Below are 60,948 nucleotides of genomic sequence, written 5' to 3'. Positions count from 1 at the left end.
ACGGATGTTCGATATAGGCAATAATTTGATATACCCGGGTTCGATATAGTCGGGTTCAACTGTACTTCCCCATTGAGTCTGTAGATTCCTGCTTCTTTGGCCCCTGAGAAATCAAACCGGTTTCCTTTGAAAGCAGTACATTCATCCCCGCTGAATGTGACGGTGATACCACTGTCAGTTAGTTTGGAAACAGAGATCAAATTGTCCGCCGTTCCGGGTACATACAAGACTTCTTTTGCTGCCAATGTGTTGACAACACTTCCGTCTGTCACTTTGAACATGAGTGTTCCAGATCCGCAAACGTTCATAACCTTCCCGTCCGCCAAACTCGCCTTTCTTCGCTCATCGTCTTTGAAGTTGCTTAAAACTTCCTTTCTGCCAGTCATTTGATTGCTGGCACCAGAATCGATAGGCCACTCGAGCAGACTTTTTGTCGTCCAATATCCGTCTGCACCAAAGGCGTAGTGACAATCTTGACCTTCCCCCTGGTGAAACTGCAACTCTTGCCTAGAAGAAGACTTGGCCATTCTGGCCCCTTGTCTTGCTCTCTCGGGTCTTGTATCCTGCTGTCCTGATTTCGAAGGAGGATGAGCATCAGATAATTTTCTGTTCTCTTGACGGGAGTAACAGTCTCGAACTAAGTGACCAGGTTTCCCACACTGGCATACTTTCTTGCTATCCCTCGGTCTGCCCAAAGAAATCCTAACTTTGCACGCCGCTTCATCTGTTGACGTAATTTGACGTCCTTCTTCTTGTAGCAGTGCATATTTCACTTTCTCGGGAGTGATGTTTGCCATTGAACAGGCGTCAAAACTTCTTGCAACACCATAATACGCATGTGGCAACCCCTGAAGCTTCCGTCTCAAGCTAAGCTTCCTCTCTAAAGTAGGTCCCCGACACACCTCTTCCAGTTTCTTCCACACTCCTCTTGCTGAAGTCTGGTTAATGACAATATGCGGTTTGACTGCTCGGTAGCGTTTGGACGATCGCATTGAGTGCCTCCAGATCCTGCTTGTCCCATGTAACTCTCGCTTCTGGAGTTTGTTGGAGGATTTTCATCGATGACTTTCCAGAATTGCCTTGCCTTCAAGAACGTTTTCATCTTAAAGTCTGGTAATTGGTCCCACCTAACTTTTCCATGACACTGCTCGGTGATGTCACAGAAGCTCCAGCTGATGCCATCTTGGGACTTTCCTGGAATGCCTTCTTGGGTTCCCAGCAAATATCCTAGTACTTTAGTACACTGGAGTCAGCTGGTAAGTTATTTGGGCCCATAACCTATTGTTGATCCAGGGACATGGAATTGTCGCAGGTGACAACAACTTCGTTGGCTCGCAGGAACTAAAAAAAACGCTCCTGCAGTTCGCTTTTACTTAGGCAGCTTATAAAAGAAGAAGAGAGAAAACAAAACTATGTACATGGTTGACAATGTGCAACCAACACCTCCGTCAGCGTACAGTGATGAAATAGAAGCTGATGTAATCAGGCAGGGCTGGAAGCGCATTAGGAAGGCATCAACAATTTTTTTCAGCCTACTAGTACTTCGTAAGGTTTATTTTCAAGCGAAATCCGTTTTTCTTTTTTTTTTTTTGACAGCTAGATTATTCGGATTTTGCGCGATCCCCGCCGAGTCCGAAAAATCGGACGTCAACTGTATAAGTCATCCAGCAGTGATGCTCACAGATAAGGTATTTACGCTTGTCAGGGCTGAGGTTCGAGTGTTCTTAGGGGATGTTGTGGCTGCCATGTGTTTTGTTTGGCGTATTACTCGTCCGTGCAGTAAATCGTTCGTTGGAAGTTAGTGCACGTTTATGCCCCCATCGTTTTTTGTCTTCACGCTCGGTTGAATAAGTTGTCATGAGTTTTGCAATGTGTCTTACTTCTCTCCTTTTCATTTTACTTCAGACATGACACCTGGTATGTGTCGTATTAAAGAAGAACCTCGAGATGAAGATGAAGAACCAATCACAGTAGTGAAAACGGAGCCCTACAATGTTGCAATCTTGGCAGGGCAGGAGCAAATGGAGCACAAAGTCCAGCAACAGCACTGCAGAGAGTCTGCATCAGAAGGTGATAATTATGGTAAAATTGTTGTGAACTACTGTGTACTCAATGGCGGGGAACACACAAAGAAAGAGAAAGAAACGAGTGATGCAACAGAAATGCTTTTACTTTTCTGAAAGGAAAGTCAGGAAAAAAATAATACATATAAAAAAAAGCAGTAAAACAGCAACAACAAATGGAAACAACAACAACAACAATGCAATACAAGTAGGTTACACAAGGTATCGTAAATGACGCAAGATTTATACACTGGAAATAGAATTACGAAATTGAGACGGGTCAGTTATGGTAACGATGTGGGGCGGGAGGTTATTCCAATCAAGGATAGCTGAACACGGGTCGAATGTAGTATACTGTGATAGCGGAAGCTTAATGGGGCACTAAACAGCTTCACGAATATTCTCCAATTAATGTGCTCTGTGAAAGGACGTGGCTCACAATATCCAATTATGAAATTGATTTACATACTTCTAGTTGAGTGTCTTTACCACGAAACAGTGCTATTCAGTGCATAATCCGTGTGAGTCTCTCCTTCCTACACGTCATGCACATGTAACTGGAGATGGGGGAGATTTTGGACTTCTAACCAATGACAGGCCTCGTTGACACAAGCAGCGGCATGCGGGGAGAGAACCTGTTGTGGGAACATCGCTGTGACCTTGCGGAGAAATACAGCGCTGAAAACAAAAACGCGCACATGAAATGGAATATTTTGGGCTTTTGTTACCTTTTAACTGTAATTATGTTCAGAATTGACCTCACTTCCGCATATTACAACAAAATCAGTGTAGGGGTGTCCTTCATTTTGAACGGTTGATGGTGCGCGACGTCAAAATGATGTGTGGCTATCGTCGCCAGGGCTTCGCAGGACTGGGCATGAGGGCAAAATAGTGCAGTGAATATTCAGGAGGTTTGGAGCCATTATTTACTTTCGTGCGACAACAATTTTTTCAAAACGTTCAGCGCCGGCAATGTATCGCAGTGCATTTCAAAAACTGCGCCTCGTATACCCGTTTACTGCCCTTTTAATTGGACCGTGACCCCGTGCTTGTTGACGCCGCTGGAGCAACAGACACTTTCACATGCGCGTGATACCTTTCACGTTCTGTCTACGTATATAAAACTGCATCGCGACTAGTATGGTCACTCTGGATTGTAATATCGCTGCACATTTCTTTTTAACGAAATCACCTTTACAACGAATATTTCCCGCGACCCCTTGGAGTTCGTTGTAAAGGACTGTGTCTGTATATAATAAACATACCAATACTAATAATCGGGGCAGGACATGTTTAACCCGAAAAAGTCCGAGGCTAGTTATAAAGTCTTGCTTAAGAACATGCTATAGTATTTCATGGTACTAACAATCATTATAAACAACATATCAATAGCGCTATATGCTAGTATGGCACAATTTATTAAGGAATAGATTGACGTTAGGCTCACACACTATATTACGAGGAATCCCCGAACCGGCTGTGCTGTCTGAGGTTCTCCCTGGGTGTTTTGGCAGATTTTCCAGACAAACGTCTGCATAGTTTCCCCCTGAAGTCAGCCCAAGACTCACGCTAATTCCCCTCTCCTACCTGCTGACCCATCTCCATCTGTCCATCCCTGTATGCTGTTCATAGCAACAGTTGCTTGACGGCGCTAACACTGAATTAATAAAAGAACATTTTAAGGAAGGAAGGTTCACTGTTCCGTGAACTCAAGAACTATGACAGATGAATGCATAAAACTTTGCAAATTTGAACCTGTAGACTAAAAGTGCAACAGGCTTTGCAGAAAATTAGTCTTAAGAAAAAAAAAAAAAAACAATGACCATTTTGTGCTTAATACCCCTGTCAGACGGGCACAGTTACGGCTTAAAGGGATACATGCATACGGTCATTAAATTCTTGCCAGTCAGTCATACGGCCTTTGCGACGAAACTGAGATGCAAGCGCAGTGGGGCTCCCGCAAGACAGTTTAAAGAACAGAAACAGCCGAAGTCTCGTAACCAAACGCCACGAACAAGATGGTGCAGATTTCCTTCAATTCGAAATAAAATACTAAATGAAATAAAATGAAATCGCTTCAAAACACATATCGTTTGCTGTCATTCAAATTGGCGAAGTGCAAACCAAACGTTGTTTCCGAGTGCTCACAGTGAGAAGAAATGTGATTTAACTACATTTCATTCAGCGTTCGCAGATGTGTTTATCGGTGTAGACATCACCGGCGAAACGTCTTCACGGATACCATCTGGCAGCCTCCCAGGGTTTAAGGCCATATTTCAACTACGGCCTTTTCTTAATACCGTTGCCTTAATCCTTGCCTTAATCCTTAATGCCTTGCCGTTTTCTTAATACCGTTGTTGTTTCTAGACAGAGAATTCCAGCACACCCTCAATACGAGTCCTCTGCTCTTGACATGTATTCAGTCTAATAACGGTCAAGCTATGCTACTCCTTCGCGTGGGATTTTCGATACCGTGGTCCACGAGGAATGAAGTGACACCGTATTTTCGAAATGGACAAACAGCTGCTACCGTCCTTTTAAAGATGTCTGTTTGGAAGACATATTTGTGGACCTTCTTGGTATCATCCACTCTGAAAGATATTTATCTAGGTGGAGTAATATACCATGAAGGATTTAAAGCAGTCTGATTGTGGCAGATGAAAATTTCTTGAAATTTTATTAAATTGTGATGATGATTAGGCCACAAGCCAACAAGCCAACCTGTCGTCAGTCTACAGCCCACACAACAGACGTCTTTGTAGTGTTTTTAAACGAAGACAAATTGTGTACATTGTCCTTCCTCTCCCAGCAGACACCCTGCAGACACTCTTCAACTTGCTCAATGACTGCTTGACTACCATAACCATCAAAGAAAAAGACTGGCCACAACAGCAGCCATTTTTGCTGACTCTGAACACCCCTGTGAGGGGCTCCCATGCAGCCACGTCCCCCACGACTACAGCTGGACCGGTGGGCAATGCCGATGTTCCATATTTGCAGGCATCTCTAGACGTCCACATCGCTCGTCAGTTTGGGCTGCGGACACCACAGATAAGGATCTCTACCACATGCTTACTCGTCTATTCTAATACCCCCTGGACAGCTCTACTGTATCGAAGTGGGAACAGACTGGCTCACGTACATTAGAAATGAGACTCTGGAACAACGAGGGCATAGCCGGCATACCGACGGCGGAATATTGGAAGCACTATTTGTAGGACCTCAAGGTACAGATTCCAAAAACGACAACTGTTGCAGTAGCGTTCCAGCCCAGGGCGCTACACACAAGCTGCTGAGGCGGTCCACCAACTAACTCATCTATGTTGCAAAAGAGAGACTCATCAGCATTCCAAAGCATCAAGTGTCCACATGGAGCATTCCATCTACGAAATCAGCAAGCAATACCCGATTTTTGCCCGTACTAAGCGTTGTTTCTACACCCATATGGTTGTCGGACCCGTCGCCGCTCTTTATGGGGTGCGATCACAAACGCCTTGTACACGTTGTGCGTGTTTGAGGATGAGGTGTTGGACTGGTCCGTATTGGATGTCATACAAATGTACGAACATAATGTACAGCCCCTTCTTTGATTCTCCTGTTGCAGACATTGCAAACTATGCCATGCACTGTGCAGAGTCCTTGCACGTCCTACATGGCCCTACTCTGCCTGCTCCACTACCAATTTGACGGCAACGCTACCAACGTATCCAGCTTCGTCAACAACATTTATGACTTGCTCGACAGATGTGTACCAAGATGTGTACCAAGGGTCTGGAGGTCGTTTCCCCACCCAGTATGGGCAAAAATTTTTCTTTGATGCACCTTTGATGTTTCTTTGAATTTACGTTGAATCAAGGGAACATATGGAGCTTCAACCGCTACATGAAATTTCTGCTCCAGGACTGCACATGCAGAAAGACACGGAACGAACAAATTTTGGCCAGTTACGTCAGCCCTCTACATAGCAGTCGGTGGAATGTCGAGTATAAAACATGGAGGTAAGAAACTAAGGAGATGCCCTAAGCGCCTCTCCCAATGCAAGCGAGTGTGCTGTGACTCGCGCATGGCATTGTGGTTAGTTGCCCACACACGTGACCCATAAACGTCACGGCAAGACGTCATAAAACATGGCGTCCTCCATGTCCGCGGCGTATCTTACCTGAATACAGAGACGAGCTGCGGCCGAATAACTTGTTTCCGCTTTCATAACATATTTGGAGTTCGAAGTTATCACACCCGTTGAAACACAAGGTAGATCATCTCAGTGTGGAAGCAATGGATCACTAAATCGCTAGAAGATATACGTACGTCATCGTGACATTGCCTGGCTTCTCTTCTGTTTTGCTATTTTGCTGCGATTTATCACGCGGCAAATGTTGAAACAACCATAACCTTCAAAGTATTGTGCGAATGGACTCCTTGAAGGTAAGGCGTTTGCTGAAGATGAAGTTTGCTAAACTTCAAAGCCTCCGCGCAGACCGCCATAACGCCGAAACATGTGGGGATCACGTGACCGGGCAACTAGATGGGCGTGGTATTGCCAGGAGCGACCGCTAGAGGGGTCCCACGGCCTTCCGATCTTTTAGCCCTCTCCTTAGTTTCTTACCTCCATGGTATATAAGATGTGCCCTCATGACACGTTGTCTATAACGACCCCGTTTATGGCCCGACCCAACGTAGCTTAACCTGTTGTGATGTTATAAATAAAAATGTTACATAAAACAACATTATCATACATTTCCTTAACATTTTCATAGGAAATTTTCTACAATAATCAGTTTCAACCAACAAACTCTACCGCACCTTCTAGCACTCTTTCCGTATTTCATGAAAACATTCGCAACAAAGCTACTACACGTATGAGTCGGAAACGTGGCTTGCTTCATTGCTTTGTTGCTTCAAACATTTTCTTCACTTCATGCTGATTCCGAAACCACTCAACATCCACAAAAAGGGAACGTGCTACTTCACTGAAGCTAAAAGAAAGACAGGACAGCGGACAAGACCACTGTGGCAGCTGCTGGACAACAACACTGTTCTTGCTGCCATACGCTACACCGCCCTGGAGTGAAGCCGCAGGTTGAGAATTTTTCCAGTATCGCCGATCAGGACATGCGGAGAGGAACAACACCTCCTGTGCATCATGTTATGCGTATAATGTAATGCGCATGCGTGGCCCTGCTTAGGCTCAAGACCCAAACACCGACAACAACTTTTTCCCACTCCCGTTGCATGGTGGTTAGGATGACCGCATTCTACGCAGAGACTGTGGGGTGACGTGGGTTCGAATACCCACACTGGCTGTGCTGTCTGAGATTTGCCCTGGGTTTTCGTGCAGTTTTTCCGGACTAATGTCAGCACAGCTCCCCCTGAAGTCGGCCCAGGACGCATACTAGTCCCCCACTCCTTCCTGCTGTACTCTCTCCACCTTTCTGTGTCTGTACGCCGCTCATAGCCACCATTGCTTCGCGGTGCTAATGAATAATTAAAAAACAATTATTTTATGACTATGATTGGTCAGCATTTATTTAATTGCTAGTTAAATGAATACCATATTGGCATAATTAACACACTTTTTTGCCCCAAAACATGGCACTACAGAAGAGGTGTATGTGGAAAAAATTGGAGGTGTACAAGTGTTTGTTCGAAAAACCCGAGTCCGGGTCCTATAATCATCCTGCATTTTATTGTCGCTGTTTTGCCCACCGTAGTTTTGGCGGTCTATGGCCTTTGTTGCCTTTGTGCCATTAAAACCATAATCTCTCTCTCTCTCTCTGTTTTGCCCATGATCTTAGTGATGTTGTCTTCTGCTTTGTTAAGAGCGGAAGAAACTTCTGTTATCCACAGTAATACCAGTTGTTAAGAACGGAAGGAGGCTGTCCCAGCTCAGCCTGTGTTCAACTAACAACCTTTACTTCTTTCTTACAAAACGTGCAAAACGTTCCTCGAGGTCCACGCCCCCTGCTTCTGCTGCTTCTTCCTTTTCCGGACAACCTAATCCTCAACATCTTCCCGCGGCGGCGATGTGCACGTCTGCCTCCAAGAGGCGCAGGCGTTGAATTGGGCGTTGGACCCCTTGGCCGTTCCGAAGAATGACCTTAAGACATCGTTTGACGCCATCTCGCCTTGGGAAGGCCCCCGATGAGTCGCCCTATCTTCCACATCATGGGAGGCACGGTATCGTCCTCAACAATAACAATGTCACCAGCCCGTAGCTTTGATGCCCGCCTTGGCACACTGTGATGCGTCAAGCGCAGGAAGAGGAGATACTCCCTCCGTTAGAAGACGAAGATGCGTTGCAGTAATCAGCAGATCCGTTACGCGATGATTGCAAGGCAGCAGAATAGGGTGCCTGTGCTCCTCTGACACATCAAGCTGTTGCAGTCGACCTCGCACGCGGAGTAAGCCCTTGTGTTCCAAGAAAGGTTGCAACGTAAGGATGACAGAACTCGATGGGATAGGTCGACTGGCTTGTAACGAAGCGTACTCCTGGGTGAACAAAGTTCGTTGAACATACAGAAGCCAGTAGAATTCTGTGTCGTGCAACTCTGCTGCTGTTAGCGGCCCGCACGAGGATGTCGCCTTCCCGTGTGTTGTGAATGAAGCTCTTAATCCATGCAGTAACACGTAAAGGTCTGGAGAACGTACTGTTGTCCTGCACGCTGAGCAACTGTTCATGTAGGTGAGGTGTAGGTGGCGTTGTCGTTGCGCACACAGGCACCGACTCACTGGTCATGAGATCTTGAGTCGGGGGGGGGGGGGGGGGGTGAGGAAGCTCGGGAGGCCAACTTCGCTCGGACTCCACCGACCAGGCTGGTCCTTCCAGCCATATGGGCTTTCGCGTGATAAAGGTTGCGTGTTCCCCTTGTGTAAGATCGGTGGGGTTCTCCTTGCATGGGCAATTTCACCAGCCCACTGCTTTGGTGACACATTGTATCTCCAGAACACGGTTCTGGACGAAGGTCTCCCAGCAGTCAGGATTGCCAGCTATCCAATAACGTGCAACAGATGAGTCAGGCCTGTAATGCGAATATTCGGTTATCCTGCGGAGGTATAGCCACATCCTGGCCGCTGATCAGCAGGCTAGTAACTCCAGTCGAGGGAGTGATACTGGTCGTAGGGGACCAATGCGTGACTTATCAGTGACACCTGATGTCGCACATGCAAAGCAACTCCATATGCGCGTGGGCTTGCATCGCAGAAGAGATGGACCTCCTTAGGCAGGGAAGGATTTACTGCTCCACCGATGCAACATGGAACACGTAAAGTCACCAGGTCAGGGAGTTCACAGGTCCAAGCATCTCGACTGCAAATCCTGTGTTAGGAGGGTGTCCCAGACGCAGTGTTCACGTCAAATGTTCTGGAACAAGAGCTTTGCACGCACAAGAAACGGTACCAGAAGCCCCAGAGAGTCGTATAAAGGTGCGTAGGAGTAAAGGTGGTTCTTTTCTCCTCTCACTTGAATCCCCGAGGCTGGCCAGTTGTCGGTGATTATGACGGTTGAGTTGCAGGTACTCGACAGCAGACGATATTCAATAGTTGGTAACAGGTTTATTTACAGCAATAGATTTTAAGTGGACAAAATGTACATCATAATGCAAAGTCACTCTGGGCCTCCGAGCAGGTCCGTTTGCTACGGAGTCCGCAGGCCAAGTCCCTCTATCTTCTCAAACTCCCCCGCTCTCCGGGTTGTTTTTCGTCCCCCCGATGTCCCCCTTTCGCGCTATTCAAACGAAAACACTCAGCAAAAATATAACAAGACGACACCCCTCGCACAACCGTTAGCTCGACTGACCCAACGTCTTCGAACTCAAAATTTATTACCTCTTCTCGCCGGCTACGGACATGTGCGAGGCGCGGCTCACAGAAACCCGATCCTGTGTGTTCTGGAGTCAGAATCTGGTGACTGCTTCCAGACCACGTGTGTGGGAGGAACAACGGTAAAACCCCACGGTGGCCGGTCGTTTTCCGTGAAGTGCGGGGAGAAGTACACATAAAAATAATGAGCCATTCGGTCGCAGAGGAAGTTTCCACTTTACACCTCCCACCACAAGAGTGTGTCAGGGCATTTTTGTTCTGACACAATCAAAACAACTTCCTGTGCGACTCACACTAGTGACAATGACGAAAAATACACAATACACGAAACACGCGAAGAGAATCAGCCCATGCAGAGAAGACCACTTGCATAAACTCAGGGTTCCACAAATATGCACAATACAAAAGACCGCCTCACACTAATCTAGAGAGCGCGTCTGCGTTCGCGTGTTTGTCTCCCCTCCGGTTCATGACGGTAGGGTTGTCACTTTTTGTTTTCCACCGTTTCCTACGGCGGTGTTGGGACCTCGACAGTACTTCGGTACTACAGTGTGGGCTTCGCTGCACTCTCAACATTCTCATCTTGGACTGTCCGAATAGGGCATCCGCTGCCCAGGCATCGGTGCTTTGTTTCTCCTCTCGCCCTTTTATGACGGCCTGCGGCAGTACGAGCCCACGCCTATTCTCCCTGCACAACGCGTTGTCTGTCACTTCCGAGTTGTGACTTTCGTGTCTCGCGCGCCCCCTCATAGCTGTGGTTTTCGAGTCGTTTCCCTTTGTTTGACCGAACAACCAATTTTTGGCTGTGCGCGGTTTTGCTTCCGTCATCTCCCGGGTGGCCACATCCGACTCTGGGACCTTTAGCCCACCTTGGAAGCATGTTTTGTCCCCTTTGACGTTAGCGGTTTTACCGTCTATTGTCGCGCTGGTTCCTGCGTTAGTCATCATACCCGAGATCAGGAGTTCCCATGCTCCTCCCGAAAGAAGGCAGTCCGTGCCTGCGGCTAGTTCATCTGTAAAGGCGCAGAGTATGGATCCAGATCCTTCGGCGCCGCGGTGGCTGCTTTCCTTTCTTGGTATGCTAAGCGACAATGTTCCTGATTTCGCTTTGACCTTTTGACCGAATGCCGACACAAGCGTTACAGTGTCCGTGGCTTCCGCGCTTTCATTTGGAAACAAACTGGACCTCATTACTGTTAGCTCGGTACCTGTATCCACCACAGCTTGTACTATTGTGCTCCCACTACGCAGTTCGACAGTCTGCAATGCAGATACCTGTACCGCCCCTTTCGCAGTTGCGTAGTTAGTCCTGTATTCATTTATTCCATGGTTCAACGTATCGCCAGCTACCTTAACTCCAGCGTAATCCGGCGCGGCCGACACGGTAGCCACATTCACGGCAGCCTGTACGTGCCTGTCCTCTGACTGTCTCTGAGGGCAGTCTCGCGCAAAATGTGGCCCTCCACAAATAAAGCATCGTACGGCATTTTGACCTCGATTGCTATCCGTTTTCTCTGCGCGTTGCAGTGGTCGTCCCGCCGCCCGTAACGTACGGTCCCTACTCGCCGTTCCAATACCCCTCGCCTCTTCGAAGGCGTCCACCATTTCTGCAATTTCTGCCGCGTTGACCCATTCGCTCCCCTCCTGAATCTTGACGTATTCGTACGCCGCTGGAGAGATCACGGTTTTCAACTGATCGGCTACTACCAGCTCGATTAGGTCATCGTAGCTGTCGACGTCACGCGACTTAGCGTAGTACATGAGATAACTCTTGAGCCTAGACGCGAAGTGTGTCCACCCCTCATCCCTCAATTTCGTCGACGTTAGAAACTGTTTCCGGTACTCTGCCGGTGCTAACCTCAGTTCTTTTAGTACGGCGTCCTTTACCGCCTTGTAGCTGTCTAGCTCGCCCGTAGAAAGCTTGGAATAGAGGTGCTTTACTCGCTTAGTGACCAAAGGAAGCACTAGATGGCTCTGGATTTCGTCCGGTACTTTATAGGATCGAAAAATCCCTTCTATACCATCAAACCACACCGGCACTTCTAGATCGGATGGCAACGGCAGGAGCACGCTTTTTAGTTTTTTAGCGTAGCGCTCAAGTGTATCCTCTCGCGATACTGGTGGGGGTGATGAGCTTCTCGACGACATTTCGCTGTTCGCACGTGATATTTCTAACTCAATGCGCCGCGCCCGTTGCTTTTCAAGTTCAATTTCAAGTCTCAGCCGCTCGAGTGATACGTCCGAAAGATCACTCCCCGCCGGCGTGATACCATCCTGACTCTCTGTTGGTGTGTCACCCTGACCCGATGCCATGTTGGCCGCTACCAACCCCCCGTCGTTAACAGTGTAAACCGTACCACTGCGCGTGGGCATGCGCCAGCCAACTCTATTCTTGTCACTGACCACACTGGACCCTGAGGAGTGCAAGTAATCTCCTACCTGTTAGCTGCGCTCCAACGCTGTCCACTCCCAGTTGGCTGTCCGAAGTTCCTGTTGCTGCCCGTTGCCTGTACGGCGACTTTCGCTGCAGTCCGTCGCAGTTGTGTCTTGAGTGTCGCTGTCCGTCGCGATGATGCCGTACCTCGTCTTCGGCGCTGACCGTTGTCGGTGGCGTCTTGCTCACTGCAGTCCGTCGCAGTTGTTTTGGATGCCGCTGTCCGTTGCGGCGGTCTCGTGCGTCGTTGTCTACGCTGGCTGTCGCGGAGAAATCTCACTTACTGCAGTCCGTCGCAGCTGTGCTTCTGATTCCGCTGTCCGTCGCGGTGGTTTGGGACGTCGCCGTGCTGCTGAACGTTGTCGGGAAAATCGCACTTACTGCAGTCCGTCGCAGATGCGCTTCCGATTCCGCTGTCCGTCGCGGTGCTTCTTCCTACTCAGCTGTCACGGCTCGTCGTCACCAGCAGCCCATACTGCTGTCCTTGGCTGCGGTTATGAGTGACTTGCCTGTCCGTTTCGTGCTGATAATCGCTGCTGCTCCTCTGGCCAACATGGTGATCCCTGTCGACTGCGCCAGTAAAGGTGGTTCTTTTCTCCTCTCACTTGAATCCCCGAGGCTGGCCAGTTGTCGGTGATTATGACGGTTGAGTTGCAGGTACTCGACAGCAGACGATATTCAATAGTTGGTAACAGGTTTATTTACAGCAATAGATTTTAAGTGGACAAAATGTACATCATAATGCAAAGTCACTCTGGGCCTCCGAGCAGGTCCGTTTGCTACGGAGTCCGCAGGCCAAGTCCCTCTATCTTCTCAAACTCCCCCGCTCTCCGGGTTGTTTTTCGTCCCCCCGATGTCCCCCTTTCGCGCTATTCAAACGAAAACACTCAGCAAAAATATAACAAGACGACACCCCTCGCACAACCGTTAGCTCGACTGACCCAACGTCTTCGAACTCAAAATTTATTACCTCTTCTCGCCGGCTACGGACATGTGCGAGGCGCGGCTCACAGAAACCCGATCCTGTGTGTTCTGGAGTCAGAATCTGGTGACTGCTTCCAGACCACGTGTGTGGGAGGAACAACGGTAAAACCCCACGGTGGCCGGTCGTTTTCCGTGAAGTGCGGGGAGAAGTACACATAAAAATAATGAGCCATTCGGTCGCAGAGGAAGTTTCCACTTTACAGTAGGCTTGTAAAACAGTGCGTTTGGTAGCAGGCCATGCTGTGCGTTTGCGTGCGTTAGCATGCGTGCGTTAGTGCGTTAGCAGTGCGTTTGGTAGCAGATGCTGACATCATCGACGGAAACGTTGTCCACGAGGAACTGGTTGTTGAATAATAATAATAATGGTACTCTGATGTTACACATAAGCATTGTGGAATTAGAACACAATTTCCTTAGTTCCATGCCTGCGTCTTCCAAAATGGATTTTGCTGTTCAGTACAGGTGTAAGGCTTCAGCCTCAGTAGTCGTGCCCAGAACGAGGTCGTCGACGTTGAAAGACGTCTGTAGTCGAGTAGCGTCTTCCGGGTGTGTCCCTTTCATACCTGCCAACTCTCCCGATTCATCCGGGAGACTCCCGGTTTCAGACCGGTTTGTAAGATTGTACGACCGAGAAGCAAATCTCCCGGAAAATGCAGTTTCCCCCTCTATATCTCAAACGCCTGCTTTTTCTCTGGGCACACAGACGAAAACATCAATCCAATACCAGCCCGATTGCCATCGGCATCGCTGCCTCTTTCCGGAGCCTCTATGTTGCGGAGTTCAAGAGTTCTGGTCATGGTATGGTTCTAGTTCTAGCACTTCTAGTTTCCGGGCATCTCCTCCATGTTTTCGTGCGACAAAGGTGCCTTTCTGCCATGCATATTCCACGTCACGGCTCAGTGTAAGCAAAACAAGTATCTACACGTGTTTCTGAAGCAATACGCAATACACAGATCAATTGGGACGCGTGATCGCGTCCAGGAAGGGCAGTGTTCTGCACAGTTTACTGCTGGGACATCACCATTCTGCATGGAGGGTGGACCGACATTGTCACCCATGTTACGTCGAGGAAGCACAAGCGCGGCGCCTCAAATGCCAAAACAAACAGTGCTAGCTAGGTCAGTCTTTCCGAAACCAAGACAAGGACTACGATGTTATCCGCACGAGCCCTCGTCCTCCGTGTTCCAAACTCGCGACGATGCAAAACTCTTTGCAACGTCGGGAGTTGGAAACACGAAGAAAGGTTGGGCTTTGGGCTTTGAACTAAGAGCTCATGATACGCGCGCTGAACTGACCACAGCGATGTACAACTATGACTGATGGTTCTGACGTATTATGCAAACTACTTTTTAATGACTCGTTAACTAAGTTGTTCAACAACTATTATGTTTAAGCTCTCCTGGGAAGTCCAGATAGGCTTTTGAATTTCAGACACATTAGTGGTAGTGCTGAACGAGTAGTGTTGAGTGTGAGGCAGTTCAGCACCGCGAGGAGAACATAGGCATAGTTTTGTGTCTTCCAGGGTTTTTTACCGAAAATATTATTGTTTCCGGTTCCGTTAACTAAAAAACTCGGCTTTTCGTTTCCGTTTCTGTTTCCGTTTCTCGACAATTTTCGGTAGCGGTTTCTGTTTCCGTTTCCTTTTAAGAATTTCCTTTCCGTTTCTGTTTCTGAGGTAATTTCAGTATTGGTTTCTGTTTCTCATCTGGAACTCGTACTATCTGGTTTTGGCTTTTTCATGTCAGATATTCTAGTTAAATACTGGATACAAAAGGACAGCCACACCAAACACAAACACTAAAGACTTTAATGCAAAGTTCGTCACGAATCTTATACACCGCAAGCAAATGCCTCTCAAGGTTGCGGAAATACATGCCTTTAAGTTTCAAAAGTGCCCGCTCGTGCGCAAAAATAACACGTCATCTAAAACTTTCGCGTCCATCTTGCTGCACAGTGGGCTCAACACGAAAGAAAGTCCCGAAAATAAACGAATGAATGAATGAACGAATGAATGATGACTGGAAGAATAGTGCGGATATATATAATTTTCATATTAACGCGAAAACACTGAGGGAAACGTCCTGCGAATTTGGTTTCCGTTAACGTTACCACTTTTTAGTTTCTGTAGTAGAAACTAAAACAATTTTGTTTCCGTTTCCATTTTCGATTCCTGTTGAATTTCGGTAGTTACCGTTTCTCGTTTGTGTTTCCATTTTCGGTAGCCAACCCTGTTGTCTTCACGTTCTTTTGAGAAATTGTCATAACTTTGTCACAGCTTGACACCCAGATAGGTAGTTTGTTGGAGAGGGCAAAGTTTGTTGCTGCAAAACTTATGCCTGATGTGCCTGCTGGGGTCAAGTGTGCTCCTGTTACATGTGCAAATAAAAGTCTCCCAACATCGGCTTTTTCCTACCCCCCCCCCCCCGCGCTTTTGAAATCTCCCTAATTTAGATGTTCCCAAGGTGGCAGGTATGCCCTTTCCAGAGGTCAAAGTGATAGTGCAAAGTGGCCACTAGGAGAAATGGACTTGATGATGCACCAAAGGGAACCCTTGTCATTCGCCACACGACAAAATCTGGAACGTGATGCTGAGCAGTCAGAAGCTGGTCTATCCAAAGAAATCGGGGGAACGTTCCGATCTTCCTTTCGAATGCAAATCTGTAGAGATGCCTTTCAAATATCTGCTGTGAGCACGATCCGGCTGCATCTGAATTGCAAGAGTAACTGTAGCAGGTTAGGTCAGAGTTTCACGCCCTTGTTCAGTATATCGTTGAGCAGCGGCTTTCCTGGAGAATGCGAGGAGGCATCGAAGACGATGAACCTTCATAGTGACGGCTTCACGTCTGACCATGGCATGGTGAGGCAGATAGTAAACCTGGTTCGTGTCTAGGTTTGATTCGATCACCCACTCTGCATGACCTTTGTTTGGATACCCCCTGTCATATTCTCGGAATATGTCCAGTTGGGTGGTGAAACGCTCAGGTTGACGTTGCAGTAGAGTTCCGGCAATTGCGAGGCTCGTATGTGATAGAACACTTGGCCGGCTTAATCATACGGGGAATTACGTAGCGATTGATGATTCCCTGCACACAGCACTCCGAAATTGTACAAGGGATTCATGCTCTTGGATGTTGGACGCTTCCAGGGAGTCTGTTATGCAAGTCACGCCCAGAGGTGGGCACCCTGACGAGAGCGTGCGAGGGTGAGGGTTTCCTCACCCTGACCTCACGATATTTGAGGTGAGGTGGGGATCAATTGTCTGGTGATGTTTGAGCTGATGTGAGGAAAATTTCCAACAAATTTTTGAGGTGAGGAAAAGCTTAAATTTTTTGGTGAGGTAAGGAAAATAAAAAAATGAGGTGAGGTGAGTAAAGTTTTCAAATTTTTGAGGTGAGGAAAAACTAAAAACAAATTTGAGGTGCGGTGAGGAAAACTTTATGAACGCGTACTTTTTGAAAACTTTTTCCGCGCGTACACGGGATATCTTTCCTACTTTTCGCAGCTTCTCTCTCTCACATGGGCGGACACTGTCCTCCTCTCTCGCTGCTGATCGGACGCCCGAGTTTGTGCGTCGTTCGCATACCTGCAACTAAACCTCAATTTTCGCGCAACTTTTACCGGTGTAACAATCGCTCCACGAAGCGTTTTCTGTGATTGATTAGGCCAAATCCGCCAGCAAAAAAAAAAAAATTTACATTGACTAAGCAATTTCACGAGTTAAATTTCGAAAATTCAATTTATTTTAGTGGCAAATTGATGAAACTATTTTTATTTGGTGGCAAACTGAATGTTCAAAAGAAAGTTGTTTACCCCATATTTTTCCGTTAAGCCGTTTTCTGATTATTGTCAAATGACACGTTTCCTGCCACACCCTATATGCACTCACTATTGAGGTATATGCATTTACATTGGCAGTCACTCAAAGCCAACGCGACTTTAATGATGAAGATTCTTCAATTCCAGTGAACATCACATCCAATACACAAATAGCTTTAAAAAATTGAGGTGAGGAAAATTTCGAAAAAAAATTTAAGGTGAGGTGAGGAAAAATTTTGAATAGAAAATTAAGGTGAGGTGAGGAAAAATTTTCAAAATTTTTTGAAGGTGAGATAAGGAAAGTTTTTCTCCCAGAAAATTGAGGTGAGGGCGAGGCTCGTGAGGACAAACGCCCACATCTGGTCGCACCAGATTCCACATGTCCGAAGGGTTAGTACCAACTTGCTTATAGGGAGCGCTACTGCCCTCCATGCAAGCGTTGAAGAGGACACTTGGGCAGGGGAGAGGTGTTGTGGAACTGCAGACCTCAGGTCGGGCTCCTTGAACTACCCAGCCAAACGTAGTTTCCATAGCACACATGTGGCTGCCAAGTCGTTCCATACGTCCGGTCACAACGTGCCAGTAGAAATCACAGCCAACCAGGACACTTATCTTCAAATCGTTGCTGCACAGTGCAAAGCTGTCGCGGTGCAAACCTCCGGGACCTCCTGTGCATCTAGCGTGACGGAATTGGAAGCGTGTCTGCTTTGAAGGGTGACTGTGACGCGCCGACAACAGTATGGATGTGGGCGATGGGTATTGCCAAATGTGAGAATTCTGAGGAAAAACGTGAGTACTTTGGGGTCTGTTCAGTGGAGCACTTTTCTGGCTTCTTGGACAGGCTGCTTGAGCCTCTTCCCAACTTTCGATCTGGACTTCAAGGAACCTCATAGCTGCCTTCACTTGCTCTGCTCGCACCCGAGGTGCAGAGTCTTCGCTATCTTTCATGCGTTGCCAATATAAAATGGCGATGTCATCCAGCAAGGAATGCAGAAGGACTCTGTGAATGACGACTGCGTATTCTGGCGATGGAACACCCGCGCTATCCAGTGCACTTGTCCGGAACTGCACTTCTTCATGCAGTTCCCGAAGTTTCGATAACTGAGAAGAGTTCTGTACAGGAGTGATAGACAAGATACTATCGATGTGGTTGTCTACAGGTACGTCGATCCGCCCAGATTGCTCGGTGAGTTCACTTAAGGGCGACTCGCATACGACGTTTTCTCGACGGAAAAGCATCGACGGCTCGACGGTTTTCCGCTGGGCTCCGAAAAGAATAGGCGCAGACCTGTTTCGCCGACGTCTGTGGTGAGCAGATCTCTACGGTTGACGCTGGAAGTGGTGCGTCCGTCCTGACCAATCGGGTGTCTTGCCGGAAGCTGCCGCTGGCACAGCGGCGCAGCTAGCTGTCATGGCGTACGGCTGTGTGCACCGGGTGGACCGTTTACCATTCGTTTACCGTTCATTGACCGTTTACCATTTCGTGTGTACGAAACTTAACAGACAAGTGAGATAGCGTATGACTTCCAATTGAGGACGCAGGAACATTCCTTCTGTGCAAGGAACAAAGGCAAGTCGTTCCAGTTGCAAGACAAATTGTTGTGATGGTTGTTTCTGCAGGAGACAACAGACGTGAGTGTCACTCGGAGAGTACGTGTTTAATTGCTGAACAAGCAACTGAAGCTTCCCATCCGTTCTTGGGCTCCCCGAGCTTGGGGTGCAGGAGAGGCCACCCAGTCGGCCCACACATCTGGACGGGAGCCTCAGGCGTTACACGCTCTCTGTACCCTGAAAGAGCCTCATATTCACTAAACTACTGTTCTCGGATTCTTGTTGAGCTGTGACAGAAGTAAAAGCTTTTGTAGTCACCCCCTGGTACATTCTTTTTGCAATCTCCTCTCCTAAACCTGACCCCTCGATGTTAAATAAATGGTCATTGCTGGTTCTAAGTTTGTGTCGTCTGGTTCTTGTCGTGTTTCCTTCGTCCTCGAGGGAGATCGCGTATAAATTATATGTATGCAGTATTTTGTTTTACATTTTCCACCTTAAACCTTAGCTCTCCCTCGCATACGGTCTTCTAGTTAACTTTCGTGACTAAAAACGAAGCAAGCGGTTTCGGAGGCCATGCCGCTGAGAATCACCAACGCCGCCCAAGGAAACGTCGAGAAATCGCCGTATGCGGGTGGACTCAGCGGTTGTCCGTCGAGCTGAAATCACAACTGCGGAGCTGTGCGCTTTTCCGTCAAGAAAAACGTCGTATGCGGGTCCCGCTTTACTGCCAGACGGTAGTTGTCCTCGCTTAGTCAAATCCACTTGACAGCACGTTTGGCTGCTCCACTCAAATAAGTGTGCAAATACTTGAATTTCTCTATGTCAGGGAGGTCCAGCCGAGCATAGGTTGTCGCCTTGAAATGTTCCCAGAATCCCTGCCATTCACGCAGCTCGCCGGAAAAGACAGGGACTTGAAGCTTCGCTAACAACACCCGTTGAGACGTTGTACACGAGCCTGCGGAGCTGGGATTTTTCTGGAGAATGTTGGCGTTATCGACACCGCCAGACTGATGTCGTGCCTCTTGATTCATCCTATGGTCGGTCGGTACTTGAGCACCTCCGGTGCGAGAATTCAAGAGGAAACTCATGCGGTTTACACTATGGGAAATCCTTTCTTGATACTCCAGTGACGTCGGGACTTCATCTTCGTAAGTGTTGTCGTCAACTGATCTTGCCTTTTAATGCTGCAAGGGGATGCCTTGTCCAAGAGGTCATCAGTGGCTTCCTGCAAGTCAGCGTTATCGACACCGCCAGACTGATGTCCTGCCTCTTGATTCATCCTATGGTCAGTTGGTACTTGAGCATCTCCGGTGCGAGAATTCAAGAGGAAACACATGCGGTTTACACTATGAAAAATCCTTTCTTGATACTCCAGTGACGTCGTGACTTCATCTTCGTAAGTGTTGTTGTCAACGGATCTTGTCGTTTAATGCCGCAAGGGGATGCCTTGTCCAAGAGATCATCAATGGCTTCCTGCAAATCGAAAGGGGTCGGTGATGGCTGTTGCAGGAGTTTGGTGGTGGACGAGAGACGTCTTATGACAGCGCTACGAAATACAGCTCTGCTGCGCCCAAGCTTATCCATCATAGGTATCTAGGATGTCAGCCTTTCTTCTCGGGTTTCGGCACCAACAATTGTGTTAAGCGCGGAAGGAGGTTGTCCCAGCTTAACCAGTGTTCTACTAACAAACCTTACTTCTTTCTTACAAAAAGTGCAAAACGTCCCCCAAGGTCCACGCCCCTTGCTTCTCCTGCTTCTTCCTTTTCCGGACAACCTAGTCCTCAACACCAATCACTCAATCAGAGGACGATATCATGCTCCACAGAAAGTGATTCACTCACGAATGCTCTGGTGGTGGGCACCTGGTTCTGGCAGTCGATACTTTCCTTTTTCGCTAGTATCACTTTTTCACTCTATCAGCACAACTGACCTCGAATGACCTCGGTTATGAAATACCGTAGTGCCGGATGTATGAGAACAAAACGGCAGATGACTATCATGTTTCACCCTTCCATAAATAATGTGGCCTCTTTATGGCACTACAGTTTTGAGCAAAATTGTGCCTTAATTTTATGAGCAAATATTGTCCTTTCGCTAGTCGACTACCAAGTTGTCCGTGCTCTCAATCTCCAATATCTGCAATTTCAGGAGCAAGTGAAAGCACAGGGCTTCATCTTGAGGACCAGCCCACAGGCACTTGTGATCGAGCATCTTCAGATTGCACTTCTGCAAATCCACTGTTCAAGATCACTGCAGCAACAGACGAACCACAATTCAACAGTTCACTGGTCACTACAAACGACCGACTTTCAGATCAGAGCAAGGCTTGGGAAGTAGGCAAATCGACAACGTGCGCCCACAAGAAAGATAGGCTGTACAAGTGCACTGTTTGTTTGGCTACATGCATTGACATTGGCCACCTGGAAGTTCACCTCAAAACTCACAAAACGAAGCCATTTATCTGCAACACATGTTCCGCAACATTCTTTCATGCTTCAGCTCTGCGAGTGCATGCAAAAGGTCACACGGGAGAAGGGTTGCACAGGTACACAGCATCGGTTGCATGGAAGGGTGATCTTGGCTCTGCAGAGTTCAGCCAGAGCACAAGCCTCTTGCATCACAAGCAAACACACACAAACGAGAAGCCATACAAGTGTGATCTCTGCCCTGCAGTGTACAGCCAGAGCACAAGCCTGTCGCGTCACAAGCGAACACACACGGGTGTGAAGCCACACAAGTGCGACCTCTGTTGTGCAGAGTTCAGTGAGAGCACAAAGCTGCGGCGTCACAAGCGAACACACACAGGCGAGAGGCCATACAAGTGCGACCTTTGTCCTGCAGAGTTCAGCCAGAGCGAGAGCCTGTTGTATCACAAACGGACACATACGGGCGAGAAGCCACACAAGTGTGATCTCTGCCATGCAGAGTTCAGCGAGAGCACGAAGCTGCGGAATCACAAGCAAACACACACGGGCGAGAGGCCATATAAGTGTGATCTCTGTCCTGCAGCGTACAGCCAGAGCACAAGCCTGTCACGTCACAAGCGAAAACACATGGCCGAGAAGCCATTCAAGTGTGATATCTGCTCTGCAGAGTTCAGTGAGAGCACGAAGCTACGGCATCACAAGCGAACACACACGGGCGAGAGGCCATACAAGTGCGACCTCTGTCCTGCAGAGTTCAGCCAGAGCGCAGGCCTGTTGTATCACAAGCGAAAACACATGGGTGACACGCCCTATAAGTGTGATTTTTGTCCTGCAGAGTTCAACCAGAGTTCGAGCCTGCGGCGTCACAGCAGAACACACACAGGGGAGAAGCCATACAAATGTGATCTGTGCTGTGCAGAGTTCAGCGAGAGCACGAAACTACGGAATCACAAGAGAACACACACGGGCGAGAGGCCATACAAGTGTGATCTCTGTTTTGCAGAGTTCAGCCACAGCACAAGCCTGTCACGTCACAAGCGAATACACACGGGCGAGAAGCCATACAAGTGTGATCTGTGCCCTGCAGAGTTCAGTGAGAGTACAAAGCTGCGACATCACAAGAGAACACACACTGGTGAGAAGCCATACAAGTGCGACCTCTGTCTTGCAGAGTTCAGCCAGAGCGTGAGCCTGTCGTATCACAAGCAAAAACACATGGGTGACACGCCCTATAAGTGCGATCTCTGTCCTGCAGAGTTCAACCAGATCACGAGCCTGCGGCGTCACAGGCGAACACACACAGGCGAGAAGCCGTACAAATGCAATCTCTGCCCTGTAGAGTTCAGCGAGTACATGAAGCTGCGGCATCACAAGCGAACACACACGGGCAAGAGGCCATACAAATGCACTGTCTGTCCTGCAGAATTCAGGCAGCCCACGGGCCTGCCTTATCACAAGCAAAAACACAGGGGCGAGAAACCCTACAAGTGCAATCTATGTCCTGCAGAGTTCAGCCACAGCACAAGCCTGTCGTATCACAAGTGCACACACACGGGGGAGAAGCCCTACAGGTGCGATGTCTGTCCTGCAGAGTTCGGCCAGAGCACAAGCCTGCTGTGTCACAAGCGGACACACACTGGCGACAAACCATACAAGTGCGATCTCTGTGTAGCTGAGTTCAGCCAGAGCACAGGTCTGTGCAATCACAAAAGGACCCACATGGGTGAGAAGCCACAGACATGCGGCCTCTATCCTGCAGAGCCCACAGCAACGACTTGCGATGTCACAGGTGGACACATATGAGAGAGGAGCCCGCTAACCATGATCCCTCTCGTGCAGAGTTCGGTAAGAGCACGAGTCTGCGTAATCATAGGTGGACACACATGGACCAGAAGCCATAAACATCCGACCTCTGCCCCCTGCAGGAAGAACTTGCAGTGTCACAAGCAGACACATGAGCGAGGAGCCCTACGGAGCAATCTCTGTCCGGCAGAATTCAGCCACAGCACAGACCTGGTGCATCACAGTCGGGCACACACAGGCGAGATGCCATACAAGAGCATTCTCTGCTCTGCATACTTCAGGCCGAGCACTAAGCTGCAGCATTACAAGTGGACTGACATGGTTGCAAAGCTATACAAATGCAACCTCTGTCCTGCAGGGTTCAACGACAGCACGAAGACACACTAGCCAGAGAATAAGCTGTGAGCAGAGAACTGGCCCGTTCAGGCCAGAGCGAATCTGTGGCTTCAGAAGTAGTCATGACACTCTTGGTATAGAAGCCGTACAAGTGCAGAGACCACGTACACATGAAAGAGGCTGTCCAAGTGTCAATTGTGTTCTGTCGCATGTCTTCAACCCATAGACTTGAAGAAGCGCATGGTAATGTGCATACCGGAATGGCTGTAAAGATGCAGTCTGTATCCCACCGCATCTTCTTTCTGTGTGATGATTTGAAACTCACATTCATGAACAGAGTGAAGAAAGAGAGTTGAATTGGGGCTGGATTGGGTGGTGACACTTGTGAAATGTAAAAAAAAGAAAAACAGTGCCGGGGAAATAGACATCCTCACACAGGCCCAGAATTGCCAACCAAGGTTAACTTCCATCAGCAACATGCTCTTGTTCCCGTTTCTAATTGCATACCTCGAGTGATTAATGCTTATATTCTTCCTCTCGTTTTATGTCCTACGAGATAAGGACGTCTACGTCTACGTCCTATCGCGATGTCCTCAAGCAATAATATAAACGAAGCAATCAAACCAAATAAACAGGGCCAGGATGACACCCATAATTTCATCCCTAAGCTTTGTATTTAGTCATTTTAATTCCATACTTCAATAAACTTCAATAAGCACTAAAAAGGGTCACAATAGGCGGACATATAGGCTTTAAAAACAGCAAAACCGGCAAATATAGGCACTATAATATTGCAAGCTTTTATTCATCCAGTTCCTCTGGAAAATCACTTGTCTTGTAGCGTGCTACAGTAAAGCTCATTCGCAAGTTCTTGAAGTTGAAAGCAGCCCTGTTTGCTCTGAAGAGAGCCCTGTATTGGGAGAAGCTTCTTTCTACATCGCACGACGTCACGGGGGCAAATTTGAAACAGGAAACCTCATGCGTGCTTAGGTCTTGACCTCGTACAGGCGCGTTGCTGCCGATTAGACTTCTCCAATTGCGAGCGGCGTGGATGGGCCCTGATTCTTCTGAATAGGTGCTTCCATCTTCACAGTGGCACTGGAGCCTTTCCCTTCCAGGTATTGGAGCGCAGAGCGGACACGTTGGAGAGGTTTTATAGATTCACTCAGAGGAAGTGCAGCTGTTTCCAGTCTCTTCATGCTTGCCGGCAACAGAAATTTGCATCAGTATATGCGAGGTTCCTTTCAATCTCTACATTGTTAAAACAGTTTCTTGCACCCTTCACAGAAGCAGCATCATCTTCCACTTGCTGTAACACATTTTTCACTGTGCTAAAATGCTGAGCATATACAGGGTGTTACCCTATAAAAGTCTACCCGCGCCGGCATGCCGTGCTCGCCAATTACTCAATGCAGGCGGTACAATGTGTTGCCTACGTATAAAACTCATAAGAACATTTCATCATGGTAAATATCGAAGTGATTGAGCACCGTAACGCAAAGTTATAGCTCAAAACGTGAGGTTCCCGTAGTCAAAACAGCCAAGATGGCGCCTCTCAGTTAGCATCCCTTTTGGGTGTCGACTGCTTAGTATGCGTTGGCATTTTTCGTTCCTCACGTTGCTTACTTCTGAGCAAAATATGACAGTTACACGAAAACGAAATGAAAACTGCAGTTCCATCCAGCTGGCAGGATATGCGACACGTTGTCGTGTGGGGAGCAGCATGTCAAGTGCTCTTCTCAACGGCGCCATCTTGTTTGTTTTGACTATGGGAATTGCACGTTTTGAGTTATAACTTCGTGCTGCGGCACTCAATCACTTTGAAATTTACCAAGATTAAATGTCCTTATGAGCTTTGTATAAAGATCGCACAATGTGCCACCTGCATTGAGTAATTGGCGAATACGGCGTGGCGGCACGGGTAGACTTTTATAGGGTAACACCCTGTAGTATACGGCTGCATTGATCTCTGTTCCCCATCGTGTTAGGATAGGTTGTGGCGGCAGAGGAACGTCCGGTGCATGCTCTCTAAAGATGGCAATCCAGGAAGGAGCCTTGAGAAAGACCTTTTTTGTATTTGATAACAACGAATCACTTCAGGAAACGCCAAGAAAATTTCTTCGGCAACACGGTGCATCGCATGAACAATGCACGTCACATGAATCATTTTCGAATACGAAACTGTTCGCGTTTTTCATGACCTGTAGGTGTGGCGCACCTAAACTCTAACATAGCGGACGTATCCAGGTTGTTGCTTAGTTTAGATTTTGAGATTTCAGAACTACAATGTTAATTCTCGATGCGTGGAGGGCGAACAAGTATTAAATGCTGCTCATATACTTCTGGCAGGCGTAACCGGGTTGTCCAAAGAGAAGGCTATAGTTGTAGCATATTATTTGCGAAGTTCCGGCGTATTTGATCAACCACATTTCGTGAAGGTGAATTTCACGTTTGCCGGTTGTGAGGTCGAAATAGCAAGCAGCGAGTGTTCAGCGCTGCAGGAATGTCAGATACATGCAAGCACATGGCATCAGTGCTGCAGTTCTCTTACAGCTAACCTCTTCTAAGTGTGTAGCGCATGTGCGAATGTAGTCTACAAGTTACATGGTACCGAAGCAGCACAGTGTACTGAAAGTCGAGTGCAATAGGGGTGGACGGTATGTGTCTTATCAATGTTCTTTAGTTGCAGGAGCCTGTTCAAGGCCTTCCACCTACCCGCCCACCCCTATTGCACTCGACTTTCAGTACATTGTGCTGCTTGGGTAATGTTGCGACATCCGTGTGTCACTGGTGTGCATGTTTTTGGGAAACCTTAACGAAACGTCGCATTCTTTCTGCATTATTTCCCCAAGTGATTTGACGAGCTGATTCAAATGCAGAGTTACAAAACTGACGTGATATACGTTTTCGTGCTATCTCTTGCACTTTCTTATACATAATGGCTACTCAAGTTTGAAAGAAACTTGTTCTGTTTTGTCTAGACAAGTTTTTGCTTCCCTTCCTGATGTGAGTTGCACAGAAGTGGGCTTCAGAAAAAAAAAGAAAAAAGAAAGAACGTTCATCAGATATGTAGGCAGTACCGCGGTACCGCTCCAAGAGCTCTGCCAGACACACACAAGCATTGCTGATGTAACAGGTTTGCTGATTTTGAGTCCCGCAATCCATCTCTTCCGAGGATGCGTCGAAGTAGGCAGTCTTCCATGTCTGGAAAGAAGAAAACGCGGAAAGACAGACTGCTGTCCCCTAGGCGGGCAGAGTCGCATTATGACACAGAACAAAAGTAGTTTGGTTTAGTTCGCTGTCGTTGCCTGCAATGTTTACTTCATCCATGATTTCAATAGCAAAATACAGGTGCAGCTCAGCGATTCATGCGAAAAGCAGCAACTTCTCCGCAAGTGTACGCAGGGTCGGCCGTGTGTACCTGGATTGGCTAGTCCCGAGATTCACCGCTGCGCGGCGTCGATTTGGCGAAAAACGCGAATAAGTCCTTTTGCTGTTTTGCACATGTATGACGCCCCATCCGTCATGAAGAGAAGAACCTTGTCGTACTGGATGTCGCCAAGCCGTAGAATTCAAAAGACGAGGTAAAAAAACCGTGCGATAGTTGAGTGGTTCACCTTCTTCAGTTTGTTTCTGTTCCTGTTTGTTTAGCAGGATTGGACGCCCAGCTTCCTCGACCTTCAAAGCCTCGACAATAAAATTTGCCACGTAGCAGCCGGGGCTATCGGTTGTGTTGTCAACGGACACCCATACATAATTCTTGCCGGGTTCTTCTCTGATTCTTGCAAGAGTCTCTTCATAGCAGTCTGTGGCATATCTTTTACAGAGTGTTGACTGGTTGCTTGGTGGACTTCTCCAAGAAATTGCAAAGCTTGCTGTTTGTCAGTTTCCACAGCGGTATGTCGGCTGACAAGAATGCCTTGCATAGGTCTCCGGGAAATGGGTTTGCCATTGGATGTCTGGTAAACGCTTCAACCAGGAGTTGCGGCATTGTCACTTTCTTCTTCTTGATGCTTTACGTGTGCTTGTTGGTTGACATGGGTTGGAAGAGGAGAGACATCAAGTCAAAGAAATTGAAAAGCTGGCTAAGAAGCAAGCGAGCTGGCGAAGTTGAAACGTGTTGTCTCAGGGGTTTACATTATGCATAAAAGAATTGCCATGCCGAACTTCGTCCATGACGTTGGCGAGAGCTGCCGAGAGCAATATACTGACGACCAATAGACGTCTACCTGAGAAACGTCATCATGACGTTGGTAGACAAACTGAAACCGAAACAAATCTGAAGGGGACGGCTGAGTTCCATGATTGGGCACTTGCTCACTGCCCCCTATTGAAAGAAAAGTAGGACTGAAGGTCGTGTCCCTTTCGGGGACCATCGTAATCCCCTCAGGACCGTGGCTTTCGTGCGCGACCTTGTTCGCCTCCTAGCTTCGAGCGTAGTTCAATTCTCTCAGATTGGTGGCGCTGTCAAACACTATGATGTCATTTGTTTAGAAACAGGGAGAGGTCGCCCCTGGTGTCGGAAGTGAAAGCCTCGTATGTTGACCTCAAATGAGCGAGGGGCACTTTTCGGACTGGCACGTTACGTGGGACAGTAGCAAGAGAAGATTGCAAAAAGAATGCGGAAAGAGCGAAAGCGTAAGTGTTGTCAAGTATCGGCCCAGAGCGTCAGCGCAACCTTGACACTGATTACCTACCTCGAAACGTAGGAGCCACGGTTGAGCATACGCATATGCTTAGTCGGAGAACTGCGTCTTCCCGACATACCTATCTTCATGCAGATGGTCTTGATAAAAGTGGCCATAGTGGCAGCAAAGTCCAGTTTGGGTATGTTGCTAGAGTTATCCGTTTCAATCCAACCCAACCCAGTTTTCCCAACATGGTGGCGTGGCTCCCAGTAAATAACGGTGAAGTATAACTCTGGTTAGCCTGTACAGAACTGTATTTTGACCTGTGATTGGCCACACACCTCGAAAAATGGGTGGAGCTCCAGGTATAGACAGGTTCCATTCAAGGATGATATACGAGGGTGGTTCCATAAGTTTCCGGCCCGAGGTAGAAAATGCGCGCGAATTTGAAAATGCGATTAAGGACGCGTGGCGCCATCTGTTGGATGGCCGGAGCACCACCCTGAACCCTCTCCATGCTTTTGTCGGTTGGAGAGTGGTATTTCAAACAGCCAGGGTGCACTCTTCAGTTAAAATGGAAAAAATCGAGTACCGCGCTGTGATAAAATTCTTGTCAAAAGAGGGACTTTCGCCTAAGGAAATTAAAGCGCGACTGGACAACGTGTACAGGGAAGCCTCTCCGTCGTACACAACGGTAAAAGATTGGGCTAAGCAGTTTCGACTGGGGTGAGAGTCCATTGAAGATGATCCACGCGATGGTCGTCCAGTGGAAGTGGTGACACAAGAAAATTTGTCTCTTGTCGAGGAAGAAGTACTGAGCGACAGGCGTCTGAAGGTGAAGGAAATCTCAGAAAGGCTGGGCCTTTCCAAAACAACCGTTTTTCGCATCATCGGCGAGGGCCTTCACATGAAAAAGGTCAGTGCGAGATGGGTGCCACAACTTCTCTCGTCAGTTCAAAAGCAACAGGGCGTCGTCTGTGCCAAAGAGTTTTTGGAGCTCTGTCAAGAGAACGAAGAAATATTGAAGTCAATTGTCACAGGGGATGAGACTATGGTGCTGTACTATGATCCCCTTTCGAAAAAGGAGTCGATGGTATGGCGCAAACCAGGAGAAGCACCCCCAAGAAAAGCCATGGTCACACAATCCACAAAGATCATGGCAACAATATTTTGGGATTGCCACGGGATCGTCCTCATTGACTTCAAAGAGAGGAACACCACAGTGAATGCGACTTATTATGCTTCACTCCTGCACCGACTGCGAGACGCCATCAAGGAAAAGAGGCGCGGCAGGTTGAGTCAAGGTGTCCGGTTGCTCCAGGACAATGCCCCTGTCCACACGGCTTCTGTTGCCAAGGCTACACTGAAGGAGTGCGGCTTCGAAGAAATCCAGCACCCACCCTACAGTCCAGACTTGGCCCCGAGTGACTACTTCCTGTTCTAAAACTTCAAGAGGGATCTCAGAGGACGGGGATTTCAAAACGATAGTAAGGTGCAAGAGGCAGTTTTCCAGCATTTTGCGGACAAAACTTCGGACTATTTTTTCAAGGGTATAAGAATGCTGGTTGAAAGGTGTCAAAAGTGCATCGAAGTTAAGGGTGACTATGTCGAAAAGTGATACACTTGTTTCGTTTCTATGACTATTAAAAGTTGGTCGGGCCGGAAGCTTATGGAACCACCCTCGTATATATACTAGTGCACAGGAAGTTTCTTTTTCATCCGTTACAGAATCTTTACAAAAAATGCCATGAGAGCAGCCTAAATGTAATTTTTGCAGTTGGAATCTATGGCCAGGCTGACACCCTCTTGAAGATAGTATGCAACTACACGATGATTAATTACCCAAAATTCATTAACTCTTTAATAGACCTCAATCGGAGAAACGTCACCCTGATGTAATCATGACGTTGGTAGACACAGCAAAACCGGTAAGACAACATCACCATTTCACAAAGCAATATTCCTTCACAAAGGTCAAGGGTCGCTTTGTATTGGTGGTACACTCACTCAATGGCCATTGAATACTACCCATGTGACAGGGTATGAAAAGGCGACTGCCCTGGGCAGCTCACTGTTCCTCATCGCTGTCTGTTAGAGAAGTTGCCAGGGCACGCCCCCTTGTTGTCCCCTTGTTTTCTGGGTTTTGTATGTTTTCATGCTGACACACTCGTATATAAGACTGTACTTACTATTCCTTTCTGGCATTCAACAGTTTGGTTCTGCTGCCAACCCTCCCTTCGTTATTCTTGTACATTTTGGTACCGAAACCCAGGACAGGTCGTCTTGCACAAGAATCACCATCGAGCAGATCAATATCTCAGTTAATTATAGGAGGGCCAAGAACTAAAAAGTGCATAAATTGTAGCGAGACACTCGAATTTAACTCGTTACTTTTCCAAAGTGGCTTAGGAACGATACTTGGTAACATTTTTTTTTCACAGTAACCTAATAGACCTCTCCCTGTTTGTAAACAAATGACGTTATAGTGTTCGACAGCGCCACCAATTTGGTAGAGTTGAACTACGTTCAAATATAATAGCGAACAAGGTCGCGCCTGAAAGCCACGGTCTTGAGGGGATTACGATGGTCTCTGAAAAGGACGCGACCTTCGGTCCTACTTTTCTTTCAATAGGAGGCGGCGAACAATTGCCCATTCGTGGAATTCAGCTCTCCCCTTCCGATCTGTTCTGGTTTCGGTGTGTCTACCAACATCATGATGACGTTTCTCGGGTAGAGGTTTATTAGCTGGTAAAGAGATCCTTCCCCGCCTCTGCTGTTACCCCTGAAAGGTCTTCCATCTAACTCATCTCCGAACCAGACACCCACAATACACTACAACCAAAAGTGAGCATTCAAACGAGACGTGTGATGATCAAAAGCAGTGAGCGAATGAAATCTAAATCGCAGATGCCGTTGGTTATGACAGAAATTAACTTATGGCTAATGTGGATATTTTCAATCGGCTCTCGTGTGTTTTCACTGTGGAATTCGTAGCATGGACACCATGTGATCGCTGTGACATAGCTGTCATATGCAAAACTGAAACCACACGCGGCTTGTTGTCTGCTCGCCAAAACTGGTACGCTTGACAGCAGAACCCTCTGCTAACCCACCTGCCAAGCAGTGTAGCAGGGAGTAGGCATTCGTTTATTATGGCACAAAGCTTGAAGTTATTTCTAGCCATGACTAAAGTTACGTTCATTTTCATGTGCACCATGAAAGAGGCGGACGGTTGGCGTCGTCTCCTATGGTCGCCTTCTGGCGCAGAATTTGCCGCCGCCGCCCAACGTTTAAATTACTTGAGTTCGTTTTCTGCATCCAGGTTCAATAGATATGATGCTGACTCGAAGACACAACGGTAACAGTATGTGTGACCCAACGCTGAAACGACTTCTGGTTTATTCTTCGATCATCTCCCTCGGCCATGCTGCTGCTTCCTCAATATCGCTTCAAGCGTCGTGCGCACCACTTATGTGCAATTCTTTACCACTGTGCATTTGAATCAGTATCATGCTTATTGAACTTTGATGTAGTACATGAGCTTTAATTTAACGACTCTCAACTTTCCACTGCCCCGTCCTCTCTCACATGGCTTGCTTGCCTCTCCACGTCTAGACCACGGATCGATGTCCACACTTTTCCTCAAAACGCCCCGTCTAATGTTAATGCATTACAAGTTGTTTCATTTGTATGACTGCTTTCCACGCCAATACTGGAGAGTGACGTGGGTTCAAATCCCCTGACCGGCTGTGCTGTCTGAAGATTTCCCTGGCTTTTCGTGCAGACCTTCCAGACTAATGTCAGCACAGCTCTCCCATGAAGTTGGCCAAGGACACGTATGAGCCCCCCCTGTCCCCCACTCCTTCCTGCTGTCATCTCTCCATCTTTCCATGTCTGTATGCCGCTCATAGCCACAGTTGCTTCGTGGTGCTAGCACAGAATAAAAAAGGACGTATCCCGTTTGAAACCATTAAAAATGACCTTTAAAAAATAACACGTAAGTAGCCACTGTCAAAAATAAATCTCCCACAATATATCATTAAAATGAGTATACGTATATATATATATATATATATATATATATATATACTTCGTACATCGCGCTTCCATACTTCGTACACGAAGCAAGCGTACTTCACTTGAACGTCAGTGTAAAGCGAGCTCAGGACACGCACGAACGAACGAGCGCTCAGCACTGCTACAGTTCCCATCAATGCTTTGTCAAGCGAAATAACGCAGAACATGCATATAATGCATAGCCTTTCTACACTTGAAAGGAAAACATAGCAACAACACACACACACACATAACAAATATGGCAGCCATGACAGACCACTAGGTAGAGGTGAGTGCTAACAAAGGCAAAAACCACAAATGTAAGCAACGTCTCAAGGCCTGCTCCGACATACAGCTGCGCGCTAATATAGCGCTACAAAACAGCTCGCAAAAACAGCGCTCACTGTTATCGGATGGTTCACACTTGCAAACTTGCAAAGCGGCGCAAGCGCTATAATTTAGTGGAAGTTGTCATTTCCGGTCTCTCCCATCAGTCGTTCGACAGTGTTGGACGCAAAAATTCGATCAACTGACTGAGCACCTTATCAAGAAGGACAATAAGAATTATCAGACATTTGGGATGACACACTCGCCGTTTCCAATGTGGTTGTCATGCCGTGAAATGTGGAAGCAAAACAGTTCCACGACTTCCGCGACGTCACCACTGAAGGGCCTCCTCATTGGCCAACACGAATGTAGCGCTTATAGTATTAGCGCTGAAAAGGTTGACTCGAGCTCAACCCCAGCAAGCGCTACTTTTTAGTGTTTTCGAGCACTGCGAGGAGGAAAACATCGCCCTATTTTGTAGCGCTATACATATCTAATCACTATATGTCGGAACAGGCCTTTACTGCTCTCCTCTGCGTAGAGATCCACATCTAGCACCCTGCTGTCGTGTTGGACTATAGGAAATATTTTGAAACAGTGTATTTTTAACTATATATTATGCAGCAATATATTTTTCATGGTGGACTCTTGAGTGATTGTTTTTTGGGTGGGGATTTTTGCGCGGTTGATTCTTGATCGGGGAATTTTACGCGGTTTATTCTAAAACAATGTATCATGAAAGAGTTTCTCTCAAAGGCTTTATTCTTAGAGATTTATTAGTATAACCCCCAATAAAAAAAGAACTATTTTATGATTATGATTGGTGAGTATTTATTTAACCCATAGTTAAATGAATATTAGTTTGCATAGTTAACACACTTTTTGCCCCAAATCAATGCACTACAGCCGAGGTGCATGTGGGAAAAAGTTGTAGGTGTACAAGTATTTGTCTGAGTCCCGGTCCTTTGTCAAGAGCTGAAGAAACATCTGTTATCCACAGTAATACCAATCAGTCAACCAGTCAATCACAGCACGATATCATGATCCACAGAAAATGATTGACTTGTGTTTCTGGCAGTGAAATCTCAATACTTTGCTTTTTCGCTAGTACTGCTTTCACTCTAGCAGCACAACTGGCCAGGCGGAGGCAGCCACTGCAGTGTTATCAAATACCATTGTGCGGGATGTATTGGAACAAAACGGCTGATGATTATCATGCATCAATCTTTCATAAATAATGTGGCCCCTGTATGGCACACCATTTTTTGTGCAAAATAGTGCCTTAATTTTGTGAGCGAATATTGTGCTTACGCTAGTGGACTACCAAGCTGTCAGCACTCTCAATGTCCGATTTCTATAATTTCAGGAGCAACTGAAAGCACAAGGATGCTTCATCTTGAGAAACAGCCCAGAGGCACTTGTGGTCGAGCATCTTCAGGTTGTGCTTCTTCAAATCAACTCTTCAATACCAAAGCAACAACAGACGAACCACAATTCCACAACAATTCACTGGTCACTACGAACGATCGACTTTCAGATCAGAGCAAGGCTTGGGAGGCAGGCAAATGGAAAACGTTCGCCCACGAGAAAGATAGGCTGTACAAGTGCACTGTTTGTTTGGCTACATACATTGACATTGGCCACCTGGAAGATCACCTCAAGGCTCACAAAACAAAGCCATTTACCTGCAACACATGTTCCGCGGCATTCTGTGACGCAGCAACTCTGCGTGTGCATGCAAAAAGTCACACGGGAGAAGGGTTGCACAACTACACGACACGTGCACTTGCATGCGCCTCGGGTGCATGCAAGGGTGACCTTGGCCCTGCAGGGTTCAGCCAGAGCACGAGGCTGTTGCATCATAATGGAACACAAACGGGCGAGAAACTTTACAATTGCAATCTATGCCGTGCAGAGTTCAGTGAGAGCACAAAGCTGCGGAGTCACAAGTTAACACACAAGGGTGAGAGGCCGTACAAGTGTGACCTCTGTCCTGCAGACTACAGCCAGAGAAGTAATCTGTTGCGTCACAAGCGAACACACACAGGTGAGAAGCCATACAAGTGCGATCTCTGCCGTGCAGAGTTCAGTGACAGCACACAGCTGCGGCATCACAAGCGAACACACACGGGGGAGAGGCCATACAAGTGCGACCTCTGTCCTGCAGACTACATGCAAAGCGCAGGCCTGTTGCGTCACAAGCGAACACACACAGGTGAGAAGCCATACAGGTGCGATCTCTGCCATGCAGAGTTCATTGACAGCACGAAGCTGCAGCATCATAAGCGAAAACACACGGACGAGAGGCCATACAAGTGCGACCTCTGTCCTGCAGCGTTCAGCAACAGGACAAGCCTGTCATATCACAAGCAAAAACACACGGGTGACACGCCCTATCAGTGCGATCTCTGTCCTGCTGAGTTCATGCAAAGCACGACCCTGCAGTGTCACAGGCGAATCCACACAGGCGAAAAGCCATACAAGTGTGGTCTCTGTCCTGCAGGGTACAGCTATAGCACGAGCCTGTCACGTCACATGCGAACACACACGGGCGAGAAGCCATACAAGTGTGGTATCTGCCATGCAGAGTTCAGTGAGCAAACAAAGCTGAAACGTCACAAGCGTACACACACAGGCGAGAGGCCATACAAGTGCGACCTCTGTCCTGCAAAGTTCATCGAGAGCGCAAAGCTGTCGTATCACAAGCAAAAACACACGGGTGACACGCCCTATAAGTGCGATCTCTGTCCTGCAGAGTTCAAGCAGAGCTCAAACCTGCAGAGTCACAGGCGAACACACACAGGCGAGAAGCCATACAAGTGTGATCTCTGTCGTGCAGAGTTCAGCGAGAGCACGGAACTACAGAATCACATGCAAACACACGTGGGTGAGAGGCCATACAAGTGCGACCTCTGTCCTGCAAAATTCAGCTACAGCAAAAGCTTGTCGTGTCACATGCGTACACACATGGGCAAGAAGCCATAGAAATGTGATCTCTGCCGTGAGGAGTTCAGTGAGAGCACGAAGCTGAGGCATCACAAGCGAACATGCATGAGCGAGAAGCCATGCAAGTGCAATCTCTCTCTTGCGGAGTTCAGCCAAAGCACAAGCCTGTCGCATCATAACCGAACACCCAAGAGTGAAAAGCCATACAAGTGCGATCCCTGCCTTGCAGTGTTCAGTCAGAGCACTTGTCTGCACAATCACAAGTAGACGCACATGAGCGAAAAGCCACAAACATGCGACTGCTGTCCTGCAGGGCCAACAGCGGGGACTTGCGGTGTTAGAAGCGGACATGCATGAGTGAGAAGCCCTGCAAGTGCGATCTCTCTCATGCAGAGTTCAGCGAGAACACAAACCTGTCATGTCACAAGTAAACACACATGGGCGACACACCATCTCTGCGAGTCAAAGTTCAGCCAGAGCGTGAGTGTGCCTAATCATAGGTGGACACACATGAGTGAGAAGCCATAAACACGAGCCCTAGAAAGGCGATCTCTGTCTGGGAGAATTCAGCCACAGCACAGACCTGGGGCATCACAAGTGGACACACACAGGCGAGAGGCCATACAAGAGCATTCTCTGCTCTGCATACTTCGCGCAGAGCACAAACCTGCAGCGTTACAAGTGGGCCTACATGCAAACGCAACCTCTGTACTGCAGGGTTTAGCAATGCTAGCACGAAGACACAGCAGTCAGAGAATTGGCCCGTTCGGCCAAAGCGCCTGTGGCTTCAGAAGTAGTCAACACGCTCTTGGGATAGAAGCCGTCCAAGTGCAGAGGCCACGTATACATGAAAGAGGCTGTCCAAGCATCACTTGTGTTCCGTCACATGTCTTAAATCCAAAGAATAGAAGAAGCACATGGTAATGTAGAGAGAGAAAAGGCTGTACAGATGCAGTCTGTATCCTACCGCATCTGATATCTCTGTGATGATTTGAAACGAAGCTCGCATCCATGAACAGAGTGAAGAAAGATAGTTGAATTGGGGCTGGATTGGGTGGTGCCACTTGTGAAATGTAAAAAAGAAAAATGTGCCGGGCAAACAGACAAACCTGAAAAAGACATCCTTCACGGGCTCTGAACTGCCAACCAAGCTTACTTCAATGAGCAACTTGCTCTTGTTCTCGTTTCTGACCTGTAGTGGTTAATTCTTTTTTCTTACTCGTGTTTTATGTCCTACGTCCCCTCTACGGATAAAATGAAAAAACCAAAGAAATAAACAATTTTACAACATGTGACAGCTTGTGACGAAAATTCTGAGAATTACTTTTTAAGCCACGAGTACATGTAGTGGAATGAATTGCGACCACTGTGAGAGAATCGTGTGTGGTACAAGAGATTAATAGCGAATTCGCTTGGTCAAAATGTGGTAAAAAAAGCGAGCGCTGGGAAATTGCAAGCTTCTTGCCCCGCGCTGGGCCACCTGAGAGTTGCCACCCGACTGGACACTACAACTACGCTATTGCTTGACGATTCCCCTCGAGTCGGAAGTGATATCATTCAGTGCAGTGATTGGCCCTGCATGTGTCATGTGGTGAAGCTCAATTTATAGTGTTAATTCTCAATAATCACTCTTGAGTTACACGTGTGGTTCCCAGACTTCGCTGGCTTACACCCTATATAAATAGACCTCTACCAGAGAAACATCATGACGCTGGTAGACAGACTAAAACCGAAACAAATCTGAAGGCGAGGGCTGGGTTCCAGGAACGGGCACTTGTTCGCTGCCTCCCACTAAAAGAAATGTAGGACCGAAGGTCGCGTCCCTTTCGGGGATCATCGTAATCCTCTGACCATGGCTTTCGGGCGCGACCTTGTTCACCTCTAGCATCGAGCATAGTTCAACTCTACCAAATTGGTGGCGCTGTCGAATACTATGACGTCATTTGTTTACAAGCAGGGAGGAGTCTATAAACTACGTCGTCGCGATGGCGGACGTCATCTGGTTTCAGCACCTGAACGTTAGGCAAAACAATATTCTGACATGTTATTGGTGCTATACACATGCCCAGCAATTCGGGACAAAACGTAAAGCAGGCTTCACCTGATACTGCTCCCATAGAAGCCATGTATTAGGAATAGAAAAGCGCGTGCAGCACGTTCCGTTCTTACCGCTTTGCATTCGTTCTCTAGTGGGACGTTGTCTGTGTCATACCGAAACATATGGTGCAAGTTTCGTTAACGAATATTGGGGTCTTCGAGGTTCCATTTTGGTTCCAAATTTCTGACCTGTAAAGTAGGCTTCACCAGATGCACTGAAGCGCTGGTTGAAGCCCTCTACCTGGTGAGTTAGCGCAAATACTACATGTACTTTGCAAGAAACGCGTGAGCGATTGAACGTTCTGTACGGCATTTCAAACACGCTACAAGACAGATAAGTTCGCATAATTTGTTGCGCGTGCAAACAAGCAAAAAAATCTCTTGCTGTCACGAGACTCTTGCTTCGATGCACGGAGCTTGTGAGGAGGTCTGAGGCCAGTGGCGCGCAGGCAAGGAATATCGTGGTATGAGCGGTGGTAAACAAGAACAGATGCCAACATTAGAGCACTAAGTTGATTCCTTTCGCCTGGTAAAGCATGCATCATCTACCTACCGCCACGGGATGCGCGTATTGAAAATCAAAGAGCGCGTGTAGTGCGTTGTTTTTCTTATAGTGATGCTTCTAAATGCATATTTGCGGGTGAATATTGTCAGGTTCCTTTGGGGTCTCTCCTGCGTCGACTCCTCCTCAATGTGGCTTTCACCCCACAATTCCAGTGCATGATCAGATGCTGGAACACAAGCCTCTGCTCAACCTGCGGTGTCGTTGTGAACTCTGAGCACATTCTTATGGAACGTGCACTCTACTGCCCGCAAAGGCGGATTCTGTGTGATGAGCTTGCCCCTATCAGCAAGACACCACTTAATTTAGCTGCACTCATTGTCCCCGTGAAGATCCTGTGCTCCATCGTCGGGTTCTTCACCTGTTCATGGACTTCCTGTCGTCCACTGGATTGCTCCAGTCGCTCTAATTCTTTCTCGTATTTTCATTCATCCTCCTCATATAATGTTTCACGTGCAATGTGGTAGGGTACCGCACCGCCGCGGTGAAACACCCCATCTCATCGTCATCATTTATTGTTGTTGTTGTTGTCCCTTGAGGTTCCAAACTTTCCAGTTCGGCTTGTTGAGGGAGCTTCACTTGGGAGCCCCAATCTGGCTGGTTCCTCTGCACAATTCCGCATGAACTTCGCCTGCTCCAAATACTGCTAATAATCCTAATGCGCAAATAATGCAATATATTCAAACGATAATGGTAACATCCCAGTTACGAACATCGGATTCGAAAGTCTCGAAAGTACAGAATCTGCCATCTTTCTTCTTTATGATTCGTCCTTGAAACAGCTGATTTATGCAGCGATATTTGCGTATAGATGATTTTTTGTTCGCGCTACTTGACTACGCGTGTTGCGGATCGTTTTTTCTCACTTTGATTGGTAACATATAGGGTAAGGTGGGGCAAGATGAGACACGGGCCAAGACGCGACATTCTTTACTCGACGCCGCCTGTCTCAGAGACGCGTTGCTGCATGCTCTTGAAACTTTACTCATGTGCGGCTCTACATGTCCGGTTTATTGCACGTGAGAATTGTACGTACTGGTGTATGCGTTTAGGAGAAAAATATCGGTTACTTCTGACTGGAATGTAAAGACCCGACAAAAAGGCGCGATTTTCTGTAGTCCGTTTGTTGCAATCAGTGCGGCAGCGTTTCGCAGCCTTTTCTGTCAATGGAAGTTCACATCCCGTTTTTTTATTCATTCTTCTAGATATATACAAAATATGGGCACTCTTGGTTATTCACTGTTGAACAGAAAAAATAATGCGTCCGATGACATGCACGAGGCAAGACGCGACAATTTAATGTAATTTTAATTGAATGCAATTTCAATTTCATGTGATTTAAAAACTGATAAGTCAACTATTAGGTGGCTTTATGCCTGTTCCTCAGGGATTTCTTTTGTGCATATTGTGTAGTATTTTCCAGCAAATTTTCCTGTTTCCTAGGATATTTCCAGCAAAGCAGAAGCGTACACAAAAGCGAGTCACCAGCGACACGTCAGACGGGCCGTGCCCTGTTTGTAAAGGACGGTGGAGCAAAATAGCACCGGGTTGAGTGCGGTTTTATTGGACATTATATGTGGTTATGGTGAGTTCAGGGGGTTGTGTAGGGGTCTACGGGCTACACTTTGTCTGTATGAATTGCAAAAACGAATTTGTGTAGTTCATTACCACGGCGTGTCTCATCTTGCCCCACGCGATGCCTCGTCTTGCCCAGAGGGTTGGGGCAAGATGAGACAATCTGCGTTTTTAAATTTCTTGTTCTGTAATTATATTAGACCGGCTACATTCGTTCTCCATTTACAGGTCAGAAGTTGTAGAACCCGGAGAATGTGTCTATGGCTAGTTTTCTTGAAAAACACGAAAAATAAAAATTTCACGTTAAATTGCAAATTTCTGTCTCATTTTGCCCCATTACCCAATATATATTTCTGTGCTAGCTACCGTGGCATAGTGGTTAGAATTACTCATTTCCACGCAGAGACTGGGAGGTGACGCGGGTTCGAGTCCTGGCACCGGCTGTGTTGTCTGAGGTTCTCTCTGGCTTTTCGGGCAGACTTTCCAGACGAATGTCTGCACAGTTCTTGCTGAAATCTGCCGAAGACTCATACTAACCCCCTATCCTTCCTGCTGTCCTCTCTGCATCTGTCCACGTCTGTACGCCGCTCATAGCTACATTTGCTTCGCGGCGCTAACACTGAACTTAAAAAAGAGCAATTGTTTGTGTCCTTTGTCGTCCAGTGTTTATCATCGCGTCTCTCTTTGTACAAGGTGGGAATTCTCCTGCTACCCGCAAAAGAAAAGAAAGAAGCAGAGCATTTCGTACATAGAATGTGCGCAATAGACTACCCGCTGTTTGCGAACAGTCTACGTCACACTGCCAAATGTCGCGACCGTCGTTGGCAAAATAAAGCGACGTGGGTTGGCAGCTGCCGACCACATGAGTTGTTTCCGATAATGGATGCCATTGCAAGAAGGAGATACCAAGGAAAACTTCATGTGCGAGGCAGAACTACCCTGACCTCACCTCACCAAAACGCGAAAACTACGACGTTAAACGACTGCGACAACCACGTGTGCTTGCTTTGCCAAAGATCCACTCTTTCCCAGTTCCATGATATCTTGGTATGACGTGCCGCTGCGGGGGGTCTATTGGTACAGCTTGGGATAAACGTTTACGGAACACGGCGCTGACGTATTTCTTCATCGGAGCGGCGCTCTGCTAACTATCAGGAGGAGATCGAATAAGAAACGGGTGACCAGCTATTCTCTGAGTGTGTGTGTGCGTCCGCTCTGGTTTGTTGCTGGGCTGTCGCTCCAATGGAGAAATGCAACACCACGGTGTGCCGTGAACTGGTGTCCTAAGCTGCACATCAAGCGGAAAACCAACTAACTGTCCAGCAGCGGAGCATAATTCGTAAAAATGAACGTCAATTCCCTTTGCTGAGTATTGCACTGCAGCGCACAGTTCCAGCAATTTTTGTTTAAACATTTCCGCACATAAAGGTAACATCATGACGCTTTTACAGCATCCTGCTGTATGCGATGAAGCAGCTCCACGAGTGTATGCAACGTGTTGTGATCGAACCACGTTATCTTTACTTCACCAGTAAAATATCAATCAGAAAACATACAACGCCCTGGTAGAATTATCGCTTATCGCTACTTCAGAGACACCTAAGAGGGAAGCAACGCTGCCTCTGACGCCCCCAAATCGCACAATATCGTTTTTCTTATTTCGTTTTTTTTTTTCTTATCTTCAGGTTGATGGAACCACATATCGGTAGGTTCAATGACGTACGCTGAACTGCGCGCGGAGCTCGACGCAAATCTGGCGAGGTGTCATAGTGACACCTCGAAGGACATAAGGAAGCTCAGGCAAATATTACGATGTGTGTTGAGCAACAGCCCTTGAGCCGCCGCTGCATTTCTTGTTGAAACTTTTTGTACTTTTCTGTCTTAGTGGCCTTCTGCATACTGAAATTTCTGTGTTTTCCTACCTAATCAAACCAAAGTGCAAACTGAGGAGTCTCAATAATGCGGTGCTGACTGCTTCAGATCACTCGCACGTAAAAAAAGAAATAAAAGCGAAAAGCCATGATCGTACTCTACATCACGCTTCGGCAGGTAAATTGCTGTTCGTGTTATGTGGAAGACATATTTCTTCAGCTGTTCTTAATCGAATTAGCCAACTTCTCCGGGTGTCAAAAACAGCACTATATGCTCTTTTTTCCTTTTGCTGACTTTACTTTTCGTTATCATTCATTCAAGCGTCAATGTAAAAAGTACCTTATTTACCGGAGTCCCCAACAGCTAGTTTTACTGCAAAGGGATAGCGTGGTGGTTATGCGCACTGCGCGAAGCTCTCTTTTGCTGGAACATATCGCTGTAGAAGATACGCAGCTAGAGACAAGGGACGACAGACTTCACGCAAGAACTGCTTACTAACCGAATTTAATGCAACAGAAAACGAGTAAAACCCAAAGAGAAAGTGACAAGAAAAGTTGTCTTCTTAGTCATTACCTTCCTGTTCGGTGGTCAATTGACTTATCGCCACAAGAGATTAGCTACCTGTACGACAGGCGCTGTTAGACCACCGAAGAGGAAGATAGTGTCTAACAAGCCAGTTTTTCCTATCACTTCCGCTTGTGTTTTCCTTGTTTTCTGTTGCATGAAATTATGTCAGTTATTAGTAAGCATGCAGTTGTTGCGGGTTTGTCGTCCCTTGGCTCTGGCTGCGTATCTTCTGTAGATCGCTTTATGTTTTACGCGTGCACAGAACCAACAACGCTATCAGTTACATACGCAAAGGCGATAGCGTACGATGCACTAAAACTATCTGATAGTGAGCTTTAGTGCATCGTACGGTATCTCCTTTGCGCACGTAAAGGATAGCGTTGTTGGTTCTGCGCATGAGGAAAAAAAAACTTCGCGCATTAGAGAGCTGCGCAGGACCACCACACTATCCCTTACGTATGCAAAGGCGATAGCGTACGATTCACTAAAACGCGACTTATCGTGTGTTTTAGTACACCGGAAGAATTCTCGCTAAACCTCGCTAATAGCGAGTTTTAGTACATCGGAAGAACTCTACGAAAACGATACGATAAATAAATTCTCATATCCAAGCTTAGCAGTGTGATGCCACCCGCTTCAAAGAAACAGGGCGATTGGCTTATCATGCAATATGCTCGGAAGTTCCAGCCGCTCTTTGTACAGAGCTTAAAATAAACCTTTACATGGTATGATCACGATGCTGATAAACAGACCGCAGGCGTTGTACAGCAGGTGCTCACATAGCTTCCATTGCTTGATACCCGTGTGCTTTAACTGTGGTTCGATCAATCTGAAGATAAAAAGAGAATATATGATGCGCTTTGGGTGTCTCAGAGGCAGCGTTTCCTTCCCTCTTACATCTCTCTGAAGCACCGATAAGCGATAAATGTACGAGGGCGTTGTATGTTTTCTCATTGATATTTTACTGGTGAACCAAAGGTGACACGGTTCTATCGCAACACGTTGTATACGCTTTTGGAGTTGCTTGATCACACACAGCAGGGTGCTGTAAAAGCAACGCCGCGAAGCAACTGTGGCTATGAGCGGCGTATAGACGTGGACAGATGAAGAGAGGACAGCAGGAAGGAGTGGGGGACAGGGGGGTTAGTATGCGTCCTGGGCCGACTTCAAGGGGAACTGTGCCGACATTCGTCTGGAAAGTCTTCGGAAAACCCAGGGAAAACCTCAGACAGCACAGCCGGTGACAGGATTCGAACCCGTGTCACCTCCCAGTCTCGGCGTGGAAAGCGATCACTCTAACCACTATGCCACGGGAGCTGGTTTTTCCTCTGTTTCGATCCCCCTTTTTCTTTTTCCTTCCTTTTCTTTTTCGTTTGCCCCTTCCCCCTTTTTTTCTTTTTTTTCGGAATAGCAAGCCGGCTCTTTGCCTGGTAACCTTTCCTTTCTTTTTTTTTCTTAATAAACATATCCCCCCCTTTGCTTCTTCCGTTTCTTTTGCTTGTACAAAATTAGACGGGAGAATGTACAATGGATGACAAATGACAGAAATAGATGTTACCATGACACATGTTACCAACCAAACAGAGGAAAAAACGATCCGAAACGCGCGTAGCCAAGTAGCGCAAACATAAAGACATTCATACGCAAATATGGCTCCTTGAAGGGCTAATCATAGAGAACATTAAAGGAGGCCAGGATGAGTGTGTACGTTCGGGACTTTGAAAACAGATATTCGTTGCGGGGGGGGGGGGTTTATTGGCAGAAAAAAAGAAAAAGAAAGGGGATGTTACCATCGCCCTCTGAATATCACCATCTTCTCACCTGATTTTCATTGTTCTTTTCACAGCCTATTCAGGACTTCGGGTTGTAGGAGCATTGGATCTGTTCCTTATTTCGAATCCATGCAAGCGGAATGTTGAGCACGCGAAGTATATGCGGAAGTATGCAGAGAAAATCCCCCCCCCCCCCCACACACACACACATTGGGGCTCCCAAGTGAAGCTCCCTCAACAAACCGAGCGGAACAGTTTGGAACCTCAAAGGACAACACCACCAATAGATGATGACAATGAGATGGGGTGTTTCACCGCGGTGGTTTAGTATCCTAACCCATTGCACGTGGAACATTATATGAAGCTGATGAAGGAAGGATGAAAATACGAGAAAGAATGAGAGCGTCCATTCAATGGAAGACGGGAAGTCCATGACCAGGTGAAGAACCCGAGATGGATGGAGCACAGGATCTTCATGGGGACAATGAATGCAGCTAAATTGAGTGTTTCTTTTTTTGTTTTTTGTTTGATAGGGGCTACCTCATCACACAGTATGTTCTTTGCGGGCAGTAGAGTGCACATTCCATAAGAATGTGCTGAGAGTTCACAACGACACCGCACGTTAAGCAGAGGCTTGTGTGCCAGCACTTGATCATGCACTTGAATCGTGGGGTGAAAGCCACATTTTGAGAAGCATTTGAGAGCACACATTGAGAAGGAGTCGACGCAGGAGAGACCCCAAAAGAACCTGACCATATTCACCCACAAATATGCATTTACAAGCATCACCATAACAAAAACAACACTACACGCGCTCTTTGATTTTCAATACGCGCATCCCGCGGCGGTAGGTAGATGATGCCTGCTTATTACAATGCGAAAGGAATCAACTTGTTGTTGTTGGTTGGTTAAATAACAAGGGTAGGTTGAATTCGCGCAAGCGAATTCTGCTACCCCACAACAAAAGAAACGGTACGATCGCACCACAGAAGGTGCGAGCGCACCGCAAAAGTTGCTCTAATATCAGCCTCTGTGCTTGTTTACCACCGCTCATACCACGATATTCTTTGCCTGCGCGCGCCACTGGCCTAAGACCTCCTCACAAGCTCCGTGCATCGAAGCAAGAGCCTCGTGAGAGGAAGAGATTTTTTTTTTCTTGTTTGCATGCGCAACAAATTATGCGAACTTATCTGTCTTGCAGAGTGTTTGAGATGCCGTACAGAGCATTCAATTGCTCACGCGTTTCTTGCAAAGTACATGGAGTATTTGCGCTAACTCTCCAGGTAGAGGGCTTCAACCAGCGCTTCAGTGCATCTGGTGAAGCCTACTTTACAGGTCAGAAATTTGGAACCAAAATGGAACCTCGAAGACCGCAATATTCGTTAACGAAACTTGCACCATATGTTTCGCTATGACACAGAGAACGCCCCACTAGAGAACGAATGCAAAGCGGTAACAAAGGAACGTGTTACACGCGCTTTTCTATTCCTAATACATGGCTTCTATGGGAGCAGTATCAGGTGAAGCCTGCTTTACGTTTTGTCCCGAATTGCTGGGCATGCATTCAGAGTGCGTTCTCTGGGCCAGAAAGTCTTGGAGAACGGCAGGTTGCACGACTCATGCTTCGCTCACCGACCATGCATGTGAAACACTGTCCTTAGGTTCTTTGCGTTTGCTCTAGTTTGAGAAGACGCCGCTGCGCGGTGCACCGTGAAGCTGAGCCGTATGTTAAAAGGGAGTCTGGCCATTGGGAGGAGTCACAAAAAAGGCTGGACCTGTCAATCACAGTTTCGGTCATCTGGTTAGTTTGCTTCTTACCAGGGGGGTCGCCATGACACCTTACATCCACCCAAAATGGCGACGGAAACAGACGCAGTAAACCGAGGATTTCGTGACAAAAATTTTGCACAGACTACTCTGATTTTATGCGGCAGATGTATATCCTCATATACGTTTCTCGGAAATCAGTTTCAACTTATGCTCATCCATCGGTATTCTACGGAAAATAATACGTTTTATCGCCAATGTTAGGCCTTGGGAACACGGCGATCACAAAGAAATCAGAACAAAAACGGCACTGTGCTGTACAATCATATATTTAGTTGCCTAATTTCATGGATATAAACATTCTTGCTTTATATTCCAACTATTCATGTAGATATATTTAAAAATTATACTGACAACAGAATGTGTCCCAGCAGGTGGTTCTGGCGGCAGCGGTACAGCGACGGAAGCAGACTACAATTCCCGACATGCCTTACGCTCCCTTGGTGGCGTTCATCAAATTTGCACAAAAAATCCACTAGTTTTGCAGATTTATGTATTTTTATTTAATTTATTTATTTATTTATTTCCACAAAGTGGAGGAGGCGGGACAAAAAGCTATCAGTGTAGCTTGGCAAGGCCCCGACTCCAAAGCAGTACAGCAGCAACCTTCACAATCCAAATGTATACACATAGGAGGAAACAAAGATATTTACAAATGTTTGCATAATGCAAATTGTACACTTGAACACAACTTTATACAACTCTATACAAAGAGTGCAGGCTTGCACCACGCGAAATTCCCGTTTCATAAAAATAGCTTTTTCAGTTCTTTATTTGTAGGTATGGTAGCGTTTGTATCAAAACCAAACTCGTTTAATATTCGGGGTAGTAACACACTCAAGCTTTGCTCACCACATGACGTCCGCACGCCAGGGCAAGTCCACATAGCGTCTCTCCTGGTAGGATAACTCTTGTTATCCAAAATGAGGTTGAACGGGGATAAAAATTCAAGGTTTTTATTCCCAAGGGATGACCTGTGAGTACTTAGGCATCTACATATTTAAGGAAGTCGGTTGCTCTTATTACTTGGTATTCCTTAAAGAGAACATTGCTCGAATGGTGTCTGTCGACATTCGCTATGACACGCATAAATCGCTTCTGGATTTTCTCAATTGAAATCAAATTTTGCTGGGTGGTGCTACCCCATACTAAATGGCAGTAATTTAATAAGCCAAAGAATAGTGTATTATATAATGCTATTTTAACATGACAGGGGAGTATGTTTCTAAACCTGTAAACCTTGCCAGTAATGTTAGCAAGTTTGGAACAAAGGAGGTCAATATGTATATTCCATGATAATGTTTCTTGGAAATGTACACCTAAAAAACTCTATCGACGATTTCGATAGCAGACGTGCCCAATCGCAGGTCTGAAACCGTACCCACAGCTTTATTTCTTGCCCTAAAAATAATGGCCTTTGTTTTCGATGAATTTTTTACTAGTGCATTTGCTTTCGCCCATTGATTTATTTTTTCCAGAATCTCGTTTCCATCATTTATGATGCTGTCCAATCCACGCCTCGTGATTAGTATAGTGGTGTCATCAGCATAAAGAATGAAGTCCGCATTTACAGAGAGCGTAACAATGTCGTTAATATACAAATAAAAAGAAGTGGGCCCAATATGCTTCCCTGAGGAACACCGGACTTGATGTTTAATGGCGTGGAAACACTTTCCCTTATCATAACTTGCTGCATCCTATTTTGCAGGTATGATTCTAGCAGCTTGAGTGGAAGCCCACGTACACCATAGCTCTGAAGCTTAAGTAGCATAATTTTATGATTAATAAGGTCAAACGCCTTGGAATAGTCTAGAAAAATAGCCAGTGTAATGAGTCGATTTTCGATATTCTTTACGATTTTCTCTTTAGCATGTAACAGGGCTAGCTCAGTGGATCGTCCTGTCCTAAACCCAAATTGTTCTTTCGCAATGCACTCATGCTTATTCAAGAATGGCATTAGTCTTTTGTGAATAATTTTTTCAAGTGCTTTTGAAAAAACAGGCAAGATCGAAATCGGCCTATAATTTGAAAGCAAGTTCGGATCGCCCGTTTTATATAATACAGTAACTTTAGCCATCTTCATCCTGCCAGGAAAGACGCCATTGCTCAAACAAGAGTTGTAGATATGCGCAAGATGCGGTGACAGGAGATCGATTACATACTTGACTGGGCCAATCTGCAGGCCATCTATGTCTGTGCTTTTGCTATTTTTTAGCCCTAGCGTTATTTCGGTCACTTCGGAGGGATCAGTCGGGGCAAAGAACGCGGATGCGGCGCAGGCGCTGCTTGGTGTGTTAGTATTTGGACATGGTGACGTTGTTGCAACCGAGGTAAAGTAAGCATTAAAACTGAGATACCAGGCCCAGGGAGAAATAAACGGTTTAATGGGGCATGTGAGAGAGACCGTGGACAGCGAAGCTTCCCCGTCGAGGCCAACGATCGAAGACGAAGCTGATCCTACTAGCTGGTGCTGAAGAGCGCGAGAACAGCTGACGACGTTTCGTCTTCCTCTCGATCAGCTGTTTTCTTGCTCTCAGGCCACTACATCCCTCCCACCTTAGCTGTAGCCATAACGTTGGGGGCCTCTCCGGAGACGCGAAGGATAGCGCCTGGTGGCAGCATCTCCTGAGCCCATGACCTGTCCAGGCTCGTGATGACCAGGAGCAATAGCGTCATTGTTACCATGGGGTTCGTGGAAGTCGTTCTGGTTCCCCTCTTCTGGACGAGGATCTCGGCGGCAAGGAGGGGGAAGAGGAACCTCGTCTTTTCGGAATACCTCTGGAACTGAAGCTTGGTCAGGCCAGGAATCAACGGAGTGGCGGCACTTGAGGTGGTCCTTGTGTACGCGGTGTCGCCTCTGCTGCTCATCTTCGACGACGTAAATTGCCGACCCTTGTTTGGAGAGAACGACACCAACTTTCCAGTGGGATTTCTTGCCAGGGTCCAACATCCAGACCTTTTGGTTTATCCCAAAGCTCCTGTCTCGGCTGCACTTGTCATAGTTGCGTTTCTGACGTTCGCGCGACATGCGCACTGTACCGGAGATATCGGGCTGACCAGGACGAATAAAATCTAGGAAGTGTCGAAACTGACGTCCATTTAACATTGTACAGGGAGAGCGCCCTGTTGTGGCATGCGGGGTTATCCTGTACTTGAACAGGAAACTACGAACACTGTCCTTCGTCCCTTCCAGCGCTGCGCGGCGAAGGGCTGTTTTGAAGGTACGCACAAAGTTCTCCGCGAGACCATTCGATTGCGGATGGTATGGCGGCGTCAGAACGTGACGTATCTCGTTTGCCTGAAGGAAGTTCTTAAACTCCTTGCTGGTGAACGGTGGACCATTGTCGGTGACCAGAACCTCTGGCAAGCCATTTCGTGTGAACATGTCGGAAAAAGCAATAGCAGTCTTCTCAGCAGCTGTGCTTGTCAGTTGTTCTATTTCCGGCCATTTGCTGTAGGCGTCTATTACTATGAGGTAGTGCTTCCCATTCAGCTCAGCGAAATCGGCATGCAGACGTACCCAAGGCTTATCTGCGGGCTCCCATTGGTGAAGTGGCACCGGTACCTCGTGGGCAGCAACAGAGGCGCATGGCTCACAACTTCTCACTTCCCTTTCGATATCTCTGTCGAGGCCCGGCCACCACAAATAGGACCGAGCTAACATCTTCATCTTTGTTTGTCCAATATGGCCCTCATGAAGGAGACTTAGCAGAGGACTTCGGAATTTGGGTGGTATCACCGTTCGTATCCCCCAGAGCAGACATCCTTTGTAGATCGTTAGCTCCGTGCGGCGTTCAAAGAACGCTTCCAAACAGGGATCGACGTGCGTCGGCCAACCACCGGAAACGAATGCAGCCACCCTGGCCAGGTCCGGGTCCTGTGACGTGGCCACAGCAATATCCTCGACGGAAATGGGTAAGGTAGAGACCTGATGGTCCAACACTACGTTTACCTCTGTCAGGAAGACGTCGAAGATGCCCCGTTCCATCTCTCGGTCAAAGTCTCCATCTGGACCCTCAGGCAGACGAGAGAGGCCGTCGGCGTTTCCAAATTTCGCAGTTGGCGTATATTGAATGTCAAAGATGTAGTTCATTAAGATCAAAGCCCATCGTTGCAAGCGACTGGCGGTTGTCGCAGGAATTCCTTTCTTGGGACCAAAGATCGTGGTCAGGGGCTTATGGTCCGTGTACAGAACAAACCTCCGGCCCCAGAGATACTGATGAAACTTCCTGACGCCAAAAATGATGGCTAAGGCCTCCCTCTCTATCTGTGAGTAGTTCTTCTCCGGGGCAGTCAATGTCTTCGAAGCGTGTGCCATTGCCATGTCTTTGCCATCGACCTTGTGATAGATAACAGCTCCAAGACCTCTAGAAGATGCATCTGCGGCTAAGAAAATGGGTTTTGCAGGATCGAAATGCGTAAGCGCGTCCACAGATACCAGCATCATCTTGACCTTTTCAAAAGCCTCCACACAACCCGAAGACCATTCCCACGGTACGGCTTTCTTCAGGAGGTCATTGAGGGGCGCAACGACATCAGCAAGCGATTTTAGGTATTTTCCGTAATGTTGTACCATACCAAGGAATGACCGCAGCTCGGAGACGTTCGTGGGTGCTGGCATATTGAGCACTGCGGACACCTTCTTGGGCGATGGCCGGAAACCCTGTGCGTTGACTACATGCCCCAAGTACTCCACTTCGGCCCGAAAAAAAGCACATTTCTCGCGCTTCAGTGTAAACCCAAACTCGCGTAGTCGGCTAAAGACCTGCTGGAGATTGTCCAAATGCTCATCATCGGATTTGCCTGTGACGATGATGTCATCTAAATAGCAGGCAACCGACGGTATGCCTGCGGTGACCTGCTCCATGATTCGTTGAAAAACTGCCGGTGCTGAGGCGATTCCAAAGGGCATTCGCGTAAATCGGAAGAGTCCTTTGTGCGTATTGATGACAAGGACCTTCTGTGCTTCGTCGTCGAGCTCCATCTGGAGATAAGCTTCCGACAAGTCTAACTTGGAAAACCGCTGTCCGCCATTCAGTACGGCTAACAGCTCTTCAGGCCTAGGGAGTGGGTACTGCGATACAGCCAACTGCGGGTTCACCGTCACACTGAAATCCCCGCAAACCCGAACAGCCCCATTCGGCTTAGGAACGACGACGATGGGGGTAGCCCACTCCGAAACGTCGACCGGCGTTAGCACTCCGTTCTTAACTTGTCTCTCGATGTCTGCTTCGACTGCTTGCCTCGTAGCAAATGGAATCGGACGCGGTTTAAAAAACTTTGGTTGAGCAGCCTCCTTGAAATGTAGATGCACCTTCGCCTTTGTGCACCTCCCCAGACGGGATTGGAACAGGTCGGGAAACTTGGACAAGACCTTTTCGAGTGAACTTCCAGGCCTGACAACACTTCCGACGAACAACTCATTAAGATCCAGTCCCAGGTGACGAATCCAATCTCTACCCAGTAGGTTAGTGTGCTCCATGTTAGTAAAGAACACTTCTAACTTCCTCTTCCGTCCACCATAAGATACTTCCACTTCCGTCTGGCCACGAAGGGGTATATCGTCTTTGCTGAAAGACCGAAGACGGAACCGTGGTTGTTTCAGCTTGGGTTTACCTAACCTAACATAGGTAGAAGTATTGAGAAGAGTGGCCTGCGATCCGGTGTCCACTTGTAGCAGCACATCGTGCGACCCTATCTGGCAAGTCACAAACTTGTCTTCACCGGTACCCGCGAAGAAAACATCCGAAACATACTCCACGTTCCGATAGCTCTTCTTCCCTTTCGAAGGACGATTGGCACGGCACATCTTAGCGATATGGCCAGTTTTGCCGCAGTTATGGCAGTCTTCATCTCTGAATCGACATGTGTCCGAGTCATGATTAATATTGCCGCAGCGAAAACATCTTGCATGATCGCTTCTTTTTTCTAACTTATGCACGGTCTGCTCGGCATGAAGTTGGCGAGACTCGGCTTCTGCGGTCAACGTTTTGTCAGCCATGTTGGTAGCAGCTTCAAGCGTGAGACCCTTCTCTAGGACTAAACGGGCGCGAATTCGTGGATCATGAAGTCCCACAATGAAGGCAGTTAATAAAGAACATGCTCTCACATCGGTTTCTGCTTCATATTCACAATGAGGGATGATGGCGGAAAGGCGTTCCAAAAAGTCTTTGACAGACTCCGACTCGTTTTGACGGGTTGAAAAAAGTTTCCACCTCTCAAATTCTTTAAACTTCTTTGGGGTGTAATGCTCGGCAAGCTTCCTTGTGAGTTCAGAATATGCAACGGACAGAATGTCCCGTGGCTGAACAAGGTTGTATAAATGTTTGAATACTTCAGGGGTGAGCGACGTTATGAGCAAATTGGTTTTGTCTTCCTCTTCGGTGACTCTAGCCACCCGAAGTGCAGCCTCAAACCTTACTTGATACATGTTCCAATCTTCCTTGGCCGGGTCAAATATTCCTGGACTGCGGAATCTGCGAGAGTTGTCGTCGCCCGACAAACTGGGTTGAGTCGCCATTGCTCGTCGCCAGTTGAGATACCAGGCCCAGGGAGAAATAAACGGTTTAATGGGGCATGTGAGAGAGACCGTGGACAGCGAAGCTTCCCCGTCGAGGCCAACGATCGAAGACGAAGCTGATCCTACTAGCTGGTGCTGAAGAGCGCGAGAACAGCTGACGACGTTTCGTCTTCCTCTCGATCAGCTGTTTTCTTGCTCTCAGGCCACTACAAAAACAATGAACTAACCCCTCACTATGTAATTCCTGACCATTAATCAGCATGGTACTCGGCGGCCCTGAGGACCTGCTAGTACTCAGTGGGCCGTTTAATTTGGACCACGCAATTCGTTGATTCGTGACACCAGAAAATAATTTGCTATAATATAGTCAGCTTTAGCATGCCGAATCTTAGCGTTTACAGTGTTTCGCAGTTTTTTAAATTCTGCTAGATGTTCTTGTGTGCTCCTGGTCTTTACAAATTGCGTATATTTATTATTCCGTTTTCGCAATAATTTTAAAAGGTCTCTGGTCATCCAGGGACTTCTTGCTTTTTTGTTTGCGGATTGCTTTTGCAGGGGAAAGGCAGCATTGTAGCATTCGAGTAGCATGGAGAGAAAGACGTTATAGGCCTGTTCCACATCAGTGATATTCGCTATTGAATCCCAATTCACTGAACGAATGGACTCTCGAAATACCAGAAGGTTTTCTTCCGCGATGGTTCTATGCCATACGTCTGGATGCTTATTTGTCCTCAGCTGAGATCTCACAGATATAAAGACTGGCATGTGATCACTGATACCAACGTTAATTATGCCACTGCAGGTGATCAAATCTTCGGGGCAGTTCGTAATGAGCAAGTCTAGAAGTGTTGAAGTCGAACCCGTTACTCTAGTAGGAGCATTAACTACATTGCCCATTCTCGCCCTAGTATGAGAGTGTATTTTTCATCGTTAATGAACGCAAATAACGTTTCAAGGGCATTCATAAGTAGGACTATATCCCTTTGTGGTGCGCGATATAGCACACAGAACAAACATTTACGACTTCGTAATGTTAAGATTTCGTAGTCTGCAGTTACAGTGGAGAACTGAGGCATCATTTCACAATTGTGGTCTCTACCAGCAAGGATAGCTACGCCACCTCCCCGTTTGCCTTCCCTATTAAAATGATCGTACCCCGGGTGGGTGAAATAGTCGTGCGTATCCTGGCGCCATGTTTCCGATAGCATCATTACATCAATTTTGACCGGCAGTTCAGAAATAAATATCTCGAGCTCATCAAATTTATTACTCAATGATTGCACATTCAGATGCACACATTTCAAGGATTGTGACTCCTGCAACATCCCTGTTTCATGCGTAGAAATGTATTTGTAATCAGCCATAGTGATAAATGGAGGTCGATAAGAAGGGTAACTGTCCTCATTTTATCTTGTCAAGGTCAGACAATGACTCAATGCGGGTAGAAGGATGGCCTTCGGCTTTTCTGACATAAACAGTTCCTTGGAACGTCCATACAAAGGAGTGGGCTTTTTCCTTGGCTTTCATACGCGCCATCCAGAACAGTTTTCTTCCCTGCTGCGTTAGATTCTCTTGGACATAAACAGATTGCATGTTGGTCGCAGATCGTAGCTTATTCCTACGTTCCACCCACTTGTCCCTTTGGAATCTATTGATAAACCTAACAATAATTGGCGCTATTTTCCCGGGTCTTGGGGGCAAGCGATGTATCGCTTCGATGTTGTCACAGGTAAGAGGCGGTAGCTCTAAGGCAGCTGCGATTGTGTTTACTTTTTGGAAGAGGTCCTCATTCATGGAGTGCTTGATACCGTGGATTTCAATGTTGTTTCGTCTGTTGTACTGCTCAAGTTTATTTAAATCAGCTTGTACACTTTGGAGCTGGATACCATGGTTCTCTGACTCAAGCACAGTGACCCGTTTCTTTACATCCTGTATTTCTTTCGCCTGATCTGTTAGCTGAATCATAATGTTATTGTACTTGCTGGATAGCATTTCAACTGCGGCTTCGATGTTGTCTACCGTATTCTTCATTCACAGCAGCTTGTCAACATTTGTCTTAATTTCGGCAAGACACGTCAGGCTCTTACTCATGGCACTTAGCTGGTCTTGAATAGCTTTCATGCTGCCGTCGCCATCTTTCGTTAGTTGTTTACTGCGAGCTCTAACCGTGAGACAAGTGGCGCAGTTCCATGTGCATTTATCAAATTTCGTTTTGCTAGCAATTGTTCCGTTGTACCAGAGCATTTACCAACGTGATAATGAAAGCTGCATTCACATCACTTCAAAGACATATCATCATCACAAGCTTCCTGGCATGCAATACAGGTGCCATCCGAACGAGTCATTGCTGAATCACAGTGTTGCAGTCAGCGGCGGGATCAAACTTTCATAGTACAGGAAAACCTCCCTCACATAAAACACAGAAAACCAGGTGTTAACAGGGTACAAGAATGCTGCTGACTGCCGCCTCTCTTGACGGCCGTGGTCCTTTTTATCGGTCGACAGTTGGTGCAGAACAGCTTGTTGACGAGAGTGCGGCGTATACTTCACGTAGATTGTTGCCACCAGTCCGGTTCAGCCTCAGATCACTTGCACGTGTTGCGGGTAAGATAACATTCGATACTCTAGAGGCGTTTAACCAGACGAAGCCTAAAACACAGAGTAGACAACCTGCTGTCGCAGCGCCGCTGCTCCCGCTGGCCAGCGCAGGCAGCAGGTCGGGAGCCGCTGAGCGCGCTGCTGCTGGCTGTGTGACGTCACGATAGCAGACGACATCGCCCGCTGCGTAGTTTGAACATGGCGTCCACATCGACTGCTGGGCTCATCACTGTCACAGTGGCTACCCGACGCCAACATGCAGCCTATACGGGTCGTGGATACATGAACTAACCTCAAACGATGTTGGTGACATTCTAAAATCGGTCTGGAAGCGGTAGGGTTTGAACCGAGATACGCTTTCGGCGAGACTAACCTGAAGGCGGCTCTCGTGCATGGCCTCGGATTCTTTGTCTGTTTGCTTTTTTGTAGTAAGGACGGAAAGCGCGCCAGTTATACACAGCTCTTCATCTGTCTCGGAGGCTTCGGAAATAAAAACATCTAGTAATCGACTGCGCGGTACCATCGGGGATCTCGTCGTCTGCTCGTTGGCCGCCATTTTCAGCAAAACCAGCGAGCTTGTCTACTAAACCAGCGCCTGCTGTCGCTAGCGCTGCCCCCTACCGGTGCTGTCGGCGCTTTTTTAGTAGACGCAGCCCAGGTGTGAACGGGGTACAAGAATGCCGCTGACTGTCGCTTATTGTGAGTGGTATCCATTTCAATCCCATCCAATCCACTTGCCTCCCAAACTGGCGCTGCCCATGTTGGATACGGTGACAAATAGTGAGGATAGGTTGCTTGATAGCGCCCCATATTTCAGGACCTGATTGCTCGGAAAGCTGAAAAAGTGGGTGGAGCTTCAGGTATAGGCATGACCCATTAATGTCCAGACTCCCTTTTAATATACGGCTCTGCCGTGAAGGTGCAGAAGACTCTGTGGCCTTTAGTGGGAGCAGTGGACCTCACGGCATAGACATTGGCCCTCGTGCACAAGTTAAAACAGGCGTGAAACGAGGCTGTGTGATACATCGAAAGCGTCGCGTGTCCCGCATGCAAGCGCATTTATGGTAAACCTACAGGTCTGCTGCCACGGGCTTCCTGGTAGTGCAGAATAGCGGTACGAGTAGGGGGAATGTGTAGAACGTGTTGGTTGGGACTGAACATGGTTGAGAACGCGAATGGACAAAGACGACACACACACAGAAGCGTTGAACTAACGACTGACTAAATAAGCTTCGCTTCAGAGTATCCACACTGAGGTCCAAGGGAGAGCAGGAGCGCCATCTTGTTTCCTGAGGCTTGTGCAGGAACGTCACTGGTCACGTGACATTGGAAAACATATTGTCGTACCAGGGTCGCAATGCCAGAAGGCATGCCGTGAGTTGTTGCGGTATGCGTGTAATTACGAGAGAAAATTGCAAAAACACACGCTGCTGTTTTTAGGTGTTTTTTTAGGTGGATGTTCTTTCCCCGGTGCGGACAAGTATTGTGATGGTGCTACACCTTGATTCAAACGACACTGAGCTCGTTATCCAGTACGTTGAAGAGATTCAGCGTCCCCTTCGTAATCGCAATCATGCAAATGTTCGCTACAAACACGAGCAGTCGATGGCACCGCACTGTCTTTCCATTCCGGCGGTCCGATTGCTTCGTGGCATCAAAAGCTGTCCGTCTCGTCACTGGGAAGCACATGACATTGGATGCCCGGCGAATAATGACGTGAATTAGGGCAACCAACCATCCAACATCGTCTCGGCATGTCGGCGAAAACCACAGGATGCGACTGCGACGATCGCCCGGAAGCTGGCGTCATGGAGATTTCCACTCCCGACGAACGCATACTCGGGATCCTATGGCGCATGCTCCTGGCGGGACCGCGACACGTCACGATGACGTGTCGCGGACCGGGCCGTGGTCCCGTCAAGTTGCTTGCTGTGTTTCCGCGCCGCAGCTTGCCACGGCGCGATGCCAGCAGTACTCCCCTCGCCGCTTCGTTTAAATTCGCTCAAGAGAATACTGCTCGCATGACGAAGGTAAAATTTTGGTTCTAGACTCAGAAATTTTTTTTCTGATGAAAGCGAGAAAAAAATCATTTCATAGTCCCTGTTGAATAAAGACGAAGAGCGTGGAAAGAGGATGAGCGCGAGATGGGGCAGTGGGCCATAGTTCACGAGAATAAATCAGTTTTCGAAACGGCAGCAAGAAGAGCGGTCGCGTCCTCATTGCAATACCCAACACTTTGGTGCCGAAACCCGGGAGGCACCGCTCTCTGCCATGCCAGACGACCTGGACAACCTTAAACGGAAACGAGCGGGGACCCGCACCACCGCCCATCTTCGCGGGCTGCTGGCCTCAGCGACCCTCTCGGTAGAAGATGTTGAAGTAGACCTGGAATACCTCATCGCTCGCAGAGCTACACTTCAGGAACACGACCAGCAAGTCCTGGCAGCAACAAGCGACGACGGGTACGATGAGGAGTTGAACACAGTTCTGGAGCGCGAGCAGGAGCTCGATGCCACCATTACCAGAGCCCGGCGAGCGCTTAGGCTCGCCTCGCAAGCGGGTGGTACAGCAGGAACGACCGGCGGTTCCTATGTAGCCCCAACTTCCCGAAGTGTTTCATTGCCTAAACTGTAAATCCCGAAGTTCGGAGGCAAGCTGCAAGATTGGGCTCGGTTTTGGGAGCACTTCGAGGCTACGATCCACAGCTGCGGTTCCCTCGCTGCCATCGAGAAATTCAAATATCTTCTGTCTTATGTCACGGACGATGCCAAGCGAGCAATTGATGGAATTGGTCTCACCGGAAAGAACTACGAGAGTGCCATCGCTGTCCTCAAGCGACGATTTGGTCGCCTGGATCTTTTAGCCGCGGAGCATATTGATAAATTGCTATCACTCCGCCTAGTACACAGTGCCACACAGGTGGGTTCCCTGCGGAACTTGTACGACGACGTATCCCGGCAATGCGAGCCCTGGAAGCCCTGTCGATCCCTCGAAGCAGATACGGCGTCATCCTCTACAGGGTTGTCACCCGGTGTTTACCCGCCGAGCTGTTTGTTCAGTTTCGGCAGAAAGGAAGGGAAGCCGAAGTTGCGAACAGAGACCTCGTAAGCGGAGACCCCCAACCAGGACGTCGACGATGACCCAAGAAGGGAGACCAACGCTGCGAGCAATGGGGACTCCCCTACTAGTGCATCAACAATGAGCCAAGACGTGGACGCCCTTCTTCAGTTCTTGACCATCCAGATTGAAGCCAGGGAGGAGGCCGCGCTTTATCGACACCGACCCGTTCACAAGGATCCAGAAAATGGCGACAGTGTGTCCCTTCCGTCAGCCGCGGCTCTTCCGGCTGTCACAGCTCCAGAGGAGCCTGTGCATGACGCACAAACGAGTAGTCCCCCCGCACCGTGCGTCCTGTGCCGTGATACCGGGCACTCAGTTGCAGCGTGTCCATCTCCGACGGCTCCAGAAGACAAACGCCGACGTCTCCTAGCGGCCCGCCGTTGCTTTCGCTGTGCCAAGCGCTACCATGACGCTCGCCAATGTCGGTCGTCCGCAAGCTTGACCTGTGGAAAGTGCAATGGGCAGCATCTTACGTCGCTCTGCGACATTCAGCCCAGCCCACGCAGTAACGTCGGCGCCGTCGGAATCGCGGAAGGGAGCTCGCAAGATGTTCAGTCGATGGCTACATCTGCACAGGGCGTCGTGACGTACCTGCAGACCGCTGTGGCAGAAGCCTCTGGACCGGCAGGAACACTCTGGGTCAGAGTACTATTAGACAACGGCAGCCAACGAACCTTTGTAACAGAGGACCTGACACGAAGGTTAGGGTGCGAAGCGCAGGCGAACGCTCTCACGAAGCGAACGCTCTCACGGTCCCAGAGATATGCAGGCCCTCAGTAGGCGGCACTCTTGCAAGAGCATGGCCTAGAAACCGCGCCGACTTCTTGTCCCTCTGACAACGTCGACATTCTGGTGGGCGCTCATTATTACTGGCGATTTGTATCCGGCAAAATTGTTCGACTAAGCGACGACCTGACTGAAGTCGACAATCTCTTCAGATGGACAGTCCAAGGGCCCGCCAATATCTCCTCCCTTGTTGGGGTGTCATCGGTCGTGTCGCTGCTGTGCTGCGCCGAAACAGGCGCTGTTCTAGATCCGACCGAAATGTGGCAGCTTGATGAACTGGGCATCACAGCTCCCGCCAGCAAAGACCAAGGAGAAGCCGACCGCATCCTTTTCGAGGAAGACATCACATTCCAGGAAAACCGATATCAAGTCCCTTTAATGATAAAAGAGCATGGTCTCCCTCTAGAAGCCAACAACAAGATTACAACAGAAAGGAGATTAAACGCACAGCTACGACGTTTCCGCACTGCGCCCGACGTCCTTCAGCAGTACGATAAAACCATGCGGGAATATTTCACAGAGGGCCACGCGGAACCTGTCACAGGCCCGGACCCGCCGAGGAACCTGTATTACCTACCTCACCACGCCGTAATACGCAAGGATGCAGTCACCACCAGGATAAGAATCGTACACTCTAAATCTTTTCACACCTTTAAAGGTGTAACAGCGTGCATGGCGCACGCCTTTTTAGGTGTAATTTGGTAACATCATAATGGAGCACGGTTTCGCACAAATTTTCTTTACTCGAGTGTTGTCTGTCCTCCAAAAATTTAGTCTTGCAACATCTCAACATTGTTCAACAGTATTGTAGACACTTGCGCGTGCTCGATTATCGATAGCGATGCATATATGCATTAGCTCGTACCTACGATATCCAAGACATAATGAAAGCAAGATTTGCACTGACACTTGATCTTTAGTAATGCTTTCCGAATTTTGTAAAATATCATACTGGAGATGCAATGTTACGCGACCAGATTGAATGTGCATAGCGCACACCTTTAAAGGTGTGAAAAAGTTTACAGTGTATTTGACACTTCGTCCCACACTCCGGACCAGCCTTCGCTGAACGACGTCCTGTCGAAGGGTGCAAACATCAACAGTGACTTACTTCATCTGCTGCTGACCTTCCGTTCCTACCCCATTATCCTCACCGCCGACATACGAAAGGCTTACTTGCAGATTCAAATCAGGCCGGAAGACCGCGACGCACTCCGATTCCTGTAGCTTACCGAGTTGCCTTCCGCTACAAACTTCCATCCTGAATGCCAAGAGTGGCGCATGACTAGGGTCCCCTTTGGCGCTTCCTCTAGCCCGTTTCTGTTGGCGGCGACGTTACATCACCACTTCGAGGCGATTAGCGACAAGTACCCGGCCACCGCGGCACGACTTCGCAGAAGCTTCTACGTGGACGACCTCGTCATTGGGTCCGAAAGCGTGAGCGAAGCCGTCAATCTGTACTCTTAAATCAGGAAGGTCCTCAGAGATGCCGGAATGGAGATTCAGAAGTGGGCCTCGAATTCGTCCAATCTCCAGTGCATATTCCTCAAGGACGGCACAGCTTATGATGACGTCGGCTGCACGGATCCGGTGCTTCGCGTCCTCGGAGTGTCATGGGACAGGCGCTCTGACACAATATCCGCGCGAACGGACACGGTGCACCATTTCGCCACGATTAGCCAGCCCACCAAGCGTACTGTACTGCAGGCGTTTCCTCGTCTCTATGACCCTAAGGGCTTACTATTATTGCCGTTCACAGTCACTGCACGCCTACTCTTTCAAATGCTGTGGAAGGAACGCTTGGCCTGGGATGTCCCAATGGGACCCACGGAGCAGCAGACGTGGTGGAAATGGGTGCACGGGCTTTCGCTCCTTTCTCAAATACAGGTGCCCAGGTGCGCCATACAGTCACGAGACTGTCTACTGGACCTTCACCTCTTTGGACGCCAGTCCACGAGCGTACGGCGTTGTGGTCTATGCACGCACAAGCGTAGACAGTGACATACACTCCCACATTCTCATCGCCAAGAGCCGAGTCGCTCCGCTTAAGCCCGTGACGATTCCGCGGCTGGAGCTCCTTGGCTGTCTACTCGCCGCCCGCATCTTTAGTCGCATCCGCAACTCGCTATCCTTGGCTGTCACGAGGGCCACCTTCTGGACCGACTCACTAATTGCCCTGCACTGGATAAAGAGCGAGTCTACGAAGTGGCTTCAGTTCGTCGCCGGTCGGACGGACGAAATGCGGCAGTTAACCAGCCCAGAACGATGGAGGCACTGCGACGGTGCCCACAACCCCGCCGACCTTCTTACCAGAGGTCTCTCGGCACAGGACCTCATCGAGAGCAATGCATGGTGCAAGGGACCACCCTGACTGTCGAACCGAATCGAGCACGGCGCCTCGCCAGAGGCAGATCTCGACAGCAGCTTGGAGTCCGAACTGGTTTGTTCGCCCGTTGCCACCGGC

The 60,948-nt window shown here is 47.9% G+C and overlaps 2 protein-coding genes across 5 annotated transcripts; one reads left to right on the top strand and one right to left on the bottom strand.

Moving 5' to 3' along the window:
- Positions 1–1,913: 1,913 nt before the first annotated feature.
- On the top strand, positions 1,914–35,876 carry LOC135378647 (zinc finger protein 271-like). Of its 4 annotated transcripts, none has more exons than XM_064611736.1 (2): positions 1,914–2,082; positions 33,609–35,876. In XM_064611736.1, the coding sequence occupies exons 1-2, from the start codon at positions 1,920–1,922 to the stop codon at positions 35,225–35,227; spliced, it is 1,782 nt and encodes a 593-aa protein (XP_064467806.1). In that variant the 5' UTR covers positions 1,914–1,919; the 3' UTR covers positions 35,228–35,876. The 4 variants fall into 4 exon arrangements, with proteins under 4 accessions (XP_064467806.1, XP_064467804.1, XP_064467803.1 ...); XM_064611734.1 differs by lacking the exon at positions 33,609–35,876 and adding an exon at positions 20,815–23,877 and having other exon boundaries at positions 1,914–2,070; XM_064611733.1 differs by lacking the exon at positions 33,609–35,876 and adding an exon at positions 20,815–23,877.
- A 12,141-nt stretch (positions 35,877–48,017) lies between these two features.
- Positions 48,018–51,980, bottom strand: LOC135385889 (uncharacterized protein K02A2.6-like). The gene has a single exon (XM_064615491.1). It carries the CDS (start codon positions 51,978–51,980, stop codon positions 48,018–48,020), a length of 3,963 nt encoding a protein of 1,320 aa, XP_064471561.1.
- Positions 51,981–60,948: the final 8,968 nt, after the last annotated feature.

The sequence above is a fragment of the Ornithodoros turicata genome, chromosome 1 (genome assembly GCF_037126465.1).
Source record: "Ornithodoros turicata isolate Travis chromosome 1, ASM3712646v1, whole genome shotgun sequence".
NCBI classification, from domain to species: domain Eukaryota; kingdom Metazoa; phylum Arthropoda; class Arachnida; order Ixodida; family Argasidae; genus Ornithodoros; species Ornithodoros turicata.
The sequence above is the reverse complement of the archived record's forward strand: the minus strand, read 5'-3'. Positions and strand labels throughout refer to the sequence as shown.

Bases quoted from the DNA above. Each gene is read 5' to 3' on its own strand.
- LOC135385889 (XM_064615491.1), bottom strand. From the start codon at position 51,980: ATGGCGACTCAACCCAGTTTGTCGGGCGACGACAACTCTCGCAGATTC.
- LOC135378647 (XM_064611733.1), top strand. From the start codon at position 1,920: ATGTGTCGTATTAAAGAAGAACCTCGAGATGAAGATGAAGAACCAATC. The intron at 2,083-20,814 runs GTAAAATTGTTG...CTGCAATTTCAG, and splicing joins ATCAGAAGGTGATAATTATG to GAGCAAGTGAAAGCACAGGG.